Source organism: Dreissena polymorpha, chromosome 16 (assembly GCF_020536995.1).
Source record: "Dreissena polymorpha isolate Duluth1 chromosome 16, UMN_Dpol_1.0, whole genome shotgun sequence".
NCBI lineage: Eukaryota > Metazoa > Mollusca > Bivalvia > Myida > Dreissenidae > Dreissena > Dreissena polymorpha.
The window spans coordinates 4,410,388-4,482,476 of record NC_068370.1 but is presented as its reverse complement, the minus strand read 5'-3'; the positions used below and the strand labels follow the sequence as shown (position 1 = coordinate 4,482,476).

Sequence of the window (72,089 nt, the reverse complement as noted above, 5' to 3'; positions counted from 1 at the left end):
TTCTTCATCATTGTAAACGCATCAGGGCCGATACGATGTGTAATATGAACTTGTTTCCAGTAAGATACATATGAAACCATATACAATTAAACTACAAAATGACACTTAAAATGCATATTAAAAACGTGAGTCCATAGGACAAGGTTTGTCTGAACATTCCATTCTCAAAAACAAATGTCAAAAACAAGCTATTATATGTTGACAACAGACGGCGAACAACCACCAATCTCATCAATTGTGCTGCATCATAAAGAAATGGGTCTTATGCCATATACATCCAGCGTAGCGAACGACCAACCTGAGCATTCTCACATGAAATCACGAAAACATAGCAACGCTCCTGACCTAATTACGCGAATGCGCAATTACATTGTATCGCATGACGCGGTAAAAATATCAGACGAGCAAATGAAAACTTCGATACAGTAGAAAGAAGTGATAGAAAGTCCAAGATGAAACGGAGATTCGAAATGTGGGTACTGAGCAAACACCATTGCCGCAGGTGTAACGATGATAAACATATTCAAGATTAACGGTCATGATTGTTTGGGTCGCTGGTAAACGCAAGTTATGTCTGACAGAGATATCATATTGTTCATGTCGATACACTTCGTACATTTCAATGATGCGAAAGAATTCGATAAAAATATGTTATTGATCCGTAAATATGAACTTTGATAAAGATAGTAAGTATTTTAATGCATGTTAAACGTTCAATTCTCAACTGTGCGTGAATGTCAATTATGTGAATGCAACTGGTGAAAATAAGTCATCGATCTGTAAATATGAACTCTGATGAAATGAAGATTGGTAGTGCTTTGATACTTGGTTTCAACTTTGATATTACTAATCTAGCCATGCGAAAACCTGACCCACTCAACATATCAATGGTTGTTCATTGCTGAATTTAAATACAATTAATGAATATTAAAAATTTTCATGGTTCATATAAATTGTTCATGTTTGAATAGTTTGTTTGGTAGATCTATAATAAAATAGATATTACATGTCTGACAGGGTGACAGTAAATTTGTCAACTTTCGGAAAAATACTGTCAACCTCGGCTTCGCCTTGGTTGACAGTATTTCCTCAAGTTGACAAATTTGCTGTCAACCTGTCAGCCTTGTAATATTTATATAATATTACACACGTGTAATACAAAATATTAAAGGGTTTTCATTGGCTTATTTTTTCGTTTATTGACCAATCGCATTTTGTTATTTTGCTGAAATGACGTTGCAACGTCAAATGACGTCACGAAATGTAAACAACATTTGGGATTTATCATTATGTTTGCGTAAATATTTATTAAATTTGCTTATTTAAACGCATGTGATAAAAATGATCTGATCAGCACTCGTTGTCATATCATACCATATTTTATTAAACTTGTCCAGGGAAATTCGTAAGTAAGCTCGCCAAAGGCTCGCTTACTAACAAAATCCCTGAACTTGTTTAATAAAATATGGTATGAAATGACAACTCGTGCCAGATCCTATATTTATTTAAACCTATTTAAAATGCTTGTCAGTCTGGCAAAACAATACATAAATATCTTAAAGGGATCTTTTCACGCTTTGGTAAATTGACAAAATTGAAAAAAGTTGTTTCAGATTCGCAATTTTTCGTTTTAGTTATGATATTTGTGAGGAAACAGTAATACTGAACATTTACCATGGTCTAATATAGCCATTATATGCATCTTTTGACGATTTTAAAACCTAAAAATTATAAAGCGTTGCAACGCGAAACGATTGAATAATTTGAAGAGTTCTGTTTTTGTCGTTAAATTTTGTGAAACTACGAAGATTGCTTATATAAGGTATAAAATTCGTAACTTATGTGTACTCGGCGGAATAGCTCAGTAGGCTAAAGCGTTTTTACTTCAGGACTCTGGCAGGACTCCAGGGGTCACTAGTTCGAAACCTGGTCCGGGCAATGTTCTTTTCCTTTTTTTAAAATTTTATTCTTGATTTTTTACTGGAGCTTTTACGATCAAATGTTTACATTTATCGATATAAAGCATTTAATGAATAAGTTAAAAAATGCCAAAATCTGTGAAAAGGCCCCTTTAATTATTCATTCCTGAACTAGTTATAGTGCTATATTGCACCCGTCGTTAAACATACTCATACTAAGGTGTGGGAACGGACAGGGCGCTGTTTAAATATTTAAAAATAGGTTTTATATCAACAAACGATATTATTATAATGTCAATATTACATTTTCTATTTTTAGAAAAACATGCGAAACTTTAAAAGTATTTAAGCACACAAACAAACACACAAACATTCAAAATCTACAATCGTCAAAAATACAGAACTGCAATCACTGGGCCCCGTAAAAGACGTAACAACATTTTACCCAGATGTCTGGATAGGTCTAAAACAGTAACTTTGACCTGACTGGCTCCCAGTTACCTTGACCCAACTGGCTCCTGATGTCCGGATAGGTATGTTAAAGTAACCTTGACCCGACTGGCTCCAGATGTCCGGATAGGTATGTAACAGTAACCTTGACCCGACTGGCTCCAGATGTCCGGATAGGTATGTAACAGTAACCTTGACCCGACTGGCTCCAGATGTCCGGATAGGTATGTAACAGTAACCTTGACCCGACTGGCTCCAGATGTCCGGATAGGTCTGTAACAGTAACCTTGACCCGACTGGTTCCAGAAACCCGAATAGGTCTGTAACAGTAACCTTGACCAGACTGGCTCCAGAAACCCGAAAAGGTCTGTAACAGTAACCTTGACCAGACTGGCTGCTGATGTCCGGATAGGTATGTACCAGTAACCTTGACCCGACTGGCTCCAGATGTCCGGATAGGTCTGTAACAGTAACCTTGACTCGACTGGCTCCAGATGCCCGGATAGGTATGTAACAGTAACCTTGACCCGACTGGCTCCAGATGTCCGGATAGGTCTGAAACAGTAACCTTGACACGACTGGTTCCAGAAACCCGAATAGGTCTGTAACAGTAACCTTGACCAGACTGGCTGCTGATGTCCGGATAGGTATGTAACAGTAACCTTGACCCGACTGGCTCCAGATGTCCGGATAGGTCGATAATTTGAAACAAGTGATTGATCATCTTAATTAAAAACTTCACTTATGTTTGCCTTATTTCCATGCGGCTGGCATTTGACATTGGGCAAAGCTGACATTTAAACGATCGCAAATCGGAGATTTTTTTACTGGCGCATAGATTCACGTAAAATTTGATTATCAATTCTATTAAGGCTGGTGCTTTGCCTTATGTGTAACTCTTGAATGTATCATATACTCATCTGGTATAATACAGACTAATTGGTATTTTCATATGAGTTATGGTTTGATAAAATTTCTTCGTTAGAATCGTCAATATTAGAGTGCAGAGCAAAAATTTGTAAAGTGCGAATCTTCACTATATGAAAATGAGAACACATATTATTTAATTACGTTGCGATAGCATTGATAAAGTAACGTGACGGGAAACAAACTTCGGCTGAAATTGCCACCAATCTATGGCCTAAACATTGATTTGTTTTAACCGTTGCTTAGATTATCAGTGTATTCTATTTTTGCTTCTGGTATCAGATAAACAGTTTTTGATTTTTTTCGGCGTTAGCTGTATACGCCAGCTTTTCACCTTAGCCTGACCTTTGTTAGCGTCAAATAGAATTCAAATAAAACTTCCCGCGGCTAAGTACAGATGAATACACGTCATTGAATGAATTGGCTGATTTGAGAATATGGAAACATGTCCGCGTCTTTGTAACACTGTTTTACTGCGTGTTCAGCATGAGACAATTTTATATCTAATGAAAAGGCTTAATAGATAGAACAGTTTTACACTCAATCTCGACATCAATACAGTTTGTGCGTCCACCTTTTATTTTCAGAAGATTTTCAGCGCGAGAACTTTTGCACTAAAGGCTATATTCTCATATTTAGTACTAACTTCCATATTCCTGTCAACATGTTAACATGTTAAAGTATAGAGAGCAGTGAAAGCGAAGACTCACTTTAATGCATAGCATTTCAACTCGCGAGGTATATCGGGTCAATTTGCGGCAACTGTGTGTGAATGTCAGAGTTTACATACAGGTAATCGTTGCGTCTCTACCCTATGTGCTGATCGGAGTTCGCGGCCAGGAAAATAATCGTTACATAATAAAGACGCTATAGCGTGAACTAGGTGAACTGGAATTTTCTTTAGACCAGACAGATATTAAATGAAGATATCCAGCGATATCATATGGTATGTCAATAATAGATTCTTAATGTGTTTTACAACAATACCATGATAAATATTATTTTTAATTAATTTAACAAGAATTATGCCATTATATTGACTAATGAATTAAGCATGAGCGCAATGATTCTCGTTACTGTTAATAATCGAATCAAATAGCAACGCCAGACAAACCACTAAAACAGGTTTGTTCGAAGAACGCGCGTATAAATATTTAAAATATGTACGGATACTTCGCGTGTGGCCGATTGACTCATATGTTTTAATTTCACTTCCATTCTTCTTTTGGTTTTCTGTTTTGTATCTATACGTTTATGACCAGCAATATGTAATAATGTAAAATAAGCCGCGAAAACTCCGCGTATCATCCCGTACTGCGTTTGCTGCAGCTAAGAACTGCACAGAAAAAGACATTCGCTATCTTTGATCTCATTCATTGAAGTCTTCAACTCTCATTAACTGCAACCACAATCAACGCCGTATATCTTTTTTAAAGATATTTCTTGTTAATATTTGAAAATAATTCAAATGAAGAGGTTAACCAGAATGTTTAGCTTTTATATTACAGTGTTTTGATTGCATTTTGTTAGTTTTAATAATATATTTATCGATGCAGCATCTACTGTTTCTATTCATAAATTAATATTAGGTCTTTCCTTTATCGCTGCTTCCCATGTGTTTAATTTTGCGTATATTGATTTATATCTTCAATGCTGAGGTGTTCCCACTTTTCATTTCAAAAATAACTTAAAGAAGAAGCTAATTTTAAGAATTAAATATCTGAATGTTTTGGATGCTATAAGCTTAATCGAATTTTAAGTCGACGATATGTTTGGTAAGTCAACATTTAAAACCACTTTTATTCAAGGTAAGATACTCTCGTCAGGATGATTTGACAAGTCATATGATAACTTCCCTTCATCATAATTGTATTGACCTACTGATAAACGTTTATAAACTCGAGGTTTAACGTATAAACTGCTAAACGTCGTTCGCAAAATAAAATCTACATAAACAATGTAACAGACAAACTAACTGCACTAGCCTCACTTATTCATAGAAATTCAGAGTTTATCATCAAAACTATTAACTGGCTTTTTGTGACTAGAATTTATTCCGTTTGTACTTTTGAAAATGCAGCCATAACTATGTGTTTTAATGTTTATTCGCTTTTATACTCATTAGATAATAACTTACTTTAATTGCTGTGAATACAAAGCAGATTTGTCCGTATTTGAGTCGTTGACTATGTTCGACATTAACCCATTTATGCCAAGCGTCCTGAAAAAAAGGCCTTGGCAAACAGCGTAGACCCAGATGAGAAGCCGCATTATGCGGCGTCTCATCAGGGTCTGCGCTGTTTGCATAAAATAATTTCTGAAAAAAATATTCTAAATATAGAAATAAATGTACAAGACATCCCTAATTTTGGAAATAACTTGATCCATCTTAGAAGGATTGGAGAGTCCACTCAGCATAATGGGTTAAGAATTATCACGAGCTAAATGGTCACGTCGGTGATCAGCAGGTACTCGCCTCTTGATTTTGATTTTGGATTTTACGCGGTCCAAGTACAGTAAAAAAAGTGTACTTAAGGACTGCTTCGTTTATAAAAAGCAACACAGCCCACTGCTGAATCAACTACTTCCGGAACAGACGACCCCAGAAAATCCAGCATTCACTACTGCAGGAGTTGACTTCTTTGGACCGCTGAATGTTAGCCATGGCCGATCACACTTGAAGAGATACGGATGCCTATTCGAGTGCCTAACTACTCGCGCATATCACATTGAAGTTGCTCTTTGTCTGACAACTAACTGGTTCGTTGCAGCATTTAAACGGTTTAAAAGCTGATGTCGGATCCCGGAGAAGGTATTTAGTGACAACGGAACAAATATCGTTATCGGCGATAGAGACCTTCGTGAGGCTCTTGCTAAGTGGAACCAGTCGCCCATCAATAAATACATGTTACAACATCACATTGGCTGGCATTTCAACCATTATTATGCAAGGCAAAGGGACGGTGTCTGAGCGCGGCTTAAACGGTAAACTCGTAGCATTCTCTAGGCTACATTGATGGCTGAAGCAGAGCAAATTCTCAACGATATGCCTATGAGGCGTGTGAGTAATTACCCCAAAGACCCACCGGCCCTTACACCAAACATGATTCTGCTCATGAGATCGAATGCTTGCCTTCCGAGAGGGAAATCCAAGAAGGAAGATTCTTACTTACGTTGGTGGAAACATATTCATTGCCTAGCAGATGTAGTCCGGCGATGCTGGATGCAGGAATACTTACCACTACTGCAAATAAAACAACAAAGGCAGAGCGAACTCACAGATCTTCACGAAGGAGATGTAGTGCTTGTTGCTGAAGACAAGTTACGGAGGGGACAGTAGCCTGTGGGACAAGTTGTCAAGGCCATTCCTGGGAGGGATAGGCACGTGCGTAGCTGCTTAGTTCGAATTCGAGGTTCCCAATCACCGAAACCAATCACTCAATCTGAGCTTTTGAGAGACTGCGATCTAAAACTCTATAGAATTTTCAATCCTAAACTAGGGTTTTTAGACACATGGATGTATTTTTTTAATGACTCATAACATAAGGCGCTTATTGAACCAGTGATTAAATGATATTTATACAAGGTAATGTTTTTTATGTCACTTATTTAAAGTTATATAGCAATTTCAATATTGGCACACCAAATTGATAATACTTGTTCAAGTCACTTTAAAATTGATTGAACAGTAATATACAATTGTTGTATTAAAGACAATTTTATTTTATCGTCTGATATAGACTGTCGAATGTGTAATCCCATCTAAATTATTTCAACGATGAAATTGTTTTATCACAGTTATGTTTGTGGTGCAATTGTTAAATTTGACATAAATAAGCATTAATGAATAAATATGTATCATGGGTTATAAATGTTAGGTATATAATACTCACCTATCCTGTTCTGTTGATGCGGTACGAATGTTATATGTGCATGTGTGATGATGTCATATATATTATATAAAGTAAATGATGTAACATATTACTATTTCCTTTAATTAGATGTAATGGTGAAAAAGAGATAGTACTAGCATACTTATTTAGTAGTAAATGTTATTACCTATTATTGTGCTCATTCTTATCTCTTAATATATATGCTTTGATGATAAGTATACATGTATTAAGTAAAAAATGCAATAATTAATAATGAAATTATTTAAATATTTTAGGTTTACTTGGCGTGTCGTATGCATGTCTGTTTTGGGTTTCCCCTGGTAAAATATTGTTTATCTTGTCAGTGTCATAGTGAGTAATAATTATCTGCTTTAGGCAGAATGTATGTAAATGTGTTCCAATAAATATGTCTAATTGAAGTTTAATTGAGGTAAAATTAACTTTTAAATGTCTCTGGTTTTTAAGACCATACAGTTAATTATGCATGATATGTGATGAAATACTGTGATAAATCATGGCGGGGAGTATAAGAACCTACATTATTCTGTTTCGCGCGGCTTCGTCTGCTAGGACGACATCACGTAAACTTACGTCATAAATAGACGTCATAGCGAATGTTATATAAGCAATATATGTGCGTTCAATTGTGGACAGCATCATGCGTTTATATTTTATTCTTCATGAATTCAACGAAGGCAAATACGTCTACGTCTTCCTCATTTTCTTCGTCATCGTCTGCGTATTTGTATTCGTTGAATTTATAAAGAATAAACTGTAAACGCATGTGTCAGTGATTCAGTTAAGTATTTAAACTTTAAATACAAACATTTTGCAAATTGGAAAGGCATTTCGATACAAAAGTATAAAGGCAAATATAATTTAATTGGATTCATTATTAGTTGATAATAATACTCATTGAAAGATTGCAATTTAATCACAAAATTTTCATATGTGTTAGCCTACATTAGAGGCCTCGTAGGAAGATTGAAAGAGTCCATGTTCATATACGTCAAGTTAGTTTCTTTCAAACAATAAACAAACGTAAAGCATGCGTTTAGCTGAAATAGGAATAAAGATAAGTAATCTCATAAATGACAGCTCTGTGTGGATATGGATTTATTCATTTATTAAATGTATATAGTGTGACAAGAGTATTATATTTCTGTCAGTCTTTACTCAAACAAGGGCTGTTTGTAAAACATGCATGCCCCCATATGGGCGGTCAGTTGTAGTGGCAGCCATTGTGTGAAAACGTTTTTGTCACTCTGACCTTGACCTTTGACCTAGTGACCTGAAAATCAATGTGAGTCATCTGCGAGTCATGATCAATGTACCTATGAAGTTTCATGATCCTAGGCGTAAGCGTTCTTGAGTTATCATCCGGAAACCATTTTATTGTGTCAAGTCACCGTGACCTTTGACCTAGTGACCTGAAAATAAATAGGGGTCATCTGCGAGTCATGATCAATGTACCTATGAATTTCATGATTCTAGGCGTAAGCGTTCTTGAGTTTTCATCCGGAAACCATTTAACTCATTCAAGTCACCGTGACCTTGACCTTTGACGTAGTGACCTGAGAATCAATAGAAGTCATCTGCGAGTCATGATCAATGTACCTTTGAAGTTTCATGATCCTAGGCGTAAGCGTTCTTGAGTTATCATCCGTAAACCATTTTACTGGTTCGAGTCACCGTGACCTTGACCTTTGACCTTGTGACCTCAAAATCAATAGGGGTCATCTGCAAGTCATGATCAATGCACCTATGAAGTTTCATGATCCTAGGAGTAAGCGTTATTAAGTGTTCATCCGGAAACCATTTGAATGGTTCGAGTCAACGTGACCTTAGCCTTTGACCTAGTGACCTGAAAATCAATAGGGGTCATCTGCGAGTCATGATCAATGAACCTATGAAGTTTCATGAGCGTAAGCGTTCATGAGTTATCATCCGGAAACCATCTGGTTGACGGACCGACCGACAGACCGACGGACCGACAAGTGCAAAACAATATACCCCCTCTTCTTCGAAGGGGGGGGGGGTATTATAAAATTCCTTCGATGTTTTCGACCAAATTATAATTCAATTGATAGAGTATTTTAAATTTTATTAGCAAATAACGTATACAATGAACATCTGTTAACACTCTTCTCAAAAACATAGTTTTTCAATCTGAGAAAATAACTGAAATATCTCCTATATGACAAATGTTATATTTTATTTTATGCTCTCCGTCGGTTAATAGAGAAATATCAGTGAAATAAAACTGGTATTCCACTGTTTTAAACAGTGAAAAATAACATTGAAAAATATCGACATTTGTCACTGTTTTACTGTGAAATGATGTCATTTTTTCAACGAAATGACGTTATAAATCAGCAAAAGTATCCAGTTTAACTCATTTACAATGTAAATAAACGGTGAAAAAAGTATAAAATAAAAATAAAATTTGTTGGATTCGATGGAATATCGATTTTATTTCACTCGAGATTTATTTCACGCTGCGTCACTCGTGAAAATATTGTTTTCTATGATCACTCGTGAAATAAAATCGATATTCCACTGAATCCAACAAATATCCTCTATGTATTTTGGATAAACAGGCTTGGGTTGAATCTTTTTTTATCGCGTATGTCAAAGACTTTACAAAATTTACCAACCAAACTAACTAATGTACGTAGGACGGTATATGACAACAATAACTTAAACTAATTTCTTTATTTCTGCCGTTGATAAGATGTAAATATAATTTTAAAGTGGTTGAACGTTCATTGATACCTTATTCCACTTATTCAATCTTCAAATTGTTTTGGTTTGAACACTTCCTGTTTTCGAGTTGTTGTGGTTAAATACCCGCTTATTAGTAGAACTCGCGTATATATATTTATATATAAATATAACACGTCTGATAGAATGAAGGAAGTGTTCTCTGAGCCCCCATTAGTAGCCTTCAGACGGGATTGCAACCTGCAAGACATCCTAGTGCACAAAAACCACAATAGGATGTTCTTCCGAAAACCCAATATGAGCGGGCCCTGTGGGACGCAGAGATGCGCAATTTGCCCGTACATGATGAAGGAATATTTCACAGATCCCAGCGGCAGGAAGTACAGCGTCAGAAACAATGTTGATTGCAAATCATCCAATGTTGTGTACGCGGTCATCTGTCGTCGCTGTCACAGGTTCGTGTATGTGGGAGAGACCGGCGGAACTCTGTACCAGCGACATCTATTGAATCTGTCGCGTATTCGCACACAGCACAGTGACCCGGTAGCTGAACATTTCTACACCGACGGACATTCCATAGATGATTTCCAAATAATGGACTCGAAAAACTCAGCGGGTCGGACGAGTTCCGCAAAACCATGGAGCAATTGTGGAAGTCAAAACTAAGGACATACCGACCATATGGCATCAACGTGCAAGAATAAACGTTAATAAAAGGGCGCGTCAACAAACAATTTTTCGTTATAATATGATTATTTATCATTCAAAATGATGTTTTCACTAATAAATATCATAGCCACACGCTAACCACCGTTGATGTCACATCAAGTTCAAGATCGTCGTAAATACAAACCAATCAACAGATCATAACGACACAACCTACCAAGGTCCAAACTTCTTCTTACAGAAGGATTGACGGTAGTTCAAATCAGGCATAACAAGACTCTTGTCAAGCAATATGGCCCCCTACCATTGAAACTCCACCATTGTCAGTTTTTTTATTTGTTGCCATAGCAACCAGAATTTATGACGTAAGAACAAAATGAAATGACCTGCATAATCTCAATATTGCCATCTATCCATGTTTCAAGTTTCATGAACAAATATGAAGAACTTTTAAAGTTATCGCAGGATCCGGAAAAGTGTGAAAGACAGACTGACTGACTGGCTGACTGACTGACTGACTGACTGACTGACTGACTGACTGACTGACTGACAGACTGACAGACCGACCGACCGACCGACCGACCGACCGAGTGACTGACTCATTGCCACACAGAGCGCAAACCAAAGGTCCCCTCCGGTTTCACCGGTAGGGGACAATACGGAATTTGCAAATCTATGCATAAAAATAGTGAACTGGGCAAGGGGTATAGTGTTAATATTGGATACGTACATATTGGTAAAAAGTTCTTAGACTAAACGCAGTAATATACATTATATAATTTTGATTTATAAACAAACAGCATTAAAGCAAGGTTAAAATACTATATAACTACCTTTACGCTTAATTTAAGGGATCACATGTTCGATAAAAGGACGGGTCGCAAGACCTCGAAGCATGGAACAATTTCCAAGTGGAATGAACAACCAAAGGGAGTAAAGCCGGTTCGGTATAATTATAAGGTCGACGAGACACAAATCCTGCCATCATTAAGATTCGGAATACCGGACGCTGCGCTGACTTAGAAACAGTCTATAAACTATCAGTGCATAGTTTGTTGAGTTGAATGTAAAACTCTTCATTGAATTTAATGAAATTTGTCAAAAAACAATTGAAAATGGATTCTTATGCATGTTCGGAAGAAATGACTTTCACAAACAATATGTTGTTTTTATATTATAAAACGATAGTGTCATCAGTGTCATCATGACATAAACGGAACGAAAAGTAATTAAGTTGTACATATGGCAATTACATGTCAGACCTTCATGTATCTATTCAGAGTTTGTAAAAACATTACACACATCAGTTTTCATAAGAATGTAAAAAACCTGGTCTTCCTGACTAGTTAGTATGTCAATAATTCTGCACATTTATTTGCATGCAAACGTACAATTTTAATTTATTTGAATGTATGGTTTCTGTCATGTTGACAATATAAAACTTAATTGCATAATTGAATAAATGTGTTGCACTTATTTGCAGTTCTTGTAGTAATTATAATAAGCTATTGTTAAGTAAAGAAATACAAATTAGGTATACAATATAATACTTGTTTGGATTTAATCTAACAGCAACTCATATATATAGTGACAACACCATCAGTATGATGTAAATATCAAGTAACAGGTAATACGAAACAGAACAAAGTAACAATTTTCTCAAGTATGATTTTCTTGTTTATTTTGTCAAAGACTTTTTAGGTGATAAATACTCCTTGCTAAAATATGTTTTGCTAAATAATTATCAAACCGAGTAAACTAAATCAAATAAAAATCACAGACATTATGACATCATCGCATATGGCATTTTTCAGATAACAGAAAAAGTATTACCTATGATATTAATTATCACAAATTGTATAAAGCATGATCAATGTGGTGGACATAGCGTTAAAAGGTAAATCAAATCAAATCAAAATCACAGACATTATGAGGTAATCGCATATGGCATTTCCATGAAACATAAAAGGTGTTATCTATGCTATAACTACTATCGCCCCTAATATAAAGCATCATGAATGTGGTGGACATAGAATAGCGTCTACAGATTCATCAAATCAAACTCACAGACATGAGATCATCGCCTATGGCATTTCCATGAAACCAAAAAAAAAATGCATTACCTATGCTATTACTATCGCGACTAATATTAAAGGGGCCTTTTCACAGATTTTGGCATTTTTTGAACTTATTCATTAAATGCTTTATATTGATAAATGTAAACATTGGATCGTAAAAGCTCCAGTAAAAAATCAAGAAAAAAATTAAAAAAAGGAAAAGAACATTGCCCGGAGCAGGTTTCGAACCAGTGACCCCTGGAGTCCTGCCAGAGTCCTGAAGTAAAAACGCCTTAGCCTACTGAGCTATTCCGCCGTGTACTCATTGTTGACGTATTTTATACCTTATATAAGCAATCTTCGTAGTTTCACAAAATTTAACGACAAAAACAGAACTCTCCAAATTATTCAATCGTTTCGCGTTGCAACGCTTTATAATTTTTAGGTTTTAGAATCGTCAAAAGATGCATATAATGGCTATATTATAGATTGGTTAATGTTCAGCATTACTGTTTCCTCACAAATATCATAACTAAAACGAAAACTTAAGAATCTGAAACAACTTTTTTCAATTTTGTCAATTTACCAAAGCGTGAAAAGATCCCTTTAAGCAACATGATATGCGGTGGAAACAGAATATCGTATAAGAATACTCATATCAAAATCATAGACATGAGATCATCGCATATGGCATTTCTATCAAACAGAAAAATCATTTACCTATGCTATTATTAATATCACACAATTTAAAAAGACTTTATATATGTGGTGTTCATGAAATAATAGTAATAATAAAATACGATCATGTTAAATCACATATTTTGAGATAATCAATATATGTGCAAGTAAGATATGGTAAAAAACAACAACATTACATCAGCAATAAACATATCATATACAAGAGGGCCTGAAAGGCCAAAAGTTGCTCAGCTAAGGTTCAAAGGAACTGATCTGTTCTGTGCAGCCCAAGCTGTCATTAGAACTAATGTTCTAACCAACTTTCATGACTAGTGAACACCCTGGCAGCCACGTTTTTCAACAGACCAGAACAATTTTCATACACATCCAAGATATCATTTAAACAAATATTCTGACACATTTTCATTAAGATTCATGAATCCATATAAGGACAAATGCCACGCCCCCTGGTGGCCATGTTTTTCAAGCAACTGGGACCATTTTCGAACTTGTCAGAGATATTATTGAAATAAATCTTCTGACCAAGTTTCGTGATGATCGGACAATCAATGTGGCTTCTAGAGTGTTAACAAGGTTTTACTATAGCTGTATAAGGAACAATGCCACGATCCCTTGGCGGCCTCTAGAGTGTTAATAAGGTTTAACTTAAGCAATTTATATCCATGTTAGGACAAAGCAACCGAAACCATTTTCGAACTCGTCCAAGATATCACTGGAACACATCTTCTGACCAAGTTTTAAGAAGATCGGAAAATAAATGTGGCCTCTAGAGTGTTAACAAGGTTTTACTCTAGCCATATAAGGAAAAATGCCCCGCCCACTGGCGGCCATGTTTTTCAACAAACCGGCATCTTTTTTTTAACTCGTCCAAGATATTATTGGGATGAATCTTTTGACCGAGTTTCATCGAACGATAAATGTAGCCTCTAGAGTGTTAACAAGATTTTACTATAGCCATATAAGGAAAAATGCCCGCACCTGGCAGGCATGTTTTTCAAGCAAAGATATCAATTAGACCAATCTTCTGACCAAATAAATGAAAGTTTGACAATAAATGTAGCCTCTAGAGTCTTAACAAGGAAAATGTTGACGCCGCACGACGGACGACGGACAAAAGGCGATCACAAAAGCTCACCATGAGCACGTTGTGCTCAGGTGAGCTAAACAAAACTTAACATTTTATTGACTTTAAGATCACCGGATGTATATGATATGGCAGTTATCGTCAAATAAACAACGTATAAACTGCTAAAATATTCAAGTATACCAATGATCAGATGGCAATAGGAATCGTTTTCTTGCAACATTTAATTTAACTCAGAGTGTGTCCATATTCCTTTCAACATAACACATTATCTCCACAAACATTGATGCTTTAACTGTCACTATTGAAGAGATGTTGAAAATAAATGTTCAATCTATGTGAATGAAATCTTGATAACTAGCACTCAACACAAAATAGTTTTCTTCTTCGAAAAATCATGTCAACATTTGATTACTTATTTATCATTTACTTTCATGTGATAATGTTTACAATTTTTAATAAACAAATAATGTAATATGAATGTTAGATTACAAATATGTCCTAAAATATTGTAACAAGAGCACCGCCTTGCTGATGCAGACCGCTCATCTATTTTTCTTTTAAAAGGTGAAGGTACCTATCTCAATACTTCAATCAAAAAAGATGTAGGGGTGGGGTGGAGAGGGATGTATAGTGTGGGGTGTGGTCATTTATTACACTAACTTCCAAAAAATATATAAAAACATTAATAAATATATGTAAAAAATATATATAAATGCAAAATAATAAAACAAAATTGAGAGCGGGGATACATTCTTTGTGGGATAGTTGGACGGCCTTTCAAAAATAAAATAATAATAATAATAATAATAAATTTATATTTTAACCAGGTTTCCAAATTGAAGAATTTTTGTGGGGGGGGGGGGGGGCGCGGGGGGTATGGTGTGACGGTGTGTTCATTACAAGATTATCTTTAAACAAGTCGCTCCCCTGAGATGAAAAGAAATTACCTGTTCTTTGCAGCCCAAGATATCAATGAAACAAATGTTCTAACCAAGTTTCATGCTGAATGAACAACAAATGGCCCCCTGGCGGCCATGTTTTATTAACAGAGCTGAACCATTTTTGAACTTTTACAAGATATGTCCAAATTTCATGAAGATAATGGTCTTCTAGACTGTTCACATGTTTTCACTATAAACATTGAAGAAAACTGCCCAAATGCCTGGTGCCCATGTTTTCCACTTATCACGACCATTTTCAAAATCGTCCGAGACATCCACAATACTAATGTTTTGACAAAATTGTATGATGATTAAGCAAATAATGTGACTTCTAGAGAGTTCACAAGCTTTTTTACTATATACATTTAAGGATAAAGACCCCCCTGGCGGCCATGTTTTTTTTATAGATCCAAACCATTTTCGAACTCAAGTGTCGTATCCAGGTGTGGTAGTGCGGTCTCGTTTACTTACGCAAGTGAACTGGTCACGGGATGGTTACGAGTTATGTAACTGTGTGAGTACTTATGTAATGCGAAAATATTTATTCCACAATCGCTTATTTCCAGTCAGGATGACACTGCTTACTGGTTGTAATTCAATTAAGTAAATGTATTGCCGTTTACTTGAATCATTTTATAAACATATTATTTAACAGTAGGCTGTTTTACACTAAACAATTTAGAAATAAGAAAATGTATCAATTTTTTATTTTACTTCATCAATATTGTGTATCATTCATTACCGTTTAATTTTCAATTTGCTGACATCGTTTAAATAACATAAAGCCTGAAAATGATTAATCTTGATAAATGAACTCGGCAAATAAGAAAAGGCAAATCTTAATTTTGAAGGTTATTCTGATTCTGTTTTTTATCTCCAGAAACTTATAATTGAAATTATTTTTTATTGTTTTCATAGAGTATCCATTTGATATTTGTTAACATATCTTAAATATGATTATAAAGAGTGAATTATTATGGAATCTTGTTTTGATATGAAGTTACCATTTAAATTACATATTTTTTTTGTTAATTGTCAAAAACATGCATTAAATACTTCCAATGTGATTTAAAATATATCAAACAGTTCAACCAGCTTTTCCGACCACTGATATTAACATCTGGCATAGAGCACAGTGAGAGGGTCAGTAAGCTGAGTGGTTAATAGTTACACACTGCAATGATCAATATCTGGGGTCTAACAAATTCTAGAGCAGAACAAGAATAGATTGGGAAATATGACTCAGCAGGTAAACAATCGAGATAGATACCGCAAAATTATGTGCATGTTGTCTTTCTTTCAGTTATCTCTTAGTTCATAGGCTTACCATAAGTAATAATGACTTAAACAGTTGTTAATTATGAAAATTCTGTGGAATGAAAAATTAAATAAATCAGTTAATGGTACATAATAATTACATAATAAAACCAAACTTTACTACACAGGAAACAAATGTTCTGACCAAATGTTCATGGAGATTGGGCAACTGAATTAAATACTAGTATTAAAAAAAAAGACGTTATGAATAAATGGTGATATTTTATTTTAAGAATCTATAAATTATTGCAAGTTTAATATGCACAATAGGAAGGATATTAATTTAACATTGTCTTCATTGTAAGAATACATTAAAGCAGAATTTTATAACATAACTAGAGAGTTGACAAAGTTTTACTATAGTCAAATAAGACAAAATGCCCCGCCCCCTGTCGGCTATGTTTTTCAACCAACCGGCATCATTTTCAAACTCGTCCAAGATATTAATAGGACGAATCTTCTGAACAAGTTTCATGAAGATCGGACAATAAATGTGGCCTCTAGAGTGTTAACAAGATTTTACAATAGCCATATATAGCCATATAAGAAAAAATGCCCCGCCCCTTGGCAGCCATGTTTTTAAAGCAAAGGTTACCATTTTTGAACTCATCCAAGATATCATTGGGATAAATCTTCTGAGCAAGTTTCATGATGATCGGAAAATAAATGTGACCTCTAGAGTGTTAACAAGGTTTTACCATAGCCATATAAGGAAAAATGCCCCGCCCCCTGGCGGCCATGTTTTTCAACCAACCAGCATCATTTTTGAACTCGTCCACAATATTATTGGGCTGAATCTTCTGACTAAGTTTTATGAAGATCGGACAATAAATGTGGCCTCTAGAGTGTTAACAAGATTTTAATATAGCCATATATAGCCATATAAGGAAACATGTCCCGCCCCTTAGCAGCCATGTTTTTCAAGCAAACGTAATCATTTCGAACTCATCCAAGATGTCATTGAGACCAATCTTCTAACCAAATTTCATGACGATTGGACAATAAATGTGGCCTCTAGAGTGTTCACAAGGTTTTGATATAGCCATATATAGCCATATAAGGAAAAATGCCCCGCCCCTTGGCAGCCATGTTTTTCAAGCAAACGTAACCATTTTCAAACTCATCCAAGATAGCTTTAAGACCAATATTCTGACCAAATGTCATGAAGATTGGACAATAAATGTGGCCTCTAATGTGTCAACAAGGTTTTACTATAGACATATTAGGAAAAATACCCAGCCCCCTGGCGGCCATGTTTTTTCACCGATCTGGACCATTTTCGAACTCGTCCGAGATATCAATAAAACCAATGTTTTGACCAAGTTTCATGATGATTGGGCAAAATTTGTGACTTCTAGAGTGTTCACAAGGTTTCTCTTTAGCCATATAAGGAATAATGCCCCGCCCCCTGGCGGCCATGTTTTTCAACGGACCTGAACCATTTTTCAACTCAACCAACATAACATTTAGACAAACATTTTGACAAAAGTGACATGAAGATTTGGCATCTAATGTGACTTCCACAGTGTTCGCAAAGTTTTTCTTTTTTTTTTTACCTAGTGACCTACTTTTTGACCCAGCATGACCCAGTTTCGCACTCAGTCGATGCATCAATGGGACAAATGTTCTGACCAAATTTCATGAAGATCAGACAATATATGTGGCCTCTAGAGTGTTCACAAGGCAAAATGTTGTCGACGCACGACGGACGACAGAAAAGGCGATCATAAAAGCTCACCTTAGGTGAGCTAAAAAAAAACTTAAAAAATGAAAAATAACAATTATTTTTTTTGCGGGGGGGGGGGGGAATTCCGGGGGGGGGGGGGGGGCATTCGGGATGGTTTGGGCGGAGTCTATTGTATAATGTCAGTTGATATTAGTTTTGTCAAAGTACCAATCAAATCTGATCATTTTACCTGATCATTTAAATTTTAGCAAAATTTAATTATTTGACCTTGAGAGTCAATGTCAATTAAAGGTCAAGGTAAAATTTAACTTGCCAGGTACAGTACCCTCATGATAGTATGAAGTATTTGAAGTTTGAAAGCAATAGCGTTGATACTTTAGAAGTAAAGTGGATGTTAACACAAAAATTAACCATATATTTTAAGTTACTAAGTTAAAAAAGGGCAATAATTCCGTCAAAATGACAACAAGAATTATGCAACTTGTCCTGTACAGTCCCCTTATGATAGTTTTCGAGTGTTCCAAGTCTGAAAATAATAGCTGTGATCTATTAGGAGTAAAGTGGACCGAAACACAAAACTTAAGGAAATTTTCAAATTTCTAAGTATAAAAAGGCCATAATTCTGTAAAAATGCCAGTAAGAGTTACATAACTTTGCCTGCACAGTCCCCTTATGATAGTTAGTGTCGCAAGTATGAAAGCAATAGCTTTGACTAAAATTTGCCTATCAACACCATCCAAACCACATAGTTAACATATCCCAAGACAGCAGGCTTGACTTTCCTTCCATTTTGGAACTATAATGTACATGCACATCTTTACCTGTTATAATGACCACAAAGACATATTAGATGTTGAATATATGTAGCATGTATATAGTCTATGTAAACTTTAAGTTGAAACTTTATCAATTAAAACAAGAAATGACAATTTCAGAAAACAAGGTTTCCATCTTTTACCAATGAATTACGTTGAATTAATTCACTTTGAAAGCAGCAGCTGTATTTAAGCTACACAATTAAAACAAGATTCCTCCATCCTTATTGAAGGTATTGAGCAGAAAACCTTTTTTGATCACCCTACTGACTCCCATTGCAACCCCACCCGAGGTCTCGAATACAAAATAAAAGCACAATAAATCCACTCAACCTTAAGTTATTGGGCTGATTTTTTTTTCTACTGTTATTTTTGTGACCTTGACCCCACTTGACCTACATGCAATCACTCGCTAGGTAAGCCTGTAACTTACCTAAACAAACAATTTCATCAGAATAATCCAATCTTTATTAAAGTTATTGAGCACTAATGTGTTAACTATTTTAGAAACAGTGAACTGGACATTGACCCAACTGAAAAAGATATATAATTTGTTGGAGAAGTCGACAAAGTATAATACTGGGAATAATAAATAAGCATTGGTCTTTTATCTCGCATAATGAAACCAATGACTTCGTGAAGTTTCAATTCAATATCTGTAGTAATAATAGAGATTTACAGATGTTGTATGAAAGCTTTTTAGTGAATGTCAACTTGCAGGCAAATCATAACTTGACGTTTACAGTAGAGGGCATTATCATGTTAAAAGGCTGTTCTGCACTCAGTGAATGTTCATGAAGATCCCTGAACACAAATGTGGAATTTTCATTTCGTTATATGTAGTAAATATATACAGGTATGAAAAGGGACATAATTATGCTAAAATGAAAGTCAAAGTTATTTCACTTGGGAAGTGAGGTCACATTATAGCCCCGAAAACGTGTAAGAAGTAAAAAAAACGTGATATGGAGAAGTTGCACTTTTACCTTAATCAAAGCACTACACAGATGCCGACACTTGGGCAAGAAGTATAGCTCATACGATTATGTGAATGTAAATGATTGGAATAAAAATGGCATACATGTATTTAGTTAATAAGTGATTAAAGTTAATAAGCAGTCAAGTACTAGTATTGAACTAATGGCAGTTACAAGTTAATCAACTTGCAGAAAATATACAAATCCTTACAATATTTAAGAGTACCAACACTATCCGATCTTTTTGAAGACATGACACGATGTCCATTAATTCTTCAAAACAAATTATCAATAATTTATTTTTGTTAAAATGTTGACAAATTATTAATGAATAAAAACAATAGTGCAATTGTTGACTCGATTATTGGTGCATAGCGAACCATTAGATTTGAAACTTATTATGATAAAACCCTACTGCCTTGTTTGATTGTTTTACTTTGCGCATGATATGATGTGTTTTCGCAAACAAATTATTCCATCAGAATGTTTTTCCACAAATATGGCAGGAAAACCTTGGTGGCTGGTGGCGCCATTTGTGTTGCTTCAATAATCTCTGTCGACTAAATGCTTTATGACATACAATGTAATTCAATGCAGCTATCTCCCGCATATTTGTATGATTATACAGGACTGTATATATTTTAAAGACAATATTTTAAACGCATATTTAAAAAAAATAATAATATGAAAAATATATATATCAAACGAAAGGTATTTTATAATATAATGTTATATAAATTTAGATGGTTTACATACTTTACTTTGGATACTTCCAACGCTGGGATAGATCTTCACTGCAAATTAAAATAGCCAAGGGAAACAACCGGGGTAATTTCTTTTAAAAACTGTTACTCTTCCTGGACACACTATTATATTTTTATCATATACGAAGTATCATTCACGCTTTAAAAAAGAGACATATACAATCAAATTTAATGCAACAAGTAATTAAAAAGATAATAATCAAAATTTCATTTTCTCTTGAGTGTTAATTATGATATCGGACCTCTGCCGATATGCCATCATCTAGCCAATATCGGGCCGATGTGGGCATGTTTGTTGGGAATACAATATGCATAAATGCTTTTGTGCAAGAATATGTACCATACATGTAAGTGTGATTTGTGTTTAATTAGTATGTTATATTGTGGGACATATTGCATTTTTATGTTATATTCTGATCTCAATTAGGGTAATGTTTATTGAAATACATTCGTTTTCACGCATGAACTAATTTCAGCGCATGTTCAATAGTTATTTGGGAAAAATACTAGTAAGAACTCACCTTCACACACTCACAGTAAAAAATTTAAATAGTTTAATAGCAAATGCCAGTAATAACTTAACTTTGATTACAAAAATGTTTACAAGTTAAAAAGGGCACACGTTTATTTTTCTGTAGAGCGGAGTATTTTTCAATAATCTGTTATCTCTCTATGGATAAAAATGATTTTAACCTGAAGGCTAATGAGTGTAATCTTTAGTCCATCACATCAACGTAATAAGCAGTCTTAACACACTCCTTTCATGTGCTCCTTAAATGACAAAAGAAGACAAAAGGGTTGCGTTATCCCTACAGGACCCTTTATGTATTATCATGTTATGCAAGTCAAGAAAATCCAGTGACAATTAGAGAACTTAAAGGGATCTTTTCACGCTTTGGTAAATTGACAAAATTGAAAAAAGTTGTTTCAGATTCGCAAATTATCGTTTTAGTTATGATATTTGTGAGGAAACAGTAATACTGAACATTTACCATGGTCTAATATAGCCATTATATGCATTTTTTGACGATTTTAAAACCTAAAAATTATAAAGCGTTGCAACGCGAAACGATTGAATAATTTGGAGAGTTCTGTTTTTGTCGTTAAATTTTTTGAAACTACGAAGATTGCTTATATAAGGTATAAAATAGTTCAAGCGTATGTACTCGGCGGAATAGCTCAGTAGGCTAAAGCGTTTTTACTTCAGGACTCTGGCAGGACTCCAGGGGTCACTGGTTCGTAACCTGGTCCGGGCAATGTTCTTTTCCTTTTTTTAATTTTATTCTTGAATTTTTACTGGAGCTTTTACGATCCAGTGTTTACATTTATCAATATAAAGCATTTAATGAATAAGTTAAAAAATGCCAAAATCTGTGAAAAGGCCCCTTTAATTTAAACTCTCTTATGTGATTGCCTGTAAAACACATATTCTGAAGTGAATACACATTGTGTTTTTTTTCTTCAAAATTTGTTCTGGTGCGCTCGGTAAAATTAAAACGAAAGTAGCCTGTCAATTTTCAGGGATTTTTGTTACCACCAAACTGGTCAACCGTAATACGAAATATGAAATTTCATTTATAGATATAATGAACAAGTACAGTCAGTAAACCAGTTAAGATTAACCCGGCAAGAAACGTTATTTCTTTTGATCACAACACTTTCTTACGGGAGTTAGTGTCAATATGAAAAGATGTAAAAATAAATGGTAAAATTTATTTTGTATGATAACAGGTTAGACCAGATAGCATACGTATTTTTTTTGTCAAAAATAGCCAATTTAAGTTCATCCTTTGAAAAATAATTAAAAATCGTCCAACCTACGTAATAAGTATTTCAAAACATTGTCATGACATTTGTTTTAAATCAGCAAATAGTTTATTTTAAAATAACAACGCCTTCTATTTCCATATTCACATTTCAAACAATAACTCATTAAATCAGTTCAGAATAACGTTTTACTGCATGTATGTGCGGATAAATGCGAGCATAGTGCAAAAGCTTTCTATCTAAAACTTTGTAAATTTATTCCTTTAACTAATGTATACCTTACACACTTTTCATTTTGTTTTTATTGGGGCATCATGGAAAATCAGATACAAATTAATCGGAACTGGTGATTATCCGGACCTGGTTGACAAACTGTAACCAAAACTATCATTGTGCTTTGTATTTTAAACACGATTAAGTATAACCTAGCTGTGATTGCTCTCCAAAGGGCAGAGTTTTTAAAGTAAAGTACATGTATGTGAAACTAACCACATCTTTAAATGATCTTTTTTAAATTTACCATAAGATATAAACTATGCATAAATATAAACCATTCATTCTCTGCTGCCGAAAAGGCCCTTTTGCAAATATTTAGATTCAATTTCATTTTCTTCAAAGAAATTCGGCAGCTCATGTCAGATCGTCATTTCGACCCCTGGGGGACACCTCGTATATATGGACAAACACAATTTCATAGGAGCCAAATACGTATATCTGCTCGAATAAGTTTTGATAAAATCTGTATTTATTCCTCTTGAGATAAGACATTATATTTAATTGTTTAATTTGTGTGTCGTTTTGTAATAATTTTTTATATGAACTGAAAAGTAAGCAACCCAGATTTGTTTCGCACATCTTAACAGGGAAAGATGGAGTTTTAATAGTGGAATGTAATCGTTAAAGTAAGTGTATTAAAGTAATCTCCCTTGTGACAGAATTTGTTATTCAAATCACATTCTATACATAGATGGTGACGTCATTGCGTTATTGTCAGTAAGACCGGTGTGTACACGATGATTCAAATCGCATTTCGTGTTTATATCATTTGGGTTGAATGATTTAATTAAATAATCACAAAAGTATTTAGTTTTATCATTTTAATCAAATTATCTTTTTCTTATTGATATAATGGCCCACAGGTTTAGGGCGCGTGGCATAGTCACTTTAACACTATCAATTTGTCATAAAACAACCTTTTTTATCATATTGACCAAAAAAAAAATTCATTTTTTTTCTGATATAATATAGATGAACAAGGTAGGTATCTATTGACACAGGAAAATCACCTTCATCAACATTTTTAAGCCATTAAGTGCCTAAATGGCGGTCGAATTTCGTAATCTATGTACCATTTTGTTGGGAAAGGTTGCCTCGTGACGAAAAATGACAACAAACGGCTTCTTGCCAACAGAAACTACAAGAAAATACTTCTCGAACACCTAGAAATACTTGGTAGGCTTCGATCTGACCGATAGTTAAGTGCCGATTTTACAAGAGTAAAACTATCGAAATAACACAGCTACCGAACATAATACGCATTAGTCCAATCAGAGACGTAGATAACAGAGATAAGCAGCTCGCCAAATATCGGCAAACTCTCGTACGTCGCGGGTTTCGGCGAGATAAGCGCTCAACTGTTAGTCAGTTGCCACGGTAGTTAACACGCTTATCAACATTTCTGAAACACGCTTTCGCGTTTCAGTTTGTGCGATTTGAAACAAATAAACTGTACATTATGTATTATTAAAATGAGAATGTATGCGGTATTATCACACAATTGTAATGTGTCAATTAAAATAAATCACATGCCGCGTTGTTGTATTTAGCGATTTAATTCGCCTCCAGTTAAAAAACCCCACCTCATTACCGGTATTTAAAAATGGCCTTTGAAATACGATAAATTCAAATTAAGAAGCGATCAGTATCTTACGATAAACAACTAATAATTGGTTGTTTTAATTTGATTTTTGTTTTTCATTTAAATTGCAGTGTTTAAATTTGATAAATCCGAATGCCATTTACGTGTAGTAAAATTTGAATAAAGCTCTGAACAAATTTGTCTTCTTATGGAGAGCATCTATTCATGGTGTGCTCTAATCGACTGTTTGTGTTCATTGTTCTCTTTAATTACCTTTTAATTCAATGCACGATTTTACCAATTATAACATTACCACATTGAGTATATGTATATAAATCTTCAGACCCGTATACTCTGCCATTCTCCGATTTAAACACCATGTCTTAGACGGATTTTGTGTCATGGGATGACGAGGATTTAAAACTGGATTTACTTCTAGGTATACCGATTATGATGAACATTGTGGTAGTGAATTTGTTCAGGACATTACTCAGTCTTTTGTGTATATAGTGCCCAGAATGCAAACGTTAATGAAAAGAACATATTGTGGATTCCGTGTGTTGTAGAAAAGCATCATCTAAACTTGAAAAGTATGTCCTCTCATGTACATTATGATTAAGTAAATGAAATGTGTCCCGGTTTCTACAGAGGAGCCTATGCAACAATTAATGTGAAACAGTCTCTTCATAAACCTCTTTAACTAGTAACAATTTAAGTCTATGAAATAAAAGAATGCATGAACAGCTAATATTCTGCAGTTATGCAGGCAACAAACGTGTAAGCATAAGAGCCATTATCGTATGAGGCAGGGTATTAATGTTCTGAAAAAAAATGATAATCTCATAAGACTTTTTCATCATGGAAATTGGACTATAAATGTGACTAAGAGTGTTGACATGTTTTTACTATAGCCATATAATGAAAAATGCTCCACCGCCTGGCCATGCTTTTAAACCGACCGGAACCATTTTCAAACTTGTCCGAGATATCATTGGGACACATTGTTTCAACTAGTTTCATGAAGACGGGGCAATAAATGTGGCCTCTATAGTGTTAAAAAGGTTTTTAATAGCCATATATAGCCATTGTCACGTGATATGGCGCGGAGAAGACGTGTTTTACATCAGAGATAGTATTTTTGATAAAATTAAAATTTAAAGAGTGTGAAGTGCTTGGATTTATATCGGAATAAGTGAGAAAAGTTATATGTGACTAATTATTTGGTTTATTTCAACTGAAAATGATAATTAAACATGACAAGGAAGAGAAAAGACAGAAATAGTAGTGGGAGTGCGAGCGGGAATGTAAACAAAGCTACCAAGCCAAGAGGCCCGTCTGAAGAAATTGACTCTAATATTTCGGTGAGTGAGATTTTAAGTAAAGCTAGTGCTGTGTTATTCCCGGATTCGAACTCTGCAGATGATAACACTTTTGATTTGGCACCAGGGAATAATTCTAACTCTAGCCCTAAACAAAGCAGTTGCTCAAATATGGCAGACGGAGGCCGCGAGCCGACTAACAAGGATCTAATGGATTGCATGAACGCATTAGGCGTTAGAATAGGAGCCATGGAACGTAAGCTCGGTGTCCTCGATAATCTGGAGGTAAAAGTTATGGACTTTGACAAAGAGCTCAAGAAAATTTGGTTGGCGTTGGACGACCGCGAAAACGCACCGATGCGCGAGTTATGTCGCTAGAAGAGAGAGTGGATTACGCAGACGTCGGGGCGGCGCAGATGGCCGAGAAGGTGGCTATGCTGGAGAAACAGCGGGAGGAGCTGCGGGACGACGTTGCGTACCTGAAGTCGCAATCCATGCGGAACAACCTAGTGTTCACAAATATCCAAGAGGACAACTCCACCGGCAACGAGACGGCGGAAATTACGGAAACAAAGTTACGTAATCATTTACAGGAGAAACTCAAAATTACAAAGGACATTGCAGACACGATCCGCTTTGAGCGCGTTCATCGTTCACCGGGACAGCCAGTTTCCGGTAAGATTCGCAACATCGTTGCCAAATTTACATACTTTAAGGACCGGGAGATGGTACGGAGAGAATGGAAACACCTGTCAGGAACCGGATGCCAAATGTTTGAACAGTTCCCACCGGAAGTGGTTGAAAAGCGCCGAAAGTTAGTGCCTAAAATGAAGGACGCCAAAAAAGAGGGAAAACGATCTTGGATCGTGTACGATACCCTGTACGCGGACGGTAAACCAGTGAAACAGTAGGAGCACGACGGGGATGAACTTTCTATCCTTTCGTGGAACATTCATGGCCTTACCAGAGACAAAAAGGAAAGTCCTGACATTGTAAATATTTTAAAACAGTCTGATATTTGTTTTCTTTACGAATCATGGTGTGATTCTAACAGTAATATAAATCTAAACGGATACATTTCACATAATTTTTACCGTAAATTTCAGCATAGAAGAGCCCGTAGAAACAGTGGAGGAATTGTTTTATATTATAAAGAGCAATTAAAAGATGGAATACAAATTATTAAAAATCATTTTGATACAATCATTTGGCTTAAACTTGACCATTTATTTTTTAATACCCAGAACGATATTTATGTATGTGGAGCCTATATCTGGGGAGAAGATTCACCTATGTACAACAGTATTAATATCGATTTATTTGATATTTTAGAAAATGATTTGTTTTTGTATGATAGCTTAGGAAGTGTTTTTATTTGCGGCGATTTCAACAGTAGAGTCGGTCAGAAAAGTGATTTTATTATATTTGATAAAGTAAATGATTGTTGTGATTGTCCTGATTATGTTTTCGATAGCACACCTGCACGGGCCTCCAATGACAGGTCACATAATAACCACGGGATAAAATTGTTAGATCTTTGTAAAGGTACATGTTACCGAATTATTAACGGTCGTATAGGTAATACTGATCAATATACATTTTTGTCCCATAATGGTTGCTCAGTTATTGATTACTTGTTAACAAAAGAATGTAATTTTTCCCAGATAAAGTCATTTACAGTATGTCCATTCAATGAATGGAGTGATCACGCCCCATTGCATTTTTCACTGAACTGTAATAACATTCCCCGAGGTGGTTTATACTATTCAGAGACTAGGTATAAATGGGATTCTACGTTTAGAGAGGAGTTTCGCTCACGACTTATTTCTCAATTGCCTTTGTTTAATACCATTGTTAATACCACAGATTATTTAAGCAGGGATTCCGTGAACAATATGTTACTTTTATTTACAAACACTATTCGTGATATAGCTGACCCTTTGTTTTCGAAAGAGTGTATTTTTAAAGACCAGGTTGCTTTTGAAAATTATACTAGTAGTAATAAGGAGTGGTTTGACAGTGATTGTATAGATGCCCGTAATTTATATCTAGATGCACTTCGATGCTTCAACACTGATAAAACATTTAACAACAGAATAGTTTTATGTGAGAGAAAAAAAAAAGAGTATAAAAATATTGTCAGAAAGAAAAAATGTTGCGAATATAAACGAAGAATGGATAAAATTACAGAATTAAGGAAAAGTAAACCAAGGGAATTTTGGAAACATTTTAAGTCAAAAACCAATAGATCTAATGATATACCGTTAACTGAATTCACAGATTATTTTTCGAGGATTAGCTCGGATAATGTTGGTGCATCGAATTTAGAAGCGGAAAGTTTTAATTTGTGTAATGATTTTAATGTTCCTAATAATGTATATCCTGAACTAGATGAACCGATAACGGTGCATGAAATAACAACTGCTGTAAAATCACTTAAGCGATTTAAAGCTTATGGGAGTGACAACCTTTTAAATGAATATTTTATAGAATCTATTGACATTCTGTCATCTTATTTATGTGATTTATTTAACAATATACTAAATTCCGGTTATTTCCCGGACCAGTGGACGGAAGGTATTATTATCCCCCTTCATAAAAAAGGTTCCGAATCCGATGTTAATAATTATAGAGGAATTACTTTAGTGAGCTGTTTGTCAAAATTATTCACTACTGTTATAAATAAACGCGTTGAAAATATCTGTACAAAACATAACATCATTTCGGACGCCCAATTCGGATTTCGAAAAGGACGATCTACTACTGACGCAATATTTATTTTATTTTCTTTGATAAATCATTATCTATTTGAAAACAAACGTTTGTATGTTATTTTTGTCGATATGATGAAATGCTTTGATACTATTTATAGAAATGCTTTATGGTTGAAAATGTTTAAATGTGGTATTCAAGGCAAAATATTAAGAATTGTGAGAGATATGTACCAAAAAGTTAAGTCATGTGTAAAATCATTATCTTCATTTTCGGATTACTTTTGCTATGCTGTTGGCTTACGTCAAGGAGAAGTTATGTCGCCTTTGTTATTTTCTATTTTTGTAGAAGATCTTGAGTTGTTTTTGCAAAATAATATTGATTCAGGTTTGCAACTAGATGACATTGTTTTAATTTTATTACTTTTTGCAGACGACATGGCCATTGTGGGTAAATCACCAGAAGAAATCCAGAACCATTTAGATAATTTATATACTTATTGTACTACATGGGGACTGAAAGTTAATATTGATAAGACAAAGATAATGGTTTTTCGAAAAAGAGGCGGATTATTGCCAAATGAAAAGTGGACATACAATGGCCATGCTATATAAACTGTAAATGATTTTAATTATTTAGGTGTTGTATTTAATTATACAGGTAGTTTTAATTTAAATCAAGAACATTTAATTTGTAAAGCTCTTAAAGCATTGAATACATTGTTTTGCAAATGTCAAGAATTTGATTTAAAGCCAAAAATTCTTTGTCAGTTATTTGATGCATTCGTAGGGTCTATTTTAGCTTATTCATCAGAAGTTTGGGGTTTTACGAAATCTAAGGAATTGGAAAGGATACATCTGAAGTTCTGTAAAAGGCTTTTAAGAGTTAAAACTAATACATGTAATGCATGTGTTTATGGCGAGTTAGAAAGATATCCTCTTTTTATACATAGATACATGCGAATCGTACAATATTGGTTTAAAATAGCAGCCTCGGATAACATAATTATTAAAACTGTATACAATATTGGAGTTTCAGATTACGCCAAAGGCTACCGAAATTGGATTTATAACATCAAGAAATTATTGGATGATTACGGATTCGGTTATGTCTTCAATAGTGTCCATGATATTGATTTTTTTTTTTTTAAATCCATTATAAAGTCCAGAATTATAGATTCATATAAACAAAATTGGCACCGTACACTAGAAGATAGTTCAATGTTAGACATCTATAGAACATTTAAGTCAATTCTCGAATATGAGATTTACCTAGACTTAGTTCCGAAACATTAAAGGTTTTATTTATGCCGATTAAGATTATCTGTACACCCCCTTCGTATACAGACTGGTAGATATAATGGAAACACTATTGCTAGGCAAGAAAGATATTGTCTTTGTTGTAATACCATGGATATTGAGGACGAATTTCATTTTGTATGTATTTGTTCAACATTTGTTGATTTAAGAAAGAAATACATAAAAAAATATTTCTATAATAATCCATCTGTTATTAAGTATGTACAATTGCTACAATCAACCAGTAGGTCTGATTTAATAAAACTGTGTTTGTTTGTAAAGGAATCATTGAGTGTTAGATTGAATTTGTTAAATCGTATAACATATTTTTTTTATTGTTCATCCTCTGTACTTCTGTATATATTTGTTTTGTAAATATTCATTTTTGTTGACACTTGTTTTCTGCGCATATACATGTTGACATATATCAATTCTAACCACCTGTGATGTTGACGATGTACATTGTGCAAGTCAAATAAAATGTCTGTCTGTCTGTCTGTCTGTCTGTCTGTCTATAAAGAAAAATGCCCCACCCCTGGTGCCAATGTTTTTCAACCAACCGGGACCAATTTTGAACTTGCCCAAGATATCATTGGACCATATCTTCTGACAGAATTTCATGATGACGGACAATAAACCGGAACCATTTTTTAACTTGTCCAAGATATCATTGGGAAAAATCTTCTGACCAAATTTCATTAAGATTGGAAAATTTATGTGGCCTCTAGAGTGTGAACAAGGCAAATGTTGACGCCGCACAACACACACCACACGACGGACAAAATGCGATCACTAAAGCTCACCAATAGCACATTGTGCTCAGGTGAGCTAAAGGGCAAAATGATAATCACTAGAAATTTTGTTCCACAAAAAATGGTCCTGGGCAACTTCCTAACCATGAACGCACACAGTAGTGTGTCCTGCTTCATTAAAACATACTTTCATACTTAAATGTTTTGCCATTGCTTTGATCCAAAGACCTATAGAAAACACAGATTGGACACTGTCTACTTCGCTAAAGCGATATGCGATAATATCTAACGGCGGACGCGAGTCACGTGACATTGATTTTGGAGATGCCGGTGTACCAGTAGATTCTTCTCTGTTTCAGCTACTGTCGGCCATTTTGTTTTTAAGCAATCAATTATGAGCAAAGTCGGTCGCCGCAAACAGACATATTCAATATTTTTTTGTGTAAATAAAAATAAGTTTTTATTTTCTTTGTTGATAATGCTTCAGGTTTTGGTAGTTATTGTTCTTATGTATTATTAATTTATCGGAATTTGAAAGAGAACAATGGATTTGTTCATTTTAGATAATTTTTAAAAATTGAAAGGCCCAAACGATTTTTTTTTAAACTTCTTCATTTCTCATCACAGATTGATTAAGTAAGATGGTTATGCTAGGTTAGATGTTAATCTAGGTATGATTTATAAAAAGTAGACGAAAGTAAGGCATTTTAAAGGATTTGGCCTTTGTACAATTTTATACTGTTATTTCATTCAATCATTTTCGCACCTGTCGCCTAAGTGGTTTGTTTCTTTTTAAAAAACTTTTCTATTTCTCATCCCAAATCGTTGAAGTATGATTTTCATGCTAGGAGAGATGTTAATCTAAGTATAAATTACAAAAACGTAGAAGAAAATGTTCAATTTAAAGGATTTTGCCTTATACAATGTTGGTACAATTTTAAGCTCTTTTCCTCTGTTGTACACGATTGCTGTCAACCGTGTTTTTGTTCTTTTTTATAAACTTTTTCAATTTTCATCCCAAATAGATAAAGTCATATTTTTTATGCTTGGTGATATGTTTATCTAGGTTTGAATTAAACAAACTGGAGGAAAATGTTCATTTGTAAGAATTTTGGCCTTGTACAAAATTGGTACTATTTTTAGCTCTTATACCCTATTGTACACACCTGTCGTCAAACGTGCTTTGGTTCATTGGGAAAACCTTTGTCATTTTTTCATACAAACATAACATCTTCTTCAGTTCGCTAATTGATCCGACAATTAACACGCGCGTGAAATGTTTGTTTTTTTCTTTTCGCGAAATCCTAGTCCATGACACTTAGAGCTTTTATTAATTACCAATAGAAAAAAACACTTGGTTACAAACACAACTTTAATAACCTATAACTCATGAATAAGATCTTAATAAAAAATATGGAATTAAAAAATTGAAAAAATCCACAGAATCAATATTGAAATAAGACTAACTGAAACCGTTTTTGGATCGAACGATCATAGCATTTTTTATACTGTAATGTTGTTTTTATCAGAGACCTAGATCTATGTGTCAACATATATCTATCCGTTTTTAAATAATATTATTTTATAAGGTTTTAAATGTTTGAATTAAAAATGTATACAAGAAAATTTTATCAGCAAAAGCCTTTCAAATAAATTATTCAACGGCATTCTCGCCGCGATTTGGAAATTCTTATAGCGCTATTACTTCAACGATCGCGGCATTATTCTTATTTTAGGTTAATAAAATCGAGATTTTGTAAAAGCATAATTACTCATGTTTCTATGAAACTTTATTTGATAAAAATCGGACCAAGTTACAGCCGCCTTTCTATAGCGCCGTAACATTTTAGCATAACTTTGCTCGATAATCGTAGCCGTTTCTACTGGACACGTCGCTATCTTATCGCAATCGTGATACATCGGCTATCTTCGGACTTCTCCGATTGATTTATGGAATAAATCGTCTGCTGATCATAAGTGTTCTTATCAGTTTCTCGACCACGTGACCCCGCCGAGAGATAGCCCGATAAGGCGCGAAGTTTCCAATCTGTGTATTCTATAGGTCTTTGTTTGATCTGAATGTAAACAGAGCATGTCCATGTCTCTTGCGTGCGTATTGACAATATACGGCTTTGGATCACGTTGTTCAGTATGTAACACTCAACCCTGATAGGCACAATCAGTGATCTCAACTTGACAGTCTCCAACTTCAGCTGAGTCTGAATCTATTGTTGACGATGACGAACCACATTGAGTTGTTTTTCTTCATACAATGCGGTGTTGAGAGAAGTTTCATCCTCGGTTCTCAGTGGTGGATTCATCCTCATCAAGCAGGAAACCATTGTCAAGTGCTGTTGGGGATGATTCACCAAGTAAATGTCAAGATCGCTTGTGCTGCTCCTGCACCCCATAACTGAGTCGCTCCCTCCTGGGCATGGCCAAACTGAAAATACAAATGAGCATATCGGATGAACACCAAATCATATGATATGTATTATATGATATTCTGAATTTAGATAAACAAGAGCTGTGTTCGTGAAACACAATGCCCCCTACTGCGCTGCTTTGAAACCATATATTTTACCTTTGACATTGAAGGATGACCTTAACCTTTCCCCACTCAAAATGTGCAGCTCCATGAGATACGCATGCATGCCAAATATGGAGTTGCTATCTTCAATATTGCAAAATTTGACCTTGACCTTGAAGGATGACCTTGACATTTCACCACTCAAAATGTGCAGCTCCATGAGATATGCATGCATGCCAAATATCGAGGTGCTATGTTCAATATTGAAAAACTTATGGCCATTACAGTTTTCGGACAGACTGACTGACTGACTGACAGTTCAACTGCTATATGCCACCCTACCGGGGGGGGGGGGATAAAAATATAAAGGCCTCATGGAATTTATAAAGAAGGCATATAAGCATGCATATTATAAAGTTGCATAGGTGAATTCTTTTTCTTTCTATCAGCAACCTGACAACATTCAGGCTGTTCAATTGACTTGTTACTGCATATTGTAATAATGGCAATTTCTCCATAAGATAAAACTGACTTCTGAAGTTGATGTCCCCAAAAGCCAGTTACCTTTAAAATAGTATTTATGCGTGTTACATGAATGTTACATTGTAACCTTAAAACACTTCCATAATACAGAATTCCCTTTCTTGTAATAGAATCAGCCTATTTTTTATAAATTCATTGTCATATTTCAGCAAATGAACACCGAAAGACAATAAACAACCAATCCACCATTTACACAACACAATACCTGGTAATAAGACAAAATTTTGTCTTATTACTAGGTAGTGTGCGGTATTAAATATTACCGTGGTATTAAATATAACCTAAGCTAAGACACCTTATTAAATTACCTTCCTATATAATTAATTGATCAACAAGCACCTGTTTACAATTAAATTCTTAGCTTTAATATTTCTTGATCACCGGATTAATATTAAATTATTAAATTCTTATATTAATTATTAAATGACTCTTGTATCACAAGTAAATTTATAAATTAAATCATATATTACATGATTAATTAATTAAAACCCTCCTTAACTTATTAAACTGTAGCTCTCTTTAATTAAGCACGTTCGTCAACTCTTTTCTCTTATCTGTTACCATACTGTTTCTGCCATAATAAATTTGAGATATATCCACTGATAACACATTTCAACACCCATATAGCCATAAACTAGATGACAAAATTGGCAGTTCTGTATGGAATATTACATAATAGTAGTAACTGGTGTCAAGTTGACATCTTTCTTGGGTGGTTTTATGGATATTAGGAAAAGTTTAAAAAGAGGAGGAAAAGAATCCATCTCTGTGTGCACTTAAATTTAATCCAGATAATTTTAATTACAGAGATATGCTAAGTTTTATTGTTTTTGAAATCAATACTAATGAGGCATTTAACCATATTCATATTATACTTAAGTTACTTTATTTTAATTAACACGCACAGGTTAAATTTGAGCTTTAATTCCATTCAAATCTAGCCATAAACTTTGGCAACTGTCATCAAAATGCTTGAAATCAAAATCCTCGAATAGCCAGCATGAGTCCATTCTTTGTAACAAATTGATTTTGTATTCATTTTTGTATAATTTCAATCATATTGGGATAAAATTATTTTAAAATAAAAAGCAAGTTTAACACAGTTTTTAAGTTTTGTTGCAGAAAATCAAAAAGGCTGATTGAAAATGTCTGAAAAACTGGGTCAATTAAAAAGTGCATAATTCCATTATTTAAAGGAATATCACAATGAAAATATGGGCAGCCATAAAACTAAATCTGTACTGTAAAATAATTAATTTATGTTACAGGCCATATTATATGTTTTAAATTTGTGTGGGTACAACTAGTCTATAAAGGAGTTGAATTGAAACTTTGCTTGGATTAAAACATGCACCTGCAAACTGGGGTGTATAAAATATGGTGTAACTTTCTTAAGCAAAGGAATATCACTATGAAACAGTGGAGCTAAATAAAGTATAATCAGCACTTTAGAAAATATCAGTTATTATATGAAGCAATGCACCCTTTTTTAGCTTTGGTCACTCAAAATATGCAAGTTTTTTGCGGAAAATCTTAACGGCTGAATGCAAATATCTGAAAAACAGGATAAATTACCACTTGCAGAATTTCATTATTAAAGGTATGTAACATGAAAATTTGGGCAGACATAAAACTCATTTGGCATTCTAAAATGATACCATATTTGATGCCATCCATAGTTTATATTTGACGTTTTAGTCACTACAACTATGAATAGTTCGAGATTGAAGCAATTTTTGGCTTAATGAAGTCACCTGCAAAGTGGGGTAAATAAAATCTGTTGTAATTTGATAATGCAAAGGAATATCACAATAAAAATGTGGGACTATATAATTTGCAATTAGCATTCTTTAAAAATATAAGTTATGATATGATGCAATGCACCGTTTTTTTTACTTTGGTCACTCAAAATATGCAAGGTTTTTGCCGAAAATCAAAACGACTGAATGCAAATACCTGAAAAACAGGACAAAAGAAAACCATTTATAATAACATTATTTAAAGGAATATCAAAATGAAAAGAAGAGCAGCCTTAAAACTCAGTCTGCACTTTAAAATGATACCATTGATGATATGATCCATAGAACATGTTGTCAGTTTTAGTCACTAGAACTCTAAAGATTTTGGATAGAAACATTTCTTGGCTTAAAGCGTGCACCCCCATATTGGGGAAAATAATATCTGATGTAAATTTATTTGCAAAGGAATATCACAATGAAAATATAAGACTTAATAAATTACAATTAGTACTTTTAAAAATATAAGTTATGATATGAGGCAATGCACCCTTTTTTAGCTTTGGTCATGCAAAATATGCAAGGTTTTTGCGGAAAATCAAAACGACTTAATGAAAATGTTTGCTAGCTGTTTTTTTTCGGTACTTTTACTCTTGAAAAATCGGCTCTGAATATTCGGTCAGATCGAAGCCGACCTAGAATTTCTTCGAGTTCGTTAAGTTTTTCTTGCAGTTAGTGTTGGCAAGTAGCCGTTCGTGGTCATTTTTCGTCACGAGGCAACCTTTCCCATCAAAATGGTACATAGATTACGAAAATCGACCGCCATTTAGGCACTTAATGTCTTAAAAATGTTGATGAAGGTGATTTTCCTGCGTCAAGAGATACCTACATTGTTCATATATATTACATCAGAAATATAATATGTTGTTTTATGACAAATTGATAGTGTTAATGTGACATGGCCACGCGCCCTATACATGTGTAATGGCCAAATGCATTTAACTATCAAGAAATTGCAAGACTCAAGGACAAATATATGAAACTTATTTACAAACAAATTGATTGCTTAAAATTATACGGACACGCGTTATATAAACTAGCCTCTTTTCCTATACATTCGACCACCTAAGGATTTAATCTCGCGCATGCGAGTTGTAAGGAAATATGATGAACTTAAACTGTGTTCAATTTATAGCCTGACATTCATTTGATTTCATTTCAAATCAAAATTTTAAAACAATCGATGCATAGATATTGATTAACTTGGCTTTTGACCTTTATGTTAAAATCAGCTGGAGTTTCCTTTACATTCGTTGCTTTTCATTGGCTCGTTTATTTGCGAACTTTGGCGGGGTCCTCGACGGGGAAATAAGTTGTGATGAAGAAGAACGGAATGCTATTTGATTTTTGTAAAAAAAAGTTGAAATCAATTTTAATAATCTAACGATAATGCGTAATAAACATGACCAGCAGTAGCTAGCAGATTTCACATGTTAAGTATTCAAACAATCTTCTCGTGGATATAAGTTAAACAATAATAACAAAACAATGCGGGCAGTAGTTTTCACACCACACACCCTGTCAGTAACTTAGTTAACTTTAAAAAATACAAACGTTTTGAAGAAAACATTTTTAACAGTGAGGGCAGATGAAAGTGTCTCCCCTTCGTTTCACAGCCTTCTCATGACAAAAAGAAAGGTGTACCCAATGACCGCATTTATCGCACTGTCCCCAATCGACAATTTTCAAGTGTGGGCGATCATTCATCCTTCTGGCGAAAACTTTTCACAGACGCAACAAACTTCTGTGTCTTCAACATCAGACCACTCGTCAGATTCTGACAAGTCCATCCTTTCTTGCTGAAGGCCACTGGTTCTTGGTGTGAGGCTTCTGTGAGCCACGGGTGTCGGCTTTTTCTTTTTCGTGCCAGCCGTAGACATGACGGAGTTCGGTGGCAGGTTTTCCTTCTGTGAAGCATAAACGTCCATTTCTTCCAGGAATTCGTCACTGGTGATTGCTTTGCCAGAGGGGTTAGGCTTTTCAACGGAGGGAGGCGACTTTTTCTTCTGGTAGTTGCTGGGGGCAGGAACACGTTGCTTTGACGGTTAGCTTCCGTTCCAGATATATGCATCCACCGCATGTTTTCCGCTCTGGATGGCTATGCACTTCAAGACAGGTGTTTCATCTCGAAAGGCCTCGCATGGCATGAGTTGAACATCGGAGATGGTCTGCTTGTTAAACGGAAAGACGCCAGTTTTCTTGAAGGCCAAAACAATGTTCTACGGGCTCATTGCCTTCAAGTAGGCCTTACATGTAATGCTGGTCATGTCATACCTCGTGACAGCTTTGCCTATATTTTCTTTAATGAAGCTTGCACACTCGCTGTAATAATACCTCTTAAATGGCACAAAGACAGCGACATCAAGAGGTTTGCAGCAAATGGGATGAGTGCGCGGGTAGGCAAAACAGGTGCAGGTTTTTAGACTTCGCCCATCTGGTCAGTTCTGGTGTCGTGTGGGTAGTGTGGCCGTCTAAAAGAAGTAGGATTGGCTGGTTTTCGTTGGTTCTGGCTGCGTATTGAAGGAAATGGTGTTCAAGTTAGTCCTTGAAAACGTCTGTCGTCGACCATCCGGAATCCGACATTGTAGCCCGCGCGCCCGGTGTCGCGCCTTTCATCAGCTCTTCGTTGTATCTTTTACCTGCGGATGACAACGCGCCGTAATTATATGTCCCCCACCACCATATTGTTTTTGCCCTGTCTGTATCTGTTGGTCTGTCTGTTTGCTCCAACTTTAACTTTTGCAATAAATTTTTCAATATTCAAGATAGCAACTTGATATTTGGCATGCATGTGTATCTCATGGAGCTGCACATTTTGAGTGGTGAAAGGTCAAGGTCAAGGTCATCCTTCAAGGTCAAACGTCATATATGGGGACATAGTGTTTCACAAACACATCGCTTGTTTTAAGTTCATATATAATAGCAATGTTAGATGGTGTTATTAAGTTTTATGTTCAATTACTTATCGAGAACCGAAATTATTTACATACTCCCTAAGAATGTTAGAATAGTGTATACAAATGAAACAATTAATACGAACGTTTGTTAATGAATTACTCTGTGTGTAATTTCAATCCCTAAAGGCTTTGTATGTTTATTGTGCATTGAAGTGTTCGTGATTTGATCGCAAACATCTTAGGTCGCGGTGGTGTAGTGGATATGGTGTCCGCCTTGCAATCGTGAGCTTGTGGATTCGATCCTTACTCAAATAAATATCTTTAAAGTAAACCTTTAAAAACGAAATATGGGGGTATACAGGCTCCAGCAGCATTAGCAGCAGCAATCACTGTTGTTGTAGCGGAACGTGGTGAGGTGACAGCATGGGTCTCTTCTTATGTCGGTGCTATAACATAAGGGGGGGGGCGGTGTTCGGGGACTTATGCCTGTTTCGTGTTGTAAATGAGTTCTGGCTTATCTTGGAGCATGTGTAGAGCTACCGCCTTCTCTAAGTTTTCAAAATATGCCCCAATATGTTCAGGAGGGGTGGCTTTCGCCCTGGTTGTCTCGAGGGTTGAAGGTTTAAGTGGAGACATTCTGTCACCCCATCGCTTCAAGAAGCTGTAGAGCCAGCAGTTGCTGATCGGTTATCCGACGGTCGCTTTCACAACTTGTAGGCAAGTTCGCCGGCTAATCTTTGCATGCTGGTGTTTGAGTAGCCGTAACCAAGTCTAGCAGAATTTTCAGCATGCTCAACTAACCCTAACTCTTCCTCCGATGAGAACAGCGTCTCCTTTCCATAATTGTCACTGTCGATTCGACCATTGACCCTATCTCGCAAGGTGTTGTATGGAATGCCATATTATTGGGCAGCCCGACGGATCGATAGTTGTTTGCTATTTATCTCAGCCTCTGCCTTGTATTTGGAATGGAATTTCCTTGGGCTCTATTAATAAAATTAAAAAATTCTTTGTGAATTCATACTATTTTCGTATATTTGTTCATTGTTCGGGCGTAGATTTTTCTGTTTTCGTAAATGAAAGAAAAACTGAATGTGGAATATTTTTATTTAAATAAATTTTATTAAACAGTTTTAACATATATGTTAAAATATCTTTAAACTACTTTTCTTTTCTAAACCAGGCAAAGGAAAAAGCGATGTTTTCGTCTTAATATTCACTGTTGTCATATTTTATAACGCTGTTTTCGGTACATGTTACTGTTTCGCGAAAACAGTACTGTTTTCGGTATCTAGTCATACCTCCCCGTGTGCGGCCCGCAATACGTCATCAGCTTTTGTATCAACTTATTCAAGTGACTTACAAAACAAGTCGACACGAATGTGGGTCAAAGCAATGTAAACATTGGAGTTTAAAGCATACTATAGCTTGAATTTTTTATTTGAAGGTAAGATTTACGTGCAAGATATGTTTTGAATAACAGTACATACCGTTTTAGAGCGCATTTTTCAGTTTTCACACGAGCAAAAAAGTTTCTGTCTAACTTGCAAAGAATTCGGCCACGCGCTTTGCTCGGATGTATGTATTTAGGTATTGTTTATGAATTGTTTATGTATTGTTTGCATAGCAAATCACATATGGTTGGCGTGTGGAAGTCCATATAAACGTACTCCCAGATAAATTTTGCTTTTGCGGCTCTGGGAGTACATTTGCATCCCTTCATAAACACAATCGCAGTTCTGCTCTCAGTCTCACTGAGATTTTGTGCACATTACAGGGGCATAGATAACCTCTAAACATTTGGGAGGCGGACGCAAGGTCCTGGCCCTAAAAAAAATTACATTGAAAATGGAAAAAAATGTGTTTTAAAAATTAATGATGATAATAATAATAAAAAACATTATGAAGCAACAATACAAGTATTATTTGTATGTTTTTGTCTAAATTTCGTGTGTATTTAGATAGACGTTAGGTTCATAAAAGAACGGTCTCAAATAAAAATGTAAGGTTTCCGGATGTTTCCCCCCCCCCCAAGACGTTGCCTCCCCAGACGTTTCCCCCCAAGATGTTTCGGAAATTCCTTCCCAGACGTTTCCCCCCATTTTAGTTTTACTGCAGACCTTCCCCCCCCCCAATAAATTTATAATTGTTTGGTTGAAGTATAATCTTGATTTATTAACAAAATGATTATTATGTTTATGAAATCTTTAACTAACTTAATCTATGAAGCAGCTTGTTTGTTGGTTTTAGAATTCATTTTTTTTGGTTTAACTGTGTAATGAATGCAGGTAAATCATTAGTAAGTGCATGTTGGTGTACTAGTGGCATTGGCATAGAGGGAATAATCTCAAAATCTTACCGAGTATTTTATACATGTTGCTCATTTGGGAGCACAGATGTCACCTAATCTCAACAATGCTGATTAAAGGGCCTGTATATTGCACCATAAGTACCCTTTGTACAATAGCTGTTATCTTGCTAATATAATCAACGCTTGTAGATAATTGCACCATAAGTGCCTGATGTCTTGTTTAATGGGAGGTTTGTGTTGTTACTTAAATAATAGCGCAAACATTAAAATGCCGAAACTCATAACTTTCTTATCATTTGCCTGGTTTCGAAAATATGTTCATCCTTGTGTTTCCTTTAATTTTTAAACAGTATTTTTTAGAGGTAACACCTGAATTTGTTTGTAGCAAAATGAATTCATTAATTAAAGTTGTTTACTTTGTAACATACTATTCCACTTAAAATTATCATCAAAGAACATCAAAGGTGTGCTTTCACTCAATTCATATATTCAAAGTTATAATTGTTTAATTTGTAACATTCTATTCCACTTAAAATGACCATCAAAGAACTTCAAAGCTGTGCTTTTACTCAATTTTTAAATGATCTCAAATTATGAAAGAACAATTTCAGGCACTAATAAAAACAATTATAATAAAATCAGTAAAATTGTTAGAGGCTTCCCTAAAAACAAAAAACAGCCATCAAAAATCAGTTATTAATATCGCATCACTCAGGACTCAACTAACATTGATTTTTTTTTTAAATAATTAATTATTAAGACACATAAAATGCACTCAATATTAATACTAATCGATAAAGTTTGTTTCTTTCACTTATCCCGGCATTATTACAAATAACTTCTTTTAATATACATTTTCATATTATGCAGACGTTTCCCCCCCCCCCCCACCAAATGGGGGTGAAACATCTAGGGAGGAAACGTCTGGGGAGGAAACATGGGTGGGGGAAACGTCTGCCACCCAAAATTTAATACGAATATACATACCTCATCATAGTGGAGCCATGTGAACGAATCAAACAAACAAGATTGGAATGAGCGCTGTTCTGGCATTTTCTTCCCGAATATATGCTAAGGAAAAAGCAAAATTTCAAGGCTGATCAGGAATACTCATTTTGAACATTAAACAATTACATATGTGATATAGTTTCAATGATTTCTAATCAAATAATTTGATAACGAAAATATTTTCAATCAAATTAATGTTTTCTGCGCGTATATTTACTCAAATTTTTTTTAAGTGGCAGTTACCTTTTAAATTGACCAGTTGCCAAATTATCGATCGCTCCGCCCACATAGTCACGTGGTCTAGTGATTAGAAAACTCCGACAAGCAGATCGCAATTATAGCGGATTGCGTGAGGGAAATTCTATATTTGTAATCACGTATTATGCTCTTTTCTATAATATAAATTATTAAAGCCGCACACTAAACTAAACTGCTTTGTAAAACGTTAATACAATCATAAAAACTTTAGAGAAAAATGGCGTAATGAAAATAAATGAGTTAACGGCAGACTGACTATCAGAAACGTTTCTTATACATATTATATCGGGAGTTGATGAAAAATCCGTTGTAAAAATGAGCATTTATTTCATATTGATTTTGAACTTGTATTCAACCGTCTGACAGTGAACCCGGTGGCTATTCATATATAATTTTGAAAATATTTTTATTAAATGCAAATGACATATCCATATCATGATGTTTTTTTTGTTTATTAAAAATGTTCAGATCTTTGTTTTATTGTGTTATTTTTAAAAAGACACCGATTTTTTTTTATTTAGATATAAATTAAATTTTGATTGTAGCCATAATTTAATACAGGCCTAATTTCGTCGTTTCATTAACAGATAGTCTAATATGCATTTTATTTCATTTATGTTTAATGCGAACCTGTTACATTTCACTATCAAAAAATGAAATGTTGGTATTACGGTGCTGTTCACGAACATTCGAATTGAATACATTTAGCATATTATGCATGTGCTTAATTATAACACGATGGCCCTTATATGTTAATTGCAATTTTCACATTTCTCCCCGTATCAATATATGTTGTATTAGAAATGCTGTTGTTGTATTATAAGCCTTACATTTTACACTTGAAGTCGCATTAAGCTGGCTAAATCGTTGAAATCACCTTTTTGTTGTTTTTACTTTAGTTAAAACAATATTTAAGTTAACAATTTATAATGATTTCCCTTGTTTATGATCCACAGAAAATAAATATGTAATTGGAAATCATTGAAGTAATTAAATAGTTTTCTTTTCTTGTGTACAGTACCTAACAATGCCTTAATGTTCCTTCATTCTGAGATCCACGCAGTATAGTAGTGGGGGACATATTGTTTTTGCTCTGTCTGTTGGTTGGTTGGTCTGTTGGTTGGTTGGTTTGCGCCAACTTTAACATTTTGCAATAACTTTTGCTATATTGAATATAGCAACTTGATATTTGGCATGCATGTGTATCTCATGGAGCTGCACATTTTGAGTGGTGAAAGGTCAAGGTCAAGGTCATCCTTCAAGGTCAGAGGTCAAATATATGTGACCAAAATTGCTCATTTTATGAATACTTTTGCAATACTGAAGATAGCAACTTGATATTTGGCATGCATGTGTAACATATGGAGCTGCACATTTTGAGTGTTGAAAGGTCAAGGTCACCCTTCAAGGTCAGAGGTCGAATAAATGTGGCCCAAATCGCTCAATTTATGAATACTTTTGCAATATTGAAGATAGCAACTTGATATTTGGCATGCATGTGTATCTCATGGAGCTGCACATTTTGAGTGGTGTAAGGTCAAGGTCATCCTTCTAGGTTAAATAAATGGGTCAAATTTGCTCATGTAATGTAACTTCTGCAATATTGAAGCTAGCAATTTTATATTTGACATGCATGTGTATCTCATGGAGCTGCAAATTTTGAGTGGTGAAGGGTCAAGGTCAAGGTCATCCTTCAAGGTCAAATGTCATATAGGGGGACATTGTGTTTCACAAACACATCTTGTTTAATCTGTCCTAAGTAAATACGTCTGAATGACAATATTTATCTTTTACTGTTATCATTTCCAGAATGACAAGTACTCGGAAAAGTCATCTTCTTGGGGCCTCTAAGAAGTACAAAAGAAGAAAACAAGATACAGAATACAATCTCATGGGAAGTGAGACAGAAATCAATACTGCGATTATAAAGGAATTTGATTCCACAACCCAAACTGATGCAAACTCTATATCGACTAGGGTAGGTGCTGAGACCTTAAATTCAGACCAAACACTAGATGAAGTAAACTCTGTTTGTGTCAAAGTCGAAGCTGATGAATTGCGTAATGTAGCTGCTTTGTTTTATTCTGGGTGTGCCGAATCAGAACAGGTTCTAGGCAAAGAGATAGGTCAAGAAACAGACATATTCCACGGTAGAGGAAAGCTTGAGGATGTTTATATCCCCTGTCCAGTAAAGACCCTACAAGGTGGGACGGAGAAGGAGACAGTGTTGGATGAAAAACAGGATGCTGGTGATAAACTCCCTGAGGAACACAGACTGAGGATTTTAAACGAGTTGCCTCTGAGCCAGTTTGGTTCTCAAGAAGTTTTCCTAGATTTTGAATATGGTCAAGTTATTTCAAGTGTACAACATTCTTCCTCTGACTTGAATCCTGTCAGTCATTTGGCTTTAAATATTGAGGCAAATACTTTAAGCACCTCACCTGTTCAGGTTTTGCCTACGAATGTAAGTCATGCCATAACATGTAGGTTAGTGACATCAGTCAGTTCCAAATCTTCTGATGCTTGGGATAAAAAGGAGTGTTGTGATAAATCCATTAACAAGGAAGTTCCTACACATCAGCCCATTGGTTTGTCAGATAGTATGGATCAAATAGTTGCAATATTACCTGTGAATGATCCGCATGTTCCAATGTCTTTAATCAGCTATGATTCAAAGTCAAATCTATCACATAACATTTCTGAAAGTCAGAGCAATAACGGGCCTTTGTCGATGAGTTCTAAAATTGAAGACGTTGCCATGACATCCAAGATAGTGAATTCCAATCTTGTAGAAGAGTCTGGATATTGTTCTTCTGATGACTTTGAAGAGATATTCATTGAAAGAAACAAAGGGAAAAGCAAGAGCTATCCTTCAATGCTTCGAGTACCAAAGAGGGTTTGTGGTAAAGGTTCTTCGAGAGAATTAGTCAACCCAAGGGGTACAGTATTGTTATTTATAAAAGCTCTCAACAACAGTAGTATATTATTAGTATTATGTGAATTCTCGCATATCTTATGATGTATAGTAAGATTTTAAACATTGAACATTTTGCATTATTTGGTTTATTTAAATACTTTTTTACACCAATCAGATTGTAATAAATAGCACAATTCTACTTGATCAGTTGTCTTTGAAAAAGTACAAACAAGAATGTTTATGCAATAAGCAAAACTTATTCGTTCCTTATGTCGATCATTTTAACGGCCTAACCACTTAAAGCTTTTGGGTAAATCAATAACTGGCATACATGCCGATTTGACCAAAAAGAGCAAATGCAATGGTCAAGTGACCTCCCATTCATTTGAAAGGATTTATAAAAGTCATCATGCTACACATGGACACATGCGATGTGTCAACAAATTCAGACTTAATGCAACTGTCCAAGTATTTAGAGCCTTTAATTATAAAGGATAATATGGGTTTTCGAAAAATAAGAGTCACAAAGAATTGATTATTTTTTCAAGAAATAATGGTGTACTCAAACTTTGAGTTATTACAGTAGTTAAATTGTAATGATATGTTTGCAGAGAATGATGCAAAAACTACTGTCCCCCTTTTTCGGAAACCAGCTAAGAGAAAATTGGACAAACATGGTGACCTAGTGAGTAATAAGGTATGTATAAGTTACCGGTATTTTGTTTTGTTTGTATGCTACAAGTGTGTCTTGGTTTGAAAGTTCTTGTTTCAACTTCTCTTCAACTACAGGGTGGATCTTGCTCAAACTTTCACAATTGAATGACTTAAAGTTTAATGTGTGATGATAAAAAAGTAAGAAAAACTGGCTGCAACAAGTTTTGGAAGAATCATAGCCTTTGGTCTCTTTTCCGCTAAAGAATATACAGTGCCCAAATTATTTTTTTTAAGTCTTCTTTCACTTTTAACAGATTTTTTTCAACTGTTAACTGCCCAATAAAGCCTAATTAGTAGACAATGTTCCTTTAACCTTTAAAAGAACATTTCTTAACTTGTGTGGGGAGTAAGTAAAAAAATATAAGCATGAAAGGGCTGAAACTAATCAGCATGTGTAGATGTTGCCAATTATATGAGTCGCGTTCTGAGAAAACTGGTCACAATGCATGTGCATAAAGTTTCGTCCCAGATTAGCCTGTGCAGTCAGCACAGGCTAATCAGGGACAACACTTTCCGCCAAAATTGGATATTTTCTAAGAAGAGACTTAATTTAAACGAAAAATGTCATAAAAGCGGAAAGTGTCGTCCATGATTAGCCTGTGCGGACTGCACATGCTAATCTGGGACGACACTTTACGCACATGCATTATGCCCAGTTTTCTGAGAACGCGACTCATATCTTGGTTGTGATGTTTTGTGCACAACATAAGTTGTCATCCCTTTTCCTTTTATGCAAAAAATACTTTCTGCTAGAGACTGAAGCTTACCAAACATTTTAATCAGCGTTTGATCTTGTCCACCTCCATCTTTTGGTTCAGTTTTTTCCAACATAAGTGGAGTTTACAGACAAATGCCAATCCTGGGGTCAGGGATTTCAATAGATTTTAAAAACCAGGAGTCGATGACTCCTGGACTGAAATTTTGAGGAGTCAAATTGAAAAATGCTGGGGTCAATTTTGAAGCGCGTTTATTGTGTTTTTGTCTGTATTATTCAATGTTTTTATGATAAACATATGCTCTAAGAGTAACACAATATCTTAAAAAGTTATACTGCTTTATTAAATAACAATACTATGATACATAACACAACATTGTTTAATGGTACACAAAGATAATGACAAAACATAATTAATTTGTGCGAACAATATCCACATTAAGTTTTTCATTTCACAACTTTTATTATTTCTATCACTATACTATGTTTATTTGTAAAAAACAATAAATGCTCATTAAAATCTATTTCATCATAACACATTTTAGTCTTTTAACACATTTAAGTCATTTAAGATATATGGTAGCACCTTTTCATCACTTATTTATCGTCATTATATTATCATCATCCATATGATAGCTTTTGTAACAAAACACAATCTAAATGCATGGAACATCTAGTATATCTATTACTGTTTATCCGAATACTATACATGTCCGAAATATGTACACTTAAGAATGCCTTACCTGTAGTAGTATAAATTTAATTATCCAAATTTTCATTCTTGTTTTCTGGTTTAACAAACCTTATCAAATGTTTGTTAAATCCATTAAATGCTTTCTCCATTATTGAATCACCATTACCTGTAATTTGGATTGCCAGCTTTGAATTAAATGGGGGTTATAATTTAATTTACAATACGTCAGCGATTTACAATGTCGAAAGTCTAGCTGAAATAATTCGCGTTCAGAATAAATCTGAAGAGTCTGCCAAAGCAAAAATCATCAAAAGACTCTAAGGCGGCAATTTATATTGACTAGTCGAAAGTCATAACGTAGAAGTTTAATGGTCATTCAATTATCACGTAATCACGGCTGCTAATTACCCAGTAAGTGCGCACGCACTATTTAGACGGTGACATGTGTATTGGAAGAGATGAGATAAGATAAACAACGACCGGGGTATTCTCTCGATTATAGACCGAGTTTCAAATTCTGATACATTAATTTCAATGAGAAGCACAGCAGGATTTATTACCATGGAACTCGATATGTTAACTGACTGACGCACGGGTCTAATTTTCGATGCGTCAAAATGACGCACAGCAGAAAAAAGCGTTGCGTCAAAAACGAGTCTTCTTTAATTTGCTCTCGTCAAAACGCAGGATTCTGCGTCTATTGAAATCCCTGTGGGGTTATCTGTCTTCTACAGACACGTTTCTAATTCACTCTATTATATACTCTTCTGAATATTTGGTAAACAGAAGACCTCTATAAGTGCTTCTTGAACTTTGTTCACATTTTAATTGCTGAATTACATTACTGTGAAGATGATTATGAAGAAGGAACTTTGTTTGTAACCAGTTATGGCTGAAAGGGGCCTTTTCACAGATTTTGGCATGTTTTAAAAATTGTCATTAAATGCTAAACGTAAACATTGGATCTTAAAAGCTCAAGTTAAAAATCAAGAATAAAATTAAAAAAAGAAAAAAAAAGGTTACCCTCAGCAGGGCTCGAACCACTGACCCCTGGAGTCATGGAGTAAAAAGTCTGCTATTAAGACCACTCGGCCATCCTTCTGAATACAATTATCGATGTATTTGATACTTTATATAAGCAATCCTTGTAGTTACACAAAATATAATGACAACAGCAGAACTTTCCAAATTATTATTTCGTTTCGCGTTGCAACGCTTTATAATTATTGTCAAAAGATGCATATAATGGCTATTTTAAAGCATGGTCAATGTTCAGTATTACTGTTTCCTCACAAATATCATAACTAAAACGAAAATTTGCGAATCGGAAACAACTTTTTTAAAAATTTTGTCAATTTACCCAAACGTGGAAAGGCCCCTTGAAGTGTTTCGCTTGTTTCGTTTTGTCCACTGTATCAGATTTGTGGTGGGGGCAACCAATATGTCTTTGAGACATTCCTGGTTTATGTTTACCTACTTTCATCACATAATTTTAACATTATTGGCCATATTCACTTTAAAAACTCTGCAAATCTGTCAAGACATATTTCCAAAATGCTTTCACAACTATTTGGCCACTAGCTACATGTATAGCCGTAGCTTTCCAATAAAAGAAGCATTATTAAGTTTAATATATTTTTTGGGTATTTTTAGCTCACCTGAGCACGTTGTGCTCATGGTGAGCTTTTGGGATCGCCTTTTGTCCGTCATGTGTGCGTTGTCAACATTTTACCTTGTGAACACTCTAGAGGCCACATTTCTTAACCGATCTTCATGAAACTTGGTCAGAACATTTGTCCCAATGATATCTCGACTGAGTTCGAAACTGGGTCATGCTGGGTCAAAAACTAGGTCACTAGGTAAAAAAATAGAAAAACCTTGTGAACACTGTAGAAGTCACATTTGATGCCCAATCTTCATGTAAATTTTGCCAAAATGTTAGTCTTAATGATATGTTGGTTGAGTTCAAAAATTGTTCCGGTCCGTTGAAAAACATGGCCACCAGGGGGCGGGGCAGTATTCCTTATATGGCTATATACACATGTAGAAACCTTGTGAACTCTCTAGAAGTCACAATTTTTGCCCAATCATTAGAAACTTGGTCAAAACATTGGTTTTATTGATATCTCGGATGAGTTTGAAAATGGTCCAGATCGGTGAAAAAGCATGGCCGCCAGGGGGCGGGGCAGTTTTCTCTATATGTATATAGTGAAAACATTTGGACACTCTAGAAGTCACATTTTTGGTCCAATCTTCATGAAATTTGGTCAGATTTGTTTCCTGGATAAGATGGTTGAGTTTGAAAAGGGTTCAGATCGGTAAAAAAACATGGCTGCCAGGGTGGGGGGGGGTCCTTTTCCTTATATTTATTTAGTAAAAACGCTTGTGAACACTCTAGAAGTCACATTTTTTGCCTAACCATCATGAAATTTGGTCAAAACATTGGTTATGTGGATACCTCGGACGAGTTTGAAAATAGTAGTGAACATTTGAAAAACATGGCCATAATAACAGAGGATAATTATGTTGATGATTGGTTGGGGATGAAGTGCAACAAACGTATTTTTGCCATCAGAAAACCCTTTATTAAATAATCTAAAAATTTTGAGTAGTAATATTGATTTCACAGAAAATTACTGAGGGGAGAAACAACTGTATATAACAGTTTAGAGTCAGGCCCCTAACCCCTTGTTTACAGCCCTTTGCAGTGAACAGCAGCCATGGAACAGCAATTGCTATACAGTGGTATCAATATAGAGATAAACACATAAATACATCTGTCTGGCATTTATTTTCGTATAAAAATCAGCATGCTGACTGCATAAAAAGAAGAGATTACAACATTGAAGCAAGCTCTTGAAATAGCAAAATTATGTACTTATATATTTCCAAGAAAGGTTTATACAATATTCAATATATATAAATTTAATGGGCGTGGCATTTCATATTTCTTAGCTTTAAGTACAGTGATGCCTGATTGAACTTACTCAATGACTATTATTTAACTTATAACTATCACAAAGACCCAGTGTATATTATGAATATCAAGAAGAAAAAGTAAAGATATGTACGTAAAAATATCCTTTCAATAAAAAATAGATTGAAATATACTTTACTGTTGAACATTTATTGACAAAAAACTATCGTGTCTACATGTACACATATCCAGTGTTTTTTCACCATTTTGGGAATGGGGCCAGGTTCCTTTGAATTGGGAAAATTTGCGGCATTTTGACTAAAATTGGGAAGCTCAGTTGAATTATCCGAAGGGATATTAAATAATTATAACTCTCTGATTATACTCCTTTAATTGACGTTTCGGCATAATGCCTTTATCAAAACAATGGGAAATAATATGTTAACTACATTTTTACGTCTTTTGACTGCACAATTTAAATAACAAAGAAAAATGTTTTTAAACGTCAAATGACGTTGTACATGATGACGTCATAAATGGCATTATATAAAATGGCCCCAAAAAATGTAAAAATTCGCCAAAAATGAAATGACGTTAAACACTAACATTTTGTGTCTTAATCTTATGTTAAATGTGTGCTTTATATATTTAAGAAATTGATATTTTACAATAAAACAATCATCATCATATGTAATTATAATCTACCTAAACTTATTATCATAAATTAAATAGGGTAAACTTATTTAATGACTTATTATTTCAATCCATATCTATGTAAAATATTATAATGATATTTGATTCAATAATCATACATACTTGCTATTCTATATATCATATACACATTATGGACAAGATAAATTGCATAAAGTACTATTATTTTTACATTCATTTATGTTGATGATTAATATAAAATGTTTTTCACATATATTTTTTACAAGATAGTTTCCCGTAGCAGGACATCAAGTTGATTTTTTGTATTTAGTCCATTTGGTGATTGCGTTTGAAACTTCTTTATGATTCCAATTCTTTAATAAGTCTGTAATAATGGGAACTGTCTCTTATTTGTGTTAACACTGATACACCATATCCTGCACTCTGCACTCTGCGGCCCGCACCATTGAAATGTTCTGAGATTGGTTTATTTCTTCGTAGCCGCACGTTAGCCTCGTGTTCTTTGGCACGTTCCTTTAATGATCTGCTTGTCTCTCATATCACAGATATACTTTGTTCAAGAATTAAAGAGATAGAGAAAATGTACTTAAAACCAACTATTTGCGATACTTATGATATTAAATGCATCTTGTATTTGAGAATAAACTTCACAATTAAAATGCATTTTGGTTTTGCATTGGTTGTAAATAAAGAGTAGAAATGTTTTGTTTACAAACAACACTTACAAATGTGAATAATTAACAAAAATTAACTCTTAAATGAAGTATGAAATTTCATTTTAAATCATAAATACAGATTGATATACAAAAGTCATGTAGGCCTACATGAATGATATGGAAAATACAGTATTATGTGAAAGTCAGAAATACAATTATTGTCCCCTACCGGTTTCACCAGAGGGGACTTATGGTTTGCGCTCGGTCAGTCAGTCCGTCCGTCGGTCCGTACGTCACACTTTTCTGGATCCTGCGATAACTTTTAAGTTCTAAATATTTTTTCATGAATCTTGGAACATGGATAGATGGCAATATGGACATTATGCATTTCATTTTGTTCCTACATCAAAAATTCTGGTTGCTATGGAAACAAATAGACTAGAAATACTGCTGAAAATGGTGGTTTTCTGGATCCTGCGATAACTTTAAAAGTTTTGAATATTTTTTCATGAAACTTTGAACATGGATAGATGGCAATATGGACATTATGCACGTCATTTCATTTTGTTCCTATGTCAAAAATTGTGGTTGCTATGGCAACCAAAATAAAATAAAATCTGAAAATGGTGGAATTTCTGACAATGGTGGAGCCGGTAGGGGACCATATTGCTTGAAAATAGCCTTGTTCAAATTAATTTTATATACAGACATCATGTATGATACGTGAAATGCAGTATTACTTGAAAATCAGAGTATCATTGTTCTAAATAACTTTGAATGGAAAAACAGTGAAACGTATTTTAATAATAGAGCACACTAAGTCTGTACTACCGCCTGTCTGCTCAGCACTCTTCCTCTTTTGAAGATTTTACACTAAATACCTGTAATCAAACTATAAAGCGCAAGTTAAGTATGTAAGCCTGTCTGTATGAAGTACTTTTATTATTTTGAACTCCACCTTCCCAGAATAGTTTAGTTCCTTTGGGTCTCAGGTGAGCGCCTTAGGGCCCATGGCCCTCTTGTTTAATAATCTAATTGGTATTAAAGATCAACAAGTAAGTTGATAAGTTATTCAAATTTTCGAACAAGCAAGCCTAAATTTGTATTTTATAGTTTATATGTTAAGATTAAGAAAATGTTAAAATCTCAGCAAACCTCATCAACATCACCATAAACATGGCTAATGCTGACATATTTTCATTTCACTAAACTTTAAGAATGACTTTCTGTCTTTCTTGAAAGTAGAGTTTATTTGAAAAAATGTGATATTTCAAAGCTTTTTCATGGAATACTTGTTTGTTTTATTTAATGATAATTATAGCAGAATATAATGTGTATAATGTAATCAATATTCTTTGTCTTAAACACCATTGCAGAGAGTGAAGAAAGCAAAGACACCAGAAAAGGGCAATACTGAGTGCAGTCTTCAAGAGAGGAACCAAGCCAGTTGTATGAACCTGGAACCTCTTGATGATGACCACTTGCTCTGTAAGCCTTTGAACAAAATATCCATGACCTTGCACTAGAAAGTCTCACTCAAGCACAACAAACATATGAGTCGCGTTCTGTGACAACCGAGCTTAATGCATGTGCTTAAAGTGTCCGTCTGAAAACTTTATCATTGGCGATAACTTTTGCAATATTGAAGATAGCAACTTGATATTTGGCATGCATGTGTATCTCATGGAGCTGCACATTTTGAGGGGTGAAAGGTCAAGGTCATCCTTCAAGGTCAAAAGTTAAAAAAACAATCCAAGGGAAGTAATAAGCTTTAAAATGGAGATAATTTCTAAACCTGCCAAAGCGGCGCAATAGGGAGCATTGTGTTTCTGTCAAGCACATCTCTTGTTTGACTTGCATCATCTTGATTCAAATGTTACAATGAAACTAACACAAACATGTACTGAGTATTACACATTTTTTGTAAAGTAACATGCTTATGATTTATACAAATCAACATTTGTAGAGGAAATGTTAAGTAACAAAATATCTAGACTGTAGTATAATGACCCCTGAAATGTCAAGCACACGGTAATTTACTCTTTAAAAGCTATATAAGTTAGTTCTTTTAAGCTTGTGAACCAGAAGTTGATTTTAGCTTTTGACTTTAATGAATTTTAACTGTTGTCTTGTAATTTGTTTGCTCTCATAGACTGTGTAGAATGCAACAAGGAGTTTGAAGGGGACTGCCTTGTCCATGGACCCTACAACTACATACAGGACAAAGAGGTGGAGCTTTGTTTATCTATAACACGCATACCTAGTTATACCCCCATTACTGGTAATGGGGGCTATATAGTAGTCACTTTGTCAGTCTGTCTGGCGGTCCGTAGGTCTGTCCGTCTGTCCGTCTGTCGTTCTGTCCCGAAATTTTATCCAATCTTCACCAAACTTGGTCACAAGTTGTATCTAGATGATGTCTAGGTCAAGTTTGAATATGGGTGATGCCAGGTCAAAAACTAGGTCAAGGGGTCACTTAGTGTGTTTTAAACCGAAAGTTTGTCCGTACTATAACTATGTCATTTATCATTAGATTTTAAAATGAGTTGGTACATTTGTTCACAATCATGGGATTGTGTGTCTTGTGAAAAAAGTACGTTGATATCTCCAAGGTCAAAGTCACACTTGGGGTTCAAAGGTCAAATGCTTGTATGGGCCATAACTTTGTCATTTATTGTGAGATTTTAAAATCGTTTGGCAAATTTGTTCACCATCAGTAGACGGTGTGTCGCGCAAAAGAATTACGTCGATATCTCCAAGGTCAAGGTCACACTTGAAGTTCAAAGGTCAAAACTGGCCATAAATGAGCTTGTCTAGGCAGTAACAATGTCGTTCATTGTGAGATTTAAAAATCATTTGGCACATTTGTTCACCATAATTGGACAGTGTGTTGCGCGAAAGAATTACGTCGATATCTCCAAGGTCAAGGTCATGCTTTGAGTTCAAAGGTTGAAAAAGGCCATAAATGAGCTTGTCCGGGCCATAACTATGTCGTTCATTGTGAGATTTTGAAATCATTCGGCACATTAGTTCACCATCATTGGATGGTGTGTCGCGCGAAAGAATAACGTGATATATCCAAGGTCAAGGTCACATTTTGAGTTCAAAGGTCAAAAATGGCCATAAATGAGCTTGTCCTGGCCATAACTTTGTTGTTTATTGTGAGATTTTTAAATCATGTGGCTCTTTTGTTCACCATCATTGGACAGTGAATTACATAAATATCTCCAAGGTCAAGGTCACACTTTTAGTTCAAAGATCAAAAATGGCAATAAATGATCTTGTCTGGACCATAACTATGTCATTCATTGTGAGATTTTAAAATGACTCGGTACATTAATTTTGTTCACAGTCATTGGACGGCGTGTCATGGGAAAGAATTCAAGAGTTCAAAGGTCAAAATGGCTGTTATTAATAATGGCATAATAATTCTAAAAAATTGCCATAAATAGCATTCTCTTGTTTTGTAAAGACAGCATGCAAAATAGTCTGTGTCAATGCGGCACGTGGGGATATACATCACGTCTGTGACAAAGCTCTAGTTTCGTAGAGAGAAATGGGAATGAAAAGACTGTTTCAATTATTATTGGTATATGAGGCTGTTTTTCGAAATGTGTATTTATGAATGTCGTAAATTTTCATTGTTTAAGTGATGTCACTACATTTAAGAAATTCCTTCAATATACCCCTTTTATTCTAATTCAAAGCGTGTTTCCAGTACATTCTCATATACCTAAATATCAACTGCAGGTGCCAGAAGAGGACCCCCATAGAGCAGACCATACCCTGCCAGATGACCTTGAAATAAAAACCTCAACAATAGTTGGAGCTGGTCTTGGAGTATTTACAAAAGTTGGACTTGAGAACAGGATCATGTTTGGACCGTATGAGGGCGATATCATCACTGACAACAATAAGTCAGGATATTGCTGGCAGGTGAAGCTATCTTTAAAATGATGCTTAGCTTGATGAATTTATACCTATTTCTAGTTTGAAATGCATAAGTATTTTAACAAAGTCTAAATGTTTGAAAATAAAGAGGGCGTTTGCACCAAATGGGTTTTCTATCTAGCAGTCTATAAAGGGAATTTTAGGTTTATTATACCACCAAAAAGTGGGAGGCATTAAAAATTGTACCAGTTTATCTGTCCCTTAGCATGTCTGCTAATCCCAAAGCTTGAGTTTTCTGCTACTCTTGAACTACTGGGTTGATCTCATGCAAACTTTAACTGTTTGATGATGTTTTGTAGATGATTGGAAAAAAAGAAATCAGGACTTCAAGGTATTTGGGCAGAATTATTGTTTTAAACTCCTGTTTAATTTCTGGGTCGATCTGGCTCAAGTTTAATTATCTTACTGCGGACATAATTATTTAGACTGTGAAATTTTAGCTGTGACAAGATTTGACAGAGTAAAGGCCCTGTGTCTGGTTATTCTTGATGTAATATATTGTCCCGAAATCAAAGCCTCTAAGTGCTTGGAGGATTTGTCTGACTTTAACAGAAGAATGTTCATAGTATGTATATGATTGTTTGGAAAGGAATTTAAACTGCGACCAGTTTTGGCTGAATTATTGGCTCTCGTCTGTTTGTCTAATGTAGAATCAATAGTTGATATGTCTGTGTCCAAACATATGTCATAAACCCATTTATGCCTAGTGGACTTTCCCATCCTGCAAAATTGGATCAATTTATTTCCAAAATTAGGGATGTCTAGTATATTTATTTCTATATTTAGAATATTTCTTATAGAAATTCCGTTAAGCAAACAGCGCAGACCCTGATGAGACGCCGCATCATGCGGCGTCTCATCTGGGTCTACGCTGTTTGCTAAGGCCTTTTTTCTAGACGCTAGGCATAAATGGGTTAATGCATCAGTGTCTGTGACACATTTCTAGTTGATATATCTATTACATGTTATATAATTATATTAGCATTCTGGCATGTATACACTTCACACATTTTGTGAGACTGATTCAATTATTACTTTAAATTAATGTGCAATTGAAGGATGTAAAGTACTTTACTATTTTACATGAATGGAACTTAACAATTAAAAACAAATTACTTTGTGTGTGTGTGCTGTAGAAAATATTGTAGTATCATTGCCGTTGTAAAGTTTGTAAATGCATTTTTTGGAATTGCAGTCTGACAATTGAATGTTGCTCCTAATGACAAGTGTATCAGGTATCATGCTTTCTTGTGTATCAATCTTGTTTATCTATTTGTTTTTATGCCCCCGGATCGATAGATCGGGGGTATATTGTTTTTGGCCTGTCTGTCCGTCATTCTGTCATCAAAACTTTAACCTTACATTAAAGTTTTGAAATAACTTTTGAAATATTGAACATAGCAACTTGATATCTGGCATGCATGTGTATCTCATGGAGCTGCACATTTTGAGTGGTGAAAGGTCAAGGTCATCCTTCACAAGGTCAAGGTCAACCTTCAAGGTCAAACGTCATATAGGGGGACATTCAAGGTCAAAGGTAAAAAAACAACAAAAAAACTTGAACCTTACATTTAAGTTTTGCAATAACTTTTCAAATATTGATATTTGGCATGCATGTGTATCTCATGGAGCTGCACGTTTTGAATGGTGAAAGGTCAAGGTCATCCTTCAAGGTCAAAGGCCAAATTTATGGCTTAAAGCGGCGCAATAGGGGGCATTGTGTTTCTGACAAACACATCTCTTGTTTATAGTAAAATTTTATGCCGTTCAGATCTATAAGGAGGGCAAAGCGAGCCACTTTGTGGATGCCCAGGACAAGTCCACCTCTAACTGGATGAGATACGTGAACTGTGCAATGACGGAGGCAGATCAGAACCTGGTAGCATTTCAGTACAAAGGAGGCATCTATTACTGCACATTAAAACCAGTTTCATCAGGTACATACATGACTTAAGTTATGAAGACTTAATGTGGGGGCTGTCTGATTAGAGCAGTCTCACCATGGCAATACAGTTCAATTTTCTTCGACAGTGCATATACTGTATTGTTACCATACAGGAAAAGTGAACTTTTCTCCACATACTTTGGTTTTCTCAAATCACATGGTCTGACCAATATTAGAGTATACAATAAATAGTTGTAAGTTGCTGCTTTTACTCAAACTTCTTCCGGAGTATGAGACCCACTTCAGATCCTTGCATTATTGAGCCTCAGGCCCTGAAAGACCTCATTAACCTCAAAATATTCACAACACTGCATGTCAGGTGATTCCAAGTAATAGAACCACCTGCTTCTCACTATGTCTTCTTTGGTGTGAATCCATGTTGTGAACAAATAAACAAATACATGTTAGATATTTCTGGAACTTGACCAGTTTGCCATTCAATTTTAATCATACACAACTCAATAGATATAAAGAAAAGCCAAACATATCCAAATATTTTACTTTTACTTAAAATCTGTCCTATTGTTCAGTCCTAGAATCAAAACAAGATTATTTTTAGAAGAATAAATAACTTATAATTTTATGTTGTACAATTAAAACACATGCACATTATTTCAGAAATATCTGTGTTTAGTAACATTTGTCACACATGTATAGTTAAAGAATGTAGTGTGACATCGAAAAGATGAACATTTTCTTATTTTTAATAAATAACCTGTTAATATTTACTAATTGCTTCAGGGGAAGAACTGCTAGTTTGGTTTGGAGATGAATGCGCCAGAAAAGATAGCTTCATCAGAGACAAGAATGTGCATTTCAACCCTAAATATGTAAATGGAGAAGGTTTGTTTTTTTGACAGTTTATCGTGACAACTTGTAATCACTCTTCAAGGTTGCTTGATCACTTGTAATCACTCTTCAAGGTTGATTGATCACTTGTAATCACTCTTCAAGGTTGATTGATCACTTGTAATCACTCTTCAAGGTTGATTGATAACTTGTAATCACTCTTCAAGGTTGATTCATCACTTGTAATCACTCTTCAAGGTTGATTGATCACTTGTAATCACTCTTCAAGGTTGATTAATCACTTGTAATCACTCTTCAAGGTTGATTCATCACTTGTAATCACTCTTCAAGGTTGATTCATCAATGTTTTCTTGGGATTGTATTGCCAATAGGAGCAAACACGTATTCTGGGTTCAAATTTCATATATAATAGGTAAAAATTTAAATCTGTCCCAAATATCATGTTAATATTGTTATTTTTCAGAAATTTTCCAATGTGTGTACTGCAAGATAGCATTCACAACTGCAGTCCCTTTTGTTCGTCATTTGAGGAGAGTGCATGGTGGTGATAAACTTACATCCAAAGATCTGCAAGTTCTGGATCAGTGGCTTAGAGAAAATGATCATCAATATCTGAAAGCGTATTCAAAACAGATAAATCCTTCATCCAATGAAAGCCATCTCAACAATATTTCAAATGTTACACATAATAAAAGAGACATTTCACAAAGTTTCTGTGATGAGCAATTGACAAGTATAATATTACAGAAGAATAACAATTCTGATGTGTGTAATTATCCTGTTAATATCAGTAATGGCATAAAAACAAACAAGAGGATAACTACAGAAAAAAGACTGTACAAGTGTGAGGTGTGTGGTTATGCATGTAACAACAAGTATAACTTGAAGAGACACATGAGGATACATACAGGACAGAGAGTGTACAAGTGTGAGGTGTGTGGTTATGCATGTGTCCAAAAGGGTAACTTGAAGAGACACATGAGGATACATACAGGAGAAAAACTGTACAAGTGTGGGGTGTGTGGACATTCATTTACCCAGAGTAGTGCCTTGAAGACACACATGATGATACATACAGGAGAGAAACTGTACAAGTGTGAGGTGTGTGGTTATGCATGTTACCAGAAGGGTCACTTGAAGACACACATGCGGAAACATACAGGAGAGAGGGAGAACAAGTGTGAGGTGTGTGGTTATGCTTGTAGCCTGAGTGGTCACTTGAAGACACACATGCGGATACATACAGGTGAGAGAGTGTACAAGTGTGGTGTGTGTAGTTATGCATCTAACGAGAGCGATACCTTGGAGACGCACATGAGGATACATACAGGAGAGAGGCCGTTCAAGTGTGAGGTGTGTGGTTATGCATGTAACGAGCGTGGTACCTTAAAGACACACATGAGGCGACATACAGGAGAGAGGCAGTACAAGTGTGAGGTGTGTGGTTATGCATGTTACAAGAGTGTTCATTTGAAGACCCACATGAGGATACATACAGGAGAAAAACCATACAAGTGTGAGATGTGTGGTTATGCATTTAAGCAGAAGGGTCACTTGAAGAAACACATCATGATACATACAGGAGAAAAACTGTACAAGTGTGAGGTGTGTGGACGTTCATTTTCCCAGAGTAGTACCTTGAAGACACACATGACGATACATACAGGAGAGAAATTGTACAAGTGTGAGGTGTGTGGTAATGCATTTTCCCAGAGTAGTACCTTGAAGAAACACATGACGATACATACAGGAGAGAAAATGTACAGGATACATACAGGAGAGAGGGAGTACAAGTGTGAGTTGTGTGGTAATGCATTTTCACAGAAAGGTTCCTTGAAGAGACACATGAGCATACATTCAGGAGAGAGGGATTACAAGTGTGAGGTGTGTGGTAATGCTTTTAACCAGAGTGCTCACTTGAAGAGACACATGAAGAAACATACAGGAGTGGGAGTATAAGTGAGAGGTGTGTGGTAATTCTTATTAACAAAGAATGGTCACTTGAAGAGACACATGAGGAAACATACAAGAGTGGGAGTATAAGTGTTAGGTGTGTGGTAATGCATTTAACCAGAGTGTTCACTTGAAGAGACACATGCAGATACATACAGGAGTGGGAGTATAAATGTGAGGTGTGTGGTAATGCATTTAAATAGAGTGTTCACTTGAAGCGACACATGCAGATACATACAGGAGTGGGAGTATAAGTGTGAGGTGTGTGGTAATGCATTTAACCAGAGTGATCACTTGAAGAGACACATGCCAATACATACAGGAGTGGGAGTATACGTGTGAGGTGTGTGGTAATGCATTTAACCAGAGTGTTCACTTGAAGAGACACATGCAGATACATACAGGAGTGGGAGTATAAGTGTGAGGTGTGTGGTAACGCATTAAACCAGAGTGTTCACTTGAAGCGACACATGCGGATACATACAGGAGTGGGAGTATACGTGTGAGGTGTGTGATTATGCATTTAACCAGAGTGTTCACTTGAAGAGACACATGCAGATACATACAGGAGTGGGAGTATAAGTGTGAGGTGTGTGGTAATGCATTTAACCAGAGTGTTCACTTGAAGAGACACATGCAGATACATACAGGAGTGGGAGTATAAGTGTGAGATGTGTGGTAATGCACTTAACCAGAGTGTTCACTTGAAGCGACACATGCGGATACATACAAGAGTGGGAGTATAAGTGTGAGGTGTGTGGTAATGCATTTAACCAGAGTGTTCACTTAGAGAGACACGTGCAGATACATTCAGGAGTGGGAGTTTAAGTGTGAGGTGTGTGGTAATGCATTAAACCAGAGTGTTCACAGTCACTTGAAGCGACACATGAGGATACATTTAGGAGAAAGGCTGTTCAAGTGTATGGTGTGTGTTATGCACCTAGGATTGTCACTGAAAGAGACACTTGCATATACAACCAGGAGATCGATTGATCTCAAAATAATTACTGCATGTCATAAATAAGTTTATGTTAAATAACTAAAATGTTATTACTAAGGTGTGTAAATTTCACTTTGCTAAATATTGTGACACATCTATTTTTAGAGCATAGTGTATTTTTTGACGTTTCTTCAGACACAACAAAGTAGAATAAATAGTTTTGTATGCAACATTGAAATCATGCATGGTAGAAAATTGACATATAAAATTATTCTTTAGGTAATAATCAGCAAGAAAATTTAGTTGCGTAGTGCTTTAGTATAGTGATTTATTAAGTACAATTTTATTTTATGCAATTATGCAAGATTATACTTGTTATTTAATACCTTAAAGATTAGTTAAGGTTTTTGAACTTTTTCCAAAAGTAATATAAACTCAACTCAATGCTTTGAAAGAGCAGTTTAAAGTGATATTATGGGCATTTTTCACTGTTGAATTGAGCTGAAAAGAATTAACAGATTCAAAGAGTTCGTTAAAATGTGGTTACTGACCAATTATCTGCAACTCATCTTGCTACCAGTTGTTTATTAAAAATATATATTTTTAATTTTCTATATTTTACATGACTTGCCCAGTCTTCTAAGCCGAAATGATCCGTAAAACAAGTGTGTCTTTGTGTCCGCGTATGAACGAATCTGCACTAAAACTAAATTTATGTTCACATCGTACATGCATGATCAGTTGTCAAACGAAAGTACGGTTGATATTCAAATCCATTATTTTTCTCTTTCCGGGATATTGTTTTAGTACATGTATGTTCATGCTGCATTAACAAATATAAGTGTTGTATTTGATTATGAAGTGAAAACACCAAAAATAAACAAAGGTTGTGATAGACACTTATAAACTGTTACATGCCCATAATATCACTGTAAAATTCTACACACGTTTGAATTCTGTCAGAACAAAATGCCTAAAAAATGAAATGTCTGACTAACTTTTGGTTTGTTGTCAGAAATAATGCCTAAAAAAAGAGAACTTGAGAAATACAATAAACTTGTGTTAGTACTTGCCAGCATGAACTGGTACTGTGAACAAGCAAGCAGCAGCTCACTGACAAGTGTCACACTATCATGCAATTAGATAATGACTTTATTATGTGTCTGATATGCACTTTGGAGGTTAGGAAGCGTTTGTATCCTGATATTGTATATAAGGAACATTTCTTTTGGTTTTTAATAGTTTAATATTGCATTATAGTCATTCACCTGTATGCATGGTTATAAACTTACATTTTGGCCATGGTTGACCAGCCTCCTTTTGCCAATACCTCTTTAACAGAGGACATTATTAGCTTTCTCAGAAAATATTTGGGATCACCACCTATATATTTCTTTTTATTTCCATGTCTGTTCTGAGGTGGTTTAACATTCTAAGCATTCTGACAAAGCCCTTCTTCATAGCAATAGGTCTTTTACACAGACTGTGTCTGAGACTGTGAATGAAAATAACAGAAAACAATATGCAATTTGGCCAGTATACAATAAAACAATATTAATTTATACTTGTCTTGTAAAATAACTTAAAAATTTCGGAAACAACAAGGGCCAGAGTTGATATATTTGTCATGGCACATGTGTTGTGGTCTGCTACTAAGTTTTGTTAGGATTAAAACTTGCCCCATTAATGAAAGTTCAGTAGTTGGTATGTAATATCAAATTGTGGTTCTGTGCCAAGTTTGTTCAATACATGTTAGTTGGGTAAAAATTCCCCCCTCCCTCTTGGTGTAACCTGTTTTTTTCTTTATATGTAAACATTGAAAACTTTAAAAGTCTCTCAAACCGTAAGGGACAGACGTTTGGTATTTGGCATGAAACATATTTGCACAAATCGTTCCCCTTTGGTAAAATTGTGCTCTGCTCTTTGGTTACTTGTTTCCTGTATGTAGTAATACTGAAAACTATTATTATTCTCTTAAAGGGCAAGGCATTAGGATTTGGTACTTTGCCAGCTACATTGTTTGTTGGTCCTCTACCAAGTTTTTTCTAGTCATACCCATGTAGTGGACATGGAATTGCATTGGGATTAACATGTTTGAATTAAAATGGTTGTGGTCTGTTGAATAAAATGGCCACCAGGATGTTCACGTTTCTAAAGTTAAAAATCGCGAAATCTGTAGGATAGTTTAAATACAATAGTAATTCAAATATTGTGTATGATGTTTTTTTTGTAAATGAGCATTCTAGATTTACACATATGGAGGTCCAGTTTATGCATGTATACAACATGGACATTATTGGCATGTGAATTTACTCAATGATGATTATTTACATGTATAAGTCTTTTGGTAGCAACAGCCCACTGTTTGTTCTTTTGTACACCCTGGTAACATACTTCTTGTGATTGATTATATGGCGTATTCTGTGAAAAAAAGAAGGCACTAGACTTGTAACACACTCGCATAACTCCAACTGTAATTTATTGTCTTATGTTTTATGTTTTCAATATAAAATCTATGTTTTGTGATTATACAGTCTAATTGAAAGGTTTTTCTAAGTATATTCTAAAAATTCATACATGCCAGACGTCCCAATCTTGGCAAGACAGTTTTACTTTGGGGAGTTTGTTCCGGTGTCCCAATGTGACTCAATTTGTCCCGACAGTCGCAAAATAAATTACAGAAGCGGTTATGAAGGATCAATGGTTTAAACGAAATGCTTATAAATATAACTTTTTAGTGATAAATATAATGGAAGTGTCATATGTTGCAGGTTTATGAGTCGCATTCTGAGGAAACTGGGCTTAATGCAAGTGCCTTAAGTGTTGTCCCAGATTAGCCTAAGCAGTCCGCACAGGCTAATCTGGGGCGACACTTTTTGCCTAAACATTATTTTTTGTAAGGAAGGACTTCCTTGAAACTAAAAATACCATAAAAGCGGAAAGTGTCGTACCTGATTAGCCTGTGCGGACTGCACAGGCTGATCTGGGACGACACTTTACGCACATGCATTAAGCCCTGTTATTTCAGAGCGCGTCTCATATAATTATAAGTTACCAAAGTTAGGATGGTAAAAAACATGTATGGGTGATTTGGATTTAATAATTTTCTGTAAATATTATAAGATGTGCAAAATTCTTAAATGAAAATAGAATTTGTGTTTTTCATGCAATAATGGGAACGCAATTGTGATGTGTTCATTTTAGTAAATAGTTCAATCAGCTTTATGAATTGTTTTTAAAATTTTAACTCTTTATTAAAATCATTTTTATGTTTGTATATAAGGAAAATGTATGTTAATCCCTTTGAAGTGTCTTCATCAAGTCATTGGAGGTCTTATGTTTTGCCCATTGTACATGACATATTTATACTTAAGATTTCAACTTTTATGCCCCCAGTAGGGTGGCATATAGCATTTGAACTGTCTGTCCGTTCGTCCGTCAGTCCGTCCGAAAACTTTAACATTGGCCATTACTGTAGCAATATTAAAAATAGCGATTTGATATTTGGCATGCATGTGTATCTCATGGAGCTGCACATTTTGAGTGGTGAAAGATCAGGTCAAGGTCATCCTTCAAGGTCAAAAGTAAAACAATACAATCCACGGGAAGTTATGAGCTTTAAAAGGGAGATAATTTCTAAACCTGCCAAATGTTATATTGAAATTTTATTTCAAAGCAGCGCAATAGGGGGCATTGTGCTTCTGACAAACGCATCTCTTGCTTACTGATACTTAAGATTTCAATGTTTTACCATTATATAAATATAGGAACAATATTTGATTGTGAAATATTCGCTTAAGTATTATTTAAAATGTTATCCAGTAATTTATTAAAAAACTGGCGCTTGTGTTGTTCATTCAAATATTTCCCATGATTCACTGAAAGTGTAATTAAGAATCATTAAATAACAGTACTGTTATTAAAAAATTGAGTCTGCCCTTCCCAAATAAGTGTGTAAAACTCGAGTTTAACACGGGTTTTATCTGTGTTAAACCAAGCGGTATTGGCAGTTGGTTTTTAGTGGGTTTTGGTATGTTGGTTTTTGTGAGTTTTGGTAAGTTGGTTTTTTCTGTGTTTAAAGTGGGTATTTTTACCAACTTGGTTAAAACTGAGTTAAACACAGAAAAAACTCACTTGTTACACATATGTGGGTTTTGGTAAGTTGGTTTTTTGTGAGTTTTGGTATGTTGGTTTTTTGTGAGTTTTGGTAAGTTGGTTTTTTCCGTGTTTAAAGTGGGTATTTTTACCAACTTGGTTAAAACTGAGTTAAACACAGAAAAAACTCACTTGTTACACATGTGGGTTTTGGTAAGTTGGTTTTTTGTAAGTTTTGGTATGTTGGTTTTTTGTGAGTTTCGGTATGTTGGTTTTTTGTGAGTTTTGGTAAGTTTTTTTTTTCTGTGTTTAAAGTGGGTATTTTTAACAACTTGGTTAAAACTGAGTTAAACACAGAAAAAACTCACTTGTTACACATGTGGGTTTTGGTAAGTTGGTTTTTTGTGAGTTTTGGTAAGTTGGTTTTTTGTGAGTTTCGGTATGTTGGTTTTTTGTGTGTTACAAAGACTCACAAAAACCAACATACCAAAACTCACAAAACACCAACATACCAAAACCCACAAAAAACCAACATACCAAAACTCATAAAAAACCAACATACCAAAACTCACAAAAAACCAACATACCAAAACTCACAAAAAACCAACTTAAACACACTTCTGTCTACAAAAGTGTGTTTAAGTTGGTTTTTGTGAGTCTTTTGTTCGCTTAAGGGATCATAAAATTTTGCTTGTCTGACCTGTAACCTTTGTAAAAAAATATATTTACACCTTTATGGTAAAAGGGTATTTGAGATAAAATGACAACAGATCATTACAAGCCCCATGTGATTAAAAAGAAAAGACACACACAATTTGCAAAAAAATATGTTTATATTAAAAAAACAAATAATGTGAACATTTTTACAGTGCATTTTTAACAAAACCAGGAAAACATCTACCCAAGATACATTATCACAATATGCGAGCACATTTAACATAATAAATTAAAATAAATAACATTCTCCTCTTAGGGCTACCACAGGTAAAAATGGGAGGAAGGGTATGAACCATGATATATACAGTTTCAGTTAGTGAGGGGTGATACAGAGGATAAAATTAATAATAATTGTTTTTAACTGTATTGGTGGTACCGATTTATAAAATGACGCCATTAAGGAATCCTTCATCCTATATTTTCCTGGAATAGCCCTTTACACATATTTACACCTATGAACAAAGGAACATATTGCTCAGCACTACACAGTTTATATATTCTCCCCGCAGTACATGACACAAAGCCTCCTCAAGGCCAATCTCGTGTTCTCTTCCACTGTTGATATGGGCAGGGCAAACTTTTTGGAGATGACATCTGAAATGTATATGAACAATCAATGCAGGATTTTACTGTACATTACATTATTCAAAAAACATGTAGAAGTTTATTCCACCCAAATCAAGTCTGATCTGAATGACTTGATTTTGGTGGAATAAACTTTTACATCAATATCATCAGTTCAGATATCCCATTTTAACATCATCTACATTAGAAGGATTTCAAAAGAGGTTTTTGAAACAAGAAGGCAAATTACTGTTGCTTTAATTTTTTATATCATTCAAAATGAGAGCTTGATCGTTAACTTTATACCGAGGTTATTTTTGTCTGCCTATGTGTTAAATTCTCAAAACTTTTTTATACACAAACACAATTTTTAGTAACTCTTACATTTGAGCAGTAGTATTAAATTAACGCAAGACAGATTATGTGCTGGAGTCAAATTTGAATTAATTGCATTATGTTTGTTTCAAAATGAATATGGAGGCAGTAGAACACCTATATATTTAAATCCCCTTTTTCCCTAAAAAAAAGAATCATACCAACCATGGCGTAGTGTTCAGCAATCAGGAGACCCTCTCGAATCTCCCCCTTAGGGTAGGTTGAACAACACTTCATAGAGCAGTCACCAGCTGATCAGGTCTGAAAACTATACTGTCATGGCCTTTGCGAGGTGCGTCTTGTGCATGATCTCATTTGAGATCAGGTCCTGAAAGATATTTTATAATGTAAGTGATAAATATTGCTGTTATGGTATATCTTGTTACTATAAATATTATTAATTTAAATCAAAACAAGTTTGTTTGCTTGTTGTTTTTTGTTTGTTTATTTTTGCAATTTAAATCCTGTGATCACATGTGACTTAACGCTTGTCATAAATAATTAAAAGAAATTACGTGTGGTAGAAAATACTGTTTGAAAATGTACCAAGATATGTGATCTCATTTGGCTGTGTGGACTGGTCGGAAGTGTGACGCCTTTCAAATGCTAAAACCTGTTTAGTTTTACCTCTCAACAAATCCAACTTTTCTTGATCAAGGACAGGGCTCGGTTTTCCCACTCCTGATCTCCTCAAGTTGGCCTGCTCGTGCAGGGTAAAATCTGGTGTCAAAATCCATACATCAGTTAGTCCCCCTTCTGATGTCTTTTGGCAGGAATATTCTATCCAAAGAATCTTCCAATCAATGTAAATTTCACCTTGGGAGTTTAACCTTCAAATTTAAAATATAAAAATTTTCATTGAATATGTGGGAAAGAAATCTGTTCATTAATGACCAGAAATAGGTATAAATAACATTTAAGATGACAATAATCATAAACTACAGCCATAATTATTCAAATGGTGTTGTTTTTCCTTATAATTGCATTACATTTATACTTATCCATTTACATTTCCCAGTGACAATACATAAATATGATAATGATAATAATTAATTCAATATAAAACTAAATAAAAAAGTGATGTAAAAATGAAAATACAAACCTAAAACAACTGTTCTTCAGTATTCCAAGATAACAGGCAGTTGATGAATTATGAGACCATATCACTTTAACCATCCACTTTGAATCTCCTTTGCAACAAACTGCAGTGCTCCAGCTAGGCCTAAATCGAAGGGCGCCGCGCCCTGCCCTCCCGAACCTCCGCCCTGCCCCCCCGAACCTCCGCCCTGCCCCGCCCCCTCAAAAAAAAATAAAATTATTTTTTTTTTTTTTTTTTTACATATGATAATTCATAAATCTCTTATTACATTGTAATTAGTTTAATCCTCATTGTAGACATTATATTTGAATGGTTTAATAATAATGGGATTAATACAATTATTTATAACATATAAATGAACATGCAATAGAAAGCATTCCAGAAACACCCGCGCGCTCGAACATGCCCTTTTCACAAAATACTGCGCGTCGAAAGTGCCCTTCTCACAAAATACTGCGCGTGGAAAGTGCCCTTTTGACAAAAAAGCCCCCTTGCCCTTTTCAAATCCTAGCTGGAGCACTGAAACTTATTGTTGATTTACACATTGTAGTAAATACACATTGTTTTCACCACACAATACTTCATGCTAAAAGTTATTCATGACATTTTAAACTAGAATTATAAGTCTTAATGTTACTCAATTATAACTTAAAGCTCAAAGTCAGTTGATGAAAACCCCCTTTGTTTTCAAAACATAACTTCCTGTCTCCAGCCAATCAAAGTCGCTTGTTTTCAAATAGATGGTGGCTCAGCCAATCAAAAGTCTATCAACACCCCTTTGTTAGGCCTATAGATGGAGCACTGATACAGTGATAAGGATTAATGTTTATGATTTAATTGGGGGGGGGGGAGGGCTAATCTCTTATGTGTGTCAGCCAATTACTAAATCTGAGAAATATCTACTGATTTCAACACCAACATATATGTATTTATTGAATAATACACAGCACCCTTAGCATATTATATTCAATTGTGAATATTTCAATATAACATGCTGAATGGTGTTAGCAAATAATAATATTATAAATATTATTTATTTTTATTGCCTTTTAAATTGTATGTTAAAGGTCAATGTGGTAGACATTAATTGTATTGGGGTTAAATATCAGTATAAGAAAGTTAAAATAGTTATTGTTTTTATGTTGAGGAGATATAATTGATGCTGGCAAGCCCACATAAGTTTCCATATATTAATCAACCCTTTCACACTGAAACTAGTTTTATTTATTATAGAAACAGTGTCACCCTCCCCCTCAAAAAAATGAATAAAAAAACAAACTGTAAGTCTATTGAATTCTCCAAAGAACATGAATTAAATGGAAGTATTCACATTTTTATAGATGTGTGATTGTTCTCATAATATATTTAATATTTATGTATTGATTCAAAGTGAAAGACAAACAATTTCATATTCAGGTATAAAACTAAGTTTGAACATTTTAACATTTTTATAGTATCTGTGAACCTGTGATGTTCTGAAAGAGCAATTTTTATCCAATATTTCCTTAAAATTATGGGGAACCCACAAATGTACAACAGGTGCAATGGCAAACAAGATGTAAAAAAAGCCCCTTTACAATTCACCTTGATAATATATGGCTATAAACATGAAACAAAGACCTAGTTGAAGAATTATTGTTTTATTGTTGAGTTATGTTAATAAACAAAAGACCAACTTATTGAAAAGTGTGTTAAAGTGAGTCTTTTAGCCTTGTTGCGGCTTTCAAATTATTTATAAAAAGACCAACTTAAACTCGCTTAAACCCACTTCTGTTTATAAAATGACCCACTTCTGTTGTAAAAGACTCGCTTATGAAACAAAAAGACACACTTAAACACACATAAACCAACTCATAAATAAAAAGACTCACTTTTGTCACATAAAAAACCAACTTCTTACAGCAAAAAAACTCGCTTTAACACACATCTACTTTAAAAAAACAACTTTAAACTTAGTTAAGCACAGTTTAGCTCACATAAAACTCGCTTTTATCAGCAAAAACCAACTTCCGCTCAGAAAAACTTAGAAAAAACACAGTTTTATGTTGGTTTATGTGTGTTTTGGTATGAAAGTGGGTTAACTTTTTGCAAGGGTAGGTAATGCAAAAATCGGTCTTATGCCATATATCAAGTCCCTTCTTCCCATTGGCACAAAACCTGTCCACAATTAAAAGGTTTTGTGGTCTCATTAGGTGACAGGATAGCTCTTAATCAGACTGCGCTAATGCACAGCCTGGCCTGGAGCTATTCTGGCAGCATATAGCATGAGCCTCATTTTTTTTGTAGAAATTGCTTTGTAATTAGCATCACATGATATCTATGAAGTGCTTTAAAGGGGCCGTCCAACAGATTTTGGCATGTTTTGAAGCTTGTCATTAAATGCTTTATATTGATTAATTTAAACATTTGAACTATAAATCTCCAGTAAAAAAAACAAGAATACAATTTTAAAAAAGGTTAAAAGTAACCCTCTACAGGGTTCGAACCACTGACCCCTGGGGTCCTGGAGTAAAAAGCCTCCCGCCTAGACCACTCGACCATCCACGCTTACATTCAAATCGGATGTATTGTTTAGCTATATAAGCAATCCTCGTAGTTTCCCAAAATATAGAATCGCGTCGATACGACGCTTTATCTGTTGGACGGCCCCTTTAATTTGTTATGCATGCGTAAGAAGTGTTTTTAACATGCTCATGTTCTCAAAGTTAGTAAGAATTTTTTTTGTTTTTAACAATGAAAATTGCTGTGGTATTTTAAAAGTGATCATGTGTTCCTAAAATAAAGAATGATATAAAAGTTGTTAGCTCATCGAGCACACATGCTGGTGGGCTTTTGTGATCAGCGAACAAACAACAACTAAACAAACAAACAAACATAAGCTATTGTGGTCTTTTGTGATATTTATTTGTGCTACCCCAAATCATCATGTCATACTGGTTGCAAAATATAACCAAGTTTCCATATGTTCAACATGCATTCTCCGGCTACCAATTCATTACATGCAATTTAACAGGCCCAGGTGGCTCAAAACCTTAACAGCCAGTAAATCTAAAAGCTGTTAATTTTTAGATAAAGTTATTTATATGATTTGATTACTAACCCTTTAATGTATGTGTTTATTGGAAACACAATTTGTTTGCTAAAATAGTTTTAAATGTTTTTTAGACATTTTCAGCAGCTGGGCCCTGGATAAGCAAATAAACATGTAAACTTTATTAGAAGATTCCACAGGCCGTTACACCCAGTACGCTACTAGTCCTCATAAACATTGACTGGTCTTGTGCGAGTTCCACAGTCTGTCAGTAGGATTCAAGATTTTATTTGTGTGGCAGTGCTTGTTCCTTTTTTAGCCTAGGCTTAACAACATTTCTTTAGAATGATACAATTTTGCATCACTTTCAAGTTAACATTAGGAAATATCTTTCTGCTTCTCTATTTTGTTGACTATCATTACCCACAATTTCAAATTAACCTAAATAGTTTTAAATGTTTTTTAGACATTTTCAGCAGCTGGGCCCTGGATAAGCAAATAAACATGTAAACTTTATGAGAAGATTCCACAGGCCGTGACACCCAGTACGCTACTGGTCCTCATAAACATTGACTGGTCTTGTGCGAGTTCCACAGTCTGTCAGTAGGATTCAAGATTTTATTTGTGTGGCAGTGCTTGTTCCTTTTTTAGCCTAGGCTTAACAACATTTCTTTAGAATGATACAATTTTGCATCACTTTCAATTTAACATTAGGAAATATCTTTCTGCTTCTCTATTTTGTTGACTATCATTACCCACAATTTCAAATTAACCTCTAAGTTTCTTCCCATTCCTCAGTTTTTAGCTCTACTGCCAAAGGCAGAAGAGCTTATGGGATGGCATGGTGTCTGTCTGTCTGTGTGTGTTTGTGTGTGTGTGTGTGTGTGTGTTAGACGTTGTCTTGTTTATCCGATAAAGTCCACAGTTTTCATCCGATTCTTTTCAAACTTACTCAGTGTCTTTATATTAATGAGGACTCAAACCCTTTTGATCTTCAGGTAACTGGGTCAAAGGTCAAGGTCACAGTGACTCGAAATAGTAAAAACTTGTTTATCCGTTTTAGTAAACAGTTTTCATCCGATTCTTTTCAAACTTACTCAGTGTCTTCATATTAATGTGGACTCGAACCCTATTGATTTTCAGGTTACCAGGTCAAAGGTCAAGGTCACAGTGACTCGAAACAGTAAAAACTTGTTTATCCGATAAAGTCCACAGTTTTCATCCGATTCTTTTCAAACTTGTTCAATGTCTTGATATTATTGAGGACTCGAACCCTATTGATTTTCTGGTCACTGGGTCAAAGGTCAAGTTCACAGTGACTCGAAATAGTAAAATGGTTTCCAGATGTTAAC

General features: G+C 34.9%; 2 protein-coding genes and 1 long non-coding RNA gene across 15 annotated transcripts; 2 read left to right on the top strand and 1 right to left on the bottom strand.

Moving 5' to 3' along the window:
- The first annotated feature begins 26,235 nt into the window (after window positions 1–26,235).
- On the top strand, window positions 26,236–26,778 carry LOC127862755 (uncharacterized). Its single transcript, XM_052402010.1, has one exon. It carries the CDS (start codon window positions 26,236–26,238, stop codon window positions 26,776–26,778), a length of 543 nt encoding a protein of 180 aa, XP_052257970.1.
- A 17,965-nt stretch (window positions 26,779–44,743) lies between these two features.
- Window positions 44,744–63,277, top strand: LOC127862362 (zinc finger protein 492-like). Of its 12 annotated transcripts, none has more exons than XR_008040571.1 (10): window positions 44,744–44,875; window positions 45,501–45,586; window positions 52,634–52,745; window positions 53,410–53,486; window positions 55,008–55,193; window positions 56,980–57,145; window positions 57,895–57,996; window positions 58,427–60,095; window positions 60,260–60,341; window positions 60,670–63,277. XR_008040571.1 is itself a non-coding variant. In XM_052401448.1 (9 exons), exons 1-8 carry the CDS (start codon window positions 44,848–44,850, stop codon window positions 59,920–59,922), a joined length of 2,253 nt encoding a protein of 750 aa, XP_052257408.1. In that variant the 5' UTR covers window positions 44,744–44,847; the 3' UTR covers window positions 59,923–59,929; window positions 60,014–63,277. The 12 variants fall into 12 exon arrangements, 2 of the variants coding, with proteins under 2 accessions (XP_052257408.1, XP_052257407.1); XR_008040569.1 differs by having other exon boundaries at window positions 60,506–63,277; XR_008040570.1 differs by having other exon boundaries at window positions 58,427–60,177.
- A 2,935-nt stretch (window positions 63,278–66,212) lies between these two features.
- Window positions 66,213–67,433, bottom strand: LOC127861362 (uncharacterized). 2 transcript variants are annotated; one of them, XR_008040177.1, is made up of 3 exons: window positions 67,235–67,433; window positions 66,773–66,935; window positions 66,213–66,262 (listed from the first exon to the last, which is right to left on the bottom strand). It is a non-coding gene; the product is annotated as an uncharacterized LOC127861362 (long non-coding RNA). The 2 variants fall into 2 exon arrangements; XR_008040178.1 differs by having other exon boundaries at window positions 66,221–66,262; window positions 66,769–66,935.
- Between the last annotated feature and the right edge of the window lie 4,656 nt (window positions 67,434–72,089).

Bases quoted from the DNA above. Each gene is read 5' to 3' on its own strand.
- LOC127862755 (XM_052402010.1), top strand. From the start codon at position 26,236: ATGTCGCTAGAAGAGAGAGTGGATTACGCAGACGTCGGGGCGGCGCAG.
- LOC127862362 (XM_052401448.1), top strand. From the start codon at position 44,848: ATGCTTCGAGTACCAAAGAGGGTTTGTG. The intron at 52,746-53,409 runs GTAAGCCTTTGA...TTGCTCTCATAG, and splicing joins TGATGATGACCACTTGCTCT to ACTGTGTAGAATGCAACAAG. The intron at 55,194-56,979 runs GTGAAGCTATCT...TATGCCGTTCAG, and splicing joins AGTCAGGATATTGCTGGCAG to ATCTATAAGGAGGGCAAAGC.